The 72089-nt window shown below is 37.8% G+C and overlaps 5 protein-coding genes across 5 annotated transcripts; 2 read left to right on the top strand and 3 right to left on the bottom strand.

Annotated features, from left to right (window-relative positions):
- Positions 1–14614: 14614 nt before the first annotated feature.
- Positions 14615–16174, bottom strand: LOC145064604 (uncharacterized). Its single transcript, XM_079012019.1, has one exon. It carries the CDS (start codon positions 16172–16174, stop codon positions 14615–14617), a length of 1560 nt encoding a protein of 519 aa, XP_078868145.1.
- A 5110-nt stretch (positions 16175–21284) lies between these two features.
- On the top strand, positions 21285–22154 carry LOC145064605 (uncharacterized). The gene is made up of 2 exons (XM_079012020.1): positions 21285–21836; positions 22050–22154. Exons 1-2 carry the CDS (start codon positions 21579–21581, stop codon positions 22152–22154), a joined length of 363 nt encoding a protein of 120 aa, XP_078868146.1. The 5' UTR covers positions 21285–21578.
- Positions 22155–22487: 333 nt separating this feature from the next.
- On the top strand, positions 22488–24898 carry LOC145063559 (uncharacterized; the record flags this gene model as incomplete). Its single annotated transcript, XM_079011152.1, has 9 exons — positions 22488–22577; positions 22668–22731; positions 22821–22908; positions 22996–23080; positions 23532–23611; positions 23970–24132; positions 24228–24338; positions 24502–24573; positions 24850–24898. Coding segments are annotated over 7 exons (642 nt in total), but the record flags the coding sequence as incomplete, so codon positions are not given.
- Positions 24899–32185: 7287 nt separating this feature from the next.
- Positions 32186–33694, bottom strand: LOC145061026 (protein ROOT INITIATION DEFECTIVE 3-like). The gene has a single exon (XM_079008391.1). It carries the CDS (start codon positions 33466–33468, stop codon positions 32248–32250), a length of 1221 nt encoding a protein of 406 aa, XP_078864517.1. The 5' UTR covers positions 33469–33694; the 3' UTR covers positions 32186–32247.
- A 36-nt stretch (positions 33695–33730) lies between these two features.
- LOC145061027 (protein trichome birefringence-like 41) lies at positions 33731–38054 on the bottom strand. The gene is made up of 5 exons (XM_079008392.1): positions 37669–38054; positions 34842–35019; positions 34548–34723; positions 34309–34467; positions 33731–34194 (listed from the first exon to the last, which is right to left on the bottom strand). The coding sequence occupies exons 1-5, from the start codon at positions 37938–37940 to the stop codon at positions 33909–33911; spliced, it is 1071 nt and encodes a 356-aa protein (XP_078864518.1). The 5' UTR covers positions 37941–38054; the 3' UTR covers positions 33731–33908.
- Between the last annotated feature and the right edge of the window lie 34035 nt (positions 38055–72089).

A 72089-nucleotide genomic window follows, 5' to 3' on the forward strand; every position in this document is an offset into this window, starting at 1 on the left:
ACCTCGCTGCATCAGAACACATCCGAGTCCTTGGTTTGATGCATCGCAATAAACTACGAAGTCTTCTATTCCTTCGGGAAGGGATAGTATTGGTGCGGTGCACAAGGCTCGTTTGAGCGTTTGGAACGCTCTTTCTTGTTTCTCTTCCCAGTCAAAGGCCACGCCTTTCTGGGTTAGGGTTGTAAGAGGCTTCGCTATTCGTGAGAAGTTCTGAATGAACCTGCGGTAGTAGCCAGCGAGACCTAGAAATTGACGAATTTCTGTAGGCGTCTTCGGTGCTGACCAGTTCTCAATGGCCTTAATTTTGGATGGGTCCACGTGGATTCCCTCTTCGCTTACCACGTGTCCTAAGAATTCGACTCTTCGGATCCAAAATTCACATTTCGAGAACTTCGCATAAAGTTTCTCCTTTCGTAATGTCCCTAGAACTTGTCGTAGGTGATCGCCATGCTCTTTCTTACTTCGGGAGTAGATCAGGATGTCGTCAATGAAAACGATGACGAACTGATCTAAGTAAGGTCGGCATACTCTATTCATCAGATCCATGAAGACTGCGGGCGCATTGGTCAATCCGAATGGCATCACCACGAACTCGTAGTGTCCGTAACGAGTTCGGAAGGCTGTCTTCGGTACATCCTCCTCTAGCACTCGTAACTGGTGATATCCGGATCTCAGATCAATTTCGGAAAAATAGCTCGCCCCTTGCAGTTGGTCGAATAGATCATCTATGCGAGGCAGAGGGTAACGATTCTTGACCGTCAGTTTGTTGAGTTCTCTGTAGTCAATACACATACGGAAGGATCCGTCCTTCTTCTTAACGAACAAGACCGGTGCTCCCCAAGGTGAGAAACTTGGCCTTATAAAGCCCTTGCTGAGCAGTTCGTTAAGTTGACCAGAGAGTTCTTGCATCTCGGCTGGTGCTAAACGGTAGGGCGACTTGGCTACTGGGGTAGCTCCTGGGACCAAATCGATTCTGAACTCGACTTGTCGTTGCGGAGGCAACCCGGGTAGTTCTTCTGGGAAAATGTCGGGGAAGTCGCTCACTACTGGGAGGTTCTTTAGTTCTTTCGTTTCTAGGTTCGTGTCGACGACGTGAGCAAGGAATGTGTGGTATTCCTTACGCAGGTATTTCTGTGCTTGAATACTTGATATGATGCGAAGACTTGCACCGGGGTTGTCGCCATAGACTATAAGAGTTTCATTAGACGGAAGGTTTAGACGGACTGCTTTCTCAAAGCACATGATGTCGGCACGATGAAGGCTTAACCAGTCCATGCCAATGATGACGTCGAAACTTTTTATTGAGACTGGCATGAGGTCGATTGGAAATGAATGGTTATCTAGAGTTAGGGTACAACCTAAGTATATGCTACTCGTATTTTCAGTTTTTCCATTAGCCATTTCTATTGTGAATAGTTCTTTGAGTGCGTGCGGTGGTTGATTAAGCATGCGAGCAAATTTATGGTTTACGAAGCTTCGCTCCGCTCCACTATCGAACAAAATGCATGCATAGGAGTTATCGAGGAGGAACGTACCGGTCACCACTGTTGGGTCAGCAACTGCTTCCCCGTGGCCAATAGCTAGTACCCTCCCTGCTCCTCCCGCATTCCTCGCTTTGGGGCAGTCCCTCTTAAAGTGGCATGCTTCACCACATCCATAGCAGGTTGGGCTCGCGCCAGAGCCAGGGACTTGGTTGATAGGTTGTGCCGGGAACTTACAGAATCGGACGGTGTGTCCTTTCCTGTTGCAGTTAGAGCACTGCAATTCACGGCAGGGGCCGTTGTGGTGGTAGCTGCATTTGTTGCACTTGGGCGAACTTCCAGCATACCGACTCACCGGAGCAGAAGTAGTAGCAGTAGGGGTTACTGCGGCATGAATTGCCACCAATTGCTGCTTTTTGGCAGCCTGCTGCTTCTTCCTTTCATCCCAGAATTTCCGCTTAGTATCGGCGGGTTTGGAGGGTTCCGGGATGGCTAGGGTGGTTGTGGTTGCAAGGGTTTTGACTCCATGGTCAATGAGTCGTTGTGCCAATCGTTTGGCACTGTCGAAGGTAGCGGGGTTTGACGCTAGCACATTCCCCTGATACGGAGGCACTAATCCCCAAATGTACCTCTCGATCTTCTTCCCCTCGGTGGGAACCATATTGGGGCAGAGGGCCACCAGCTCGCTGAAGCGGGCAGTATAAGCGACCACATTGGTGCCCTTCATTGACAGGTTCCAGAGTTCCTGCTCCAGTTTCTAGATCTCGCCCCTCGGGCAGTATTCCTCAGTCATGAGGTCTTTCATTGTTTCCCAGCCCATGTCGTTGGCTACGACGAGAGTTAGGGCTTTGACATGGCCGTTCCACCACGTTAGAGCTTTACCCTCAAAGGTGCATGCGGCATATTTCACTTTGCACGCAGCAGGGCATGAACAGATTTCGAAGACTGATTCAGTCTTCTCGAACCATTGTGAGAGAGCAATGACTCCGCCGGTGCCATAGAAAGGCTTCGGCTTGCAGTTTGTAATATCCTTGTAAGAGCACTCCCTTGAGCGCACAGGGAATTCGATCGGAATAGATTCCACAGGGGTTCCACCTCTGCTGGCATCAGAAGAGTGATACTGAGCCATGGCAGTTGCCACTGCTGCAGCTACGACAGCATTCAGGGCTATAGTATCGATGACCGGAGGCGGAGGAGGTGGTGGAGGTGCAGGATTATTCCTATTCCTGGGAGACTTGCGAGGAGGCATCCTTCAGCTAAAAGTTTATAAAGATAAGAAAGATGGTAAGAATTAATTTGTAAGCAACGTGAGAGTGACACATGGACTAACTAAACATAGTCCAACAGTTGAAAGAGTGCTTGAAACCACAATAAGAAATATTAGAAGGAAAGCATAAGTGTATAGATTTTTCCCAGATAGATAGATCTCAAAAATACTGGCATTACTGATGTAATAAGTTCAGGGAAAATCGACCTAACAGTAGGTCATACATCATACCATATAGAAAAGTTTGACAGTTCTTAGATTTCAAATTTGAGTACGGAAGTTAGAAACATTTTACACACAAGTGCTACTTGGAGCACAGATGTTAAAGGCTATCCTTTAATTAAAAGATGGAGATGTATTAGACATCAACCAACGGCGATGGGAAAGTCCCGGGCGAGTACTGCGGTCGGATACTTGACGAAACACCTCTTGAATGGGTCGATCCTGTGTCCTCTGACGAGCTCGAAGTTCCAATATTTCAGCTCGTGAGGCAGCCAACTGCTACTGCAGGGTTTTATTTGTCCTCCGGGTCCGTTCCATGTCTTCTTCAAGACGGCGGATGCTGACTGTGTTGATACCTGAGTCGGCATCAATCTCTATGACCCGGTCGACGGCTGCTCCACCTTGCTCGACAATACGAGCTATTCTGCGGATAATGTCAGGCAGAGCCCGGTCAGTAGAGCCACCATCGCTGACGTTGTAAAAAGTTTGGTCCCCAAAGTATTGTAAGGGCTGACCCTGATCATTACTCCAGCGGTTCAGGTTGTTGACTTTAGGCTCGGAGTCGGATCCATCTGAAAAGCCTTCTGCGAGGTGATCATCCAAAGGGATTGGATGCTCAACTTCGGGCTCTTCATCGATCCACCCGACATTGCCTTCATTGGGAAAGTACGGGTCGCCATGATGGATATCTAGCCATCAAGATCTACGTGAGGATAGAGGTATAAGAATATAGTATACGTGTAACTAGTAGCGCAAAATACTCCTATAGTATTTTAAGTTTAAGTTCTATTGATCTTCTTGTGGTATTGTTGGTAAGTTTTTAGACTTGTTAACCTATCACAACCATTCTAAGGCATGTGCTAATCACTCCTAGGATCAGCATAGTTGATCAGGCTATGCCATTCCCAGGACTAACCATACATCCCCGAGCTCACTTGTGATATTTAACAATCGTAATACTTTTGTTCTTGTCATTGTGACACTTATTTTAGTATGAATGCAGACTAGTATACTTAGTTAAATATTTTATTATTTAAAGTATAGACTCTTGGTCAGAGTTTAATCCCTAATGGGTTTATAGTTTAGTATATCTTTTATGGGTTGATATACTCAATTCACTATAACCAATGCTCTGATACCAATCTGTCACACCCCAAAACCAAGAACGGCGGAAACGTTCTGGGGCGGAGGACGTCATGTAAGGTAATCACAACACAGTAAATGTAAATAGGCAAACAACATCATCCATTGCATTAAATATATAAATTTAATACATGCGTGTTCTGTACAGTTTTAGACACCAAAGATATAACGTAAATCAAAATAATAAAATGATGAGTCTTGAGTACGCTCCATCATCTCAAAAGCTGGCATCGGTACCTGTCTACTGATGACCTGAGAATACAAGTTATTTTGAAAGAGTTTATCAGCATTAAGCTGGTGAGTTCATAAGTATTTTAGTGTCAATGTTCGTTGTCAAAAACGTTTGAACCTGTCTCAATGTATAAGTTTGTAAAAATGTAAGTAAATGTTTAAAAGTGTTTGCAAAAGTTTGAATCTCTCAGAAAATCCTATATTTTCTATAAAAGTAACCTTCTACCGAGGCTTAAATGTTTTGTAAACTCGTCTGTTGTAAAAGTGTGTAATTACCCAAGTATAACTATCATTTGATAAAATATAGTTTGTACATTAATGCTTAAGTGAGATTATCACCAAAATATGTAATGGGTAAATCATTTTAGTACTGTAGTTTTGTATAATAAGAACTACTGTTGTACTAATTACTACTACCTTAAACCGGATTTATATTAAGGTATAATGTGATAATTGCACCATACTATCGACTGATAACAACGACATAAAGAACGGTCGTAATAACGGAATGACGTTTGGCACCCGCAGACCTGCAGGTCCGGCTGTAGCTAGCAGCAAGGTGTAGGATAGTCAATCCAGTATAGATCTATACGCAAACTCAACGCTCTCCCTCCAAGAGAATTCTGGCTACAACTCAGGCCATGACATTTAAGGCATGCTCCGATACAGTGGATCACATTTGTTATCGTATTCTTGCATATGTGATGAAATGTTTCTTGTTCTAGTATAGTTGTATATGTTCTCATAGTATAGTTGTATATATTCTCTTCCTAGTATAGACTCATGAATGAACTGACTCATTGATCTAGCAGTTGTAATAGTATAGTTCTGTGTTACCCCGATGGTAACTTGTTAACGGTGCGTCTAGTACGTATGATTATGGAAGTACTTTTATGTCTATATATGTATATTTGATATGTAATTAACATGGAAACGACCTTCGGATGGTCACCCAAAATCCCACCAGACCACATCCAAATCGAGGAAAAGGAAATAGGGTGGATGGCCTTCCTAAGCCCTTTAAACATTATTTATACGTCTATACATATATGGGCATGCAATTTATAATATAAAAACATAAATAAGTATTTATAAGACATTTGAAACATAAGTATTATTTTTAAAGAAAGATTGACTTGATGTCAATCTATAAAACAATTTGAAGGCGTAGATTTGATTAAAACAGATTAAGTATAAGGAACATTTGTTTAAATCACAGTTGCAGTGTAAATTCGAAAAGTAAATGGGTTTGGAAAACATTTAGAAGTAAAACAGTTTGATAGGTAGTTTGAATAGTGATAAAATCATGGTTTCCCTAGTTATTAATCACATGTGCTTAATGCAATCACATGTGATTGAAACAATAACTATAAGTATTTAACTTGTATTCCCCCCCTTGAAAGCATATAAAAGCATTTAGAATATTTAAAAAGGTTGATTAAGGGGTATGAAACTCACTTGATTGATTGAAGGAAGCGAGATGGAAAACCGGGCAGAGTTTCATCTCGGAAAACGGATTTCTCTCGGGATTCTCGAGAATCTCGGGAGTAAAATCGACCCTCGGGACTTGAGCAAAAAGACCAGAGCTTCGGGTTATAACGGGCACGGAAAACGAGACAAGGTTGTGAGAGAGAGGAGAGAAATGAGCAACATTTTCGGAAAGCCTCGCATCCTATTTATAGGAAGGCTGAACCGCCTCCGTATGCGGGGCGTACGCTCGTACGCAGCGCGTACGCGTACGTCATGCATGACCGAAGCCTCGACTGCCTCGGTTCGGATGGGACGGGTTGCTGGGTACGCGGGTCGGATGGGACGGCGGGTCGGACGGGACAGCGGGTCGGACGGGTCGGAGCTTCGGACGGGTCGGACAGTTTAGAATTCTTCGGATAGTGCGACGTGGACAATCCGAGACCCTCGATCTCAGTACGCGGGGCGTACGAAGGTACGCAGGGCGTACTTCGGTCCAATCCGATGACTCCCCTTCGGATATTACCGGGAATTTATAATTAAATTTATATTTATTATAAATAAACTTCAAAAATTCATATCTCCCTCATACGAACTCCGTTTTTGACGTTCTTTATATCCACGCGAAGGTGAGACCATGATCTACAACTTTCGTTTAGATTCCGTTGGCAAATTCCGAAATTATTTTTATTATTTATTTATTAAAATGACGTGATTAAGGAATTTCTTCAAAAATTCATAACTTCCTCATCCGAAGTCAGATTTGGACGTTCTTTTTATGTACGCAAACCTTGATATGATTCCTACTACTTTATTTAATGCGAACAAGATTTTAGGAAGGTTACATTTTGACCTAAATTTGATCGGTTTTACATTACATTGACTCGAAATATTGGGTTGTCACAACCACCATGGTCATCACTTGTAATAATCTTGTCATCCACATATAAGGACAGAAGAATCCGTCCTGCACTCGAGCATCTAACAAATAGAGCAGAATCGTGATTACTCTGGACAAATCCAAGAGAGGTAATCATTGTGGAGAATTTCTGAAACTAAGCACAAGGGGCTTGATTGAGCCCATACAAAGCTTTTCAAAGCCGAAAAACCGCGCCTGGTCGATGCTGAATTCCTGGAGGAGGGGTCATATAAACCTCTTCATGAAGGTCACCATTCAAAAAGTGTCACACCCCCGAACCAGACGGCGGAAACGTCCGGGGGCTGTCGTGACTCAATTGAATACCATAACATTGAATATATATGAAACATAACAACATTCGTCACCATGCATTAATATTGTACAACCAGTAGAGTTTACATTCATTACATTGTCTCAAAACATTACATTCTCGAAAGTGATTGTTCGATACTAGTTAAACGACAGCAAAACGTCATAGAGTATAATTCATCCTTCACTTTATCTGTTACCTGAGAATACAAGTATTTTGAAAAACGTCAACATATGAAATGTTGGTGAGTTCATAAGTAGTGTTTGAAATCCAATGTTTGTATTGTTTGAAAAACCACCAGAAAATCCGATATTTTCTGAAAAGAAAGGCTTTGGAAAACGTTCGTGAAGATCCATAGGTATGCTTGTTTGTTTCTATACTTGTAAAAAAAAAATTGTTCATTGAGGATGTATGCATTTCAAATCTGTATGTATTGAAAACCCTAGGAAAACCCGATGTTCCCCTAGTTCCTTTGGAATCCATTAAGTTGCGTTGAAACCATTACGAAGATAGAAGTGTCAGTCCCAGGCGACGTTGGAAGGTTCTCGAGCAGGATTATTTACTACAAACCCGCGTTACACAAACGCCCAGTTTATAGTTATACTAACGATTCCCGAAGGCGTCGTCAGTACTAATCGCGTTATCCAATCGCCCTGACTAGGTGTAGTCCCACATCCGAAGAGAAAGAGGACACGAAGGCCTCGATGACTCTATAAATCGGTTGGGGATAATATGCGTGCGAGGGGTCCCCGACCCGCCTCGTAAAATATGCAGACTCTTCTAGCAATACCAAGGACCCTTGGGGACCAGTGGTATACAAGCCATTGAAAGTCACTCTACGTTGTGCCAAGTCGGTGAAACTCAACACCTCGTAGAAAAATATGCGTCTTCGGGCCTTAAGATCAGGTCATTGGGCTAGCTAGGCCCAACAAGCAAGATTTTACACTTTTGGGGCCCGAAGATGGTGCGTAGACGTCTGTGCACACTCGTATGTATATGTATTACCAAACGTTACTTGTATGAATCGTAGTGTCGTAGAGTTAGTAGTTGTAGATTTCTATTGGCTCGAGACCGAGCCAATTCGTTTAACAACGACTTTTGGTATTGTAATGAGTTGTATTTCGTCGATAGTAGCGGTGCCATTATTTGATCAAATTGTACATATTGAATTAGCCTTGAAATATTTCTGTTTTTCAGCCCCTCATTGTTTGTAAAATTTACATTTTCAACCTTTTTATTAAATACTTCCCGGTTTGGTCCTTAAACTATTTTTCTTGACATTTTAACACCAAAAATTATTGAAATTAATATTTTTCAGCATATTTTTCATAGAAAACAGTTTAAGTCCCTGAAAATGCAGTTTTCTCGGTTTTAACCCTTCTTTTCGCAATTTTGACAATTTTGGCCCAAATTGGAAAATTTTTGCAACTTTGGTCCTTTTTAAATTTAAAAAGCATTTTAAACCTTTGAAAAGGGTTTGGAACACTTATAGTCCACTGTTTTACAGAAAATCACAGTTTTGGCCCTCCAAAACAGAAAAATTCGCATAATGGGCCTCATTGGGCCGAAATTTTCATTTTTAGCCCATTAAGCTTAGAATTTATGTTTTTAATCCCCTAAATGAGTATATTTCCAGAAATTTATTTATGGAAACTGTTTTGGCACATTTCATCCATCAGAATCTGTGAAATGTCAATTTGGGCCCTTAATTTTGTATTTTTCACATTTTTGGCCCAAAATGTGTGTTTTTAGCTTAAAGAAAATTGTTACTAACCACTTAGCTATTTTTCTTGTATCACTTTATATGTAGAAATATATTTGAAGCTAAAATCATAAAACATAAGTTATATCTCGGTTTTGAGGGGTTTTAAGGCTAGGTCCAACATAAAAACACATAAAAGCATACATATAAGCATGGAAATCATACAAGGCATACAAAACACATATAGATCTACACTTTCACTTGTATTCCCCCCCCCCCCCCCCCACAAAACTCATAAAAACAGAAAATAGGGGGTATGAAGCTCACCTTGGGGTTTGGAAGTCGGTTTTGATGGAGAAGTGAAGAGATCTCGACCCTAGATGTGTTATGGAGATGATTTTCAAGCTCTATGGTGCTATAAGAGTATGATTCACGAAAGTATAGTGTAAGAGGAGATTTTTGAGTAGATCAAGGAGTGAAATCATAGATCTAATGAAAAACTTACCAAAGATGATGACCTAGGTGGGAAAACCTTCTTGAAATTCTTAGAATCTCGAAAAATTGAGAGGAAGGAAGAGAGGATTTTCTTGAGTATAAGAGGTAAAGATAAGAGATTATTGTGTTTGAAATGAGAGATGAGGGTGGGAAGGGCCTTATGGTCGTGAATTAGGGGGAGAGAGAAGGAAGAGATATGTCATGCATTAAGCTAATTAGCTAATTTCTCTTTTTTTTTTATATATAGATAATGGGCCGAGAATTGGGCTAGGAGGAAGGAGGGTGAATTAGTTTGGCCCAATCCTTTCTTTGGTTCGAAATTATGAAGCCCCTAAGGAAAATTTTCGGCCCATTGGACTTTTAGGGTAGTTCTCGGCCCAAATAGGTCCATGAGAAAGGTGTGGGTTATTCTAGGCCCATTAAAGCCCAAAACACAATATTTTAATGAATATGAATTCAAATAAGGCCCAACTTAAGACTCTTAGCTTAAAAGAGTTAAGTTAAGGGTTTATTGGCCCATTAGGTCCAATAGGAGAATCATAGTCCATAATGAACTTGAGTCGGGATATATATATATATATAGGGTTTCCAACCCTTATTTAAACATATGAGGTGTATCTTGAACGAGGATAGAGTATTGTATTCACTTAGGGTACATGCTTTTACAATGGATGATGTTTATATGGGGTAGAATTTCCTAGCTAAAAATGCTAGTTGTGACAAAAAGGCATTCTTGACATCCATTTGAAAGATCTTCCACTGTCGAACGGATGCAACTGCAATCATAGTACGAACTGTCGTCACCTTTGCAACTAGGGCAAATGTCTCCTCATAGTCTAAGCCATATTGTTAGGAATACCCTTTTGCTACAATTCTAGCCTTATATCGTTCAACAGAACCATCGACTTTTGTTTTTATCTTGTACACCCAACGACAACCTATCGTATGTTTCCCAGGAGGAAGAGAAACCAAATCCCATATATGAGTCTGATGATGAGCGGTGAGTTCTTCAGCCATAGCATTCTACCAAAGAGGATCTAAAACAGCTTCTCTATATAATTCAGGTTCAGACAGATGATAGATGCTTGCATTAATTGAAGCAAACGGTCCTGAATATGTAGAATAAGAAAATCTGGTAGCTTGGTTATCACACCCCCAAACCAAGGATGGCGGAAACGTCCGGGGGTGGAGGACTTTATGTATAGTATCACAACAACAAGTATAATAATGCTCAAAGTAAATACAACCATCATAAATATAATTGAAAAGGTTACACCATAGTATATGTTTACATGTTCAAATTCAATTACATTATGATAACAAAATGAACTGTTTGACGATTTAACGTCCCATCCTCAAAATGATGTTGATTTCCTGAATCACTGATTTCCTGAGAATACAAGTAGTTTTGGAAAAGTGTCAACAATTAAGTTGGTGAGTTCATAAGACTTTTATTTGAGAAAGAAATCGTTTTTCCTTTGTAAAAGAGAATGAATGTGATTCCAGAATATCCAATATTTTCTTTATGAGATGTGAAATGAAAGTTTCTATGTTAGGAAATAATGTACTCTAGAAGATCCATAGATTCCTTCTATAATCACCCGGTGTATATAAGTTATATAAAATTCAAGTTAAATAAACTTTCGAATATAATGGGTCTGCCCTAGGCCTACAACCAAACAAGGAACAGGAAATAGGGTGGGCCCACCAATTCTAAGTCGATTTATGACTGAACTCTTATATAACTCCAACTTATACACTCAACAGTTATACCTGAAACCTACAAATCTAGTTAAGATGTAGTCTTAGCTATCCTAAGACTAGAAGTGTATCCATGTTTTCTGTACTTATGAAGACATGCACAAGTTTAGGTTGTCATAAATACGATTTAATGATAGAACACCGCGTAAATCTTATGTTTTGTGAATACCCTAAGTGAGTTATTATAACCATGTTATGACTCAGTCAGCCTTGTAGACGACGTTCTTCAGGCGTCAGACGTTAATGACATTTGTCACCTGTAGACCTCGAGGTCCTACTGCAGCTAACAACAAGGTGTGGGGTGTCAATCCCAATATAGATCTATACACAACTATCACGCTCTCCCTCTAAGAGACTCTGGTTACAATTACAGGACTTTTGATGCGCTACTTTAAAAGTAACGTGAAGCGAATGTCTCACAAAGTTATTCATTAACAAATTTATGTGAGGTGAACCGAAAACTCTTTTGTGTAGAAATAAAACCTTTCGTAGGAAGTTTGCTCGTATAACATAAAATATCTTTGTCATATTTTATCAAATTGTTTTTAATGTAAATGAACATAAACTATACCTATTATAGTTTATGAAAATGTTTGTATGCAATGGATATAAAATTTGTTTATTATAACTAATTACCATACTTGTGGAGGTAAGAATCCATTTGTTTTCTGATGTATGTCTATTTACCAAGACAAAATGACATATAATACAACACATATATGCACATAATGATACACACCTTGCTCAACAAGTTACAAGGTGTAAATGAAATTGTTAACCATTTTCTAATTTTTTTTTAACCTTTTCGTTCCTGTTCTTAGAAAAATCACAGAAAATCATTTGAAGTCGAAATCAGAGTCCATAAATTTTGGGAGTTTGGAAAATGTTTCTAGTTTGTTCCTAAATTTTATTATGATTTTTGAAGACATTTAACTTGTGTAAAAATGTCCATATTCACAGAAAGGTCCGGATTTGTTCTTGAAATGATAGGTTGCTTTGTAAAAATCACCATAAATTGTAGAAAAATTGTATGGATATGTGCAAGTAGTCATTTTAAAGTTAAGAATCTGAAATATTTGCATATTAAACAATTTTGAAAAATATTAAGTTTAAGATGGTCAAAACAGTCCGTGAATAAGACTCAACTTTTCTGATGAAAGCTGTTGGATGAGTTTAGTTGTGTTCTTGGTGTTTTAACTTGTATCCCCCCCCCTAAAACTTTGGAAAACATGAAAAGATAGGGGTATGAACTCACCTTGATTGATTTTAGTAGATGTATGATGAATAAAAGGAGTTTCCAAGTCAAGAACACTTGGGAGATGCTTGAAGATTCGAAGTTCTAACACAAATATGATGAAGTTTGTGTAAGAAACCTATGATTTGAGTAGAAAGAGGTGGAATAATCATATGAAGGATAATATTACTTACCAAAAGTAGATGAAGAACTTGAGAATCAGCCTTGGAATCTCGAAATTTAGAGAGAGAAGTGAGAGAGAATGGAGTTTGTTCTTTGGTGGAGAATAAGAGAAATGAGAGGAGAGATAAGAGTTTTTCCAGCCTTTGACTAAGAGTGTGGCTGGAAAATGGTGGGAAAAGGACAATGAAATGACTAGGAATGGTGGAAGGACAAGGGCTGGTCATAGAGTTGGTATGGGGTGGTTGCTTGTGTCATATACTAAGGCAAGGTCAACACTCTACCTAAAATATCATACCCACTAATATTGGATAAGGATTATACCCAAAACATGATAAAATCATGAAATATGGGGTTTTATATGTTTAAATATAATTTTGGGTGAAAATCTCATGTTAAAATAATCAAAAACGGGCTTAAAACGCAAAACTAGTCGAAAACCGGGAAGAAAAGGCTTTACAGCGAAGTTGCTCGCATAGGGACCGAAGGTGCGAGGGTTCGGCCCTTAGAGGTTGGGACTGAAGTTCGGTTGTGAGGATAGGACCGAAGGTGGCCCGGAAGCGGAATGAACCGAAGGTAAATGAAGCGAAATAGCCCGAAGGCGAGATGACCTGAAGGCGAAATAGGGCAAAGGGTGGTTTCGGTCCGAAGGGACCTTCGGTCTTCCGAGGTTTGATTCGGTCCAAGTGGTTTTTGCCCAGCAGGTTTCGGTTCATTATGGGGTATCGGTTCTAGAGGGAGGCTTCGGTTCTTAATAGGGCTTCGGCCCTATATGGCTATTTTTCAAAGTATCTTCCCGTTTCGAGCGGTTTTTCACCAAGTTAAGTGTCGGGATAACCCGGATGATTATAAAAAGTTGAAAGAAGTTTTGAGAGAGATTTTGAAGAGATTTTTCGTACTTAGAGAGATTTGGGAGAGATTTCACATACTTGGAGAGATTTGGGAGAGATTTGAGGTAGAGAGATAGAGTGAAAGAGGTTGAGAAAGACTATGTTTGTGACCTTTTTGAGTGTTTGGCTTTGTAACGCAAGGTTCGTACACCCCGTTAAGCCTCGTTATGATTGTTATACGCTCCCGAGGGGTATGGAATAATGTTTTATCGAGTAGACTCATCACTTACCCTGATTAGGGTTTAGAATTTCCGAACACGTGAAAACTCTAAGTGATACTTTGTATTAAGATTGAGAGTTGTACAATAAGAATCATAATGGAAACCCTAATATACAAGGGTTAGATGAGTTGACCGGTTTGACTTGTTGACTTTGGTTGACTTTGACTTGACCAAAAATTAACGGTTGTCACATTGGTGGACTTGACAGGACGAGAAGATCTCCTAAGGGGTGGTGGTGGAGGTGGATCCTCAACTTCAATAATCGGAGGATCAGGCTCAGAAACAGGTGGAGTTGAGGCACCCTCTGAAGAAGTGGGTGTGTCATGTGTTGAGGGATCATGTGGCATAGATGAGTCTTGAGCCTCTATATCTTCATTAAAAGGATCAATATGCAGAAGTTATATGTTTCCCGACACGTTACTTCTGACTCACAGGATCATAGCAACGGTATCCTTTCTGACCAATACCATACCCCAAAAATACACAAATAGCAGATTTCGGCCCCAGCTTGTTCCTTTCAACATGAGGACGGAGAACAAAACAAGTACATCCAAAAACTCATAAGGGAGAGTAGTCTGGTAAATGACCATATAACTTCTCAAAAGGAGATATTCCTGAATTCAATGAAGTAGGGATACGATTAATCACATACACAGCAGTTAGGACTGCTTCTCCCCAAAAGGCACTAGGGACCTGCACAGACAGGAGCAATGAGCGAGCAGTCTCAACAATATGACGATGTTTTCGTTCTGTCACATCGTTTTGCTGAGGTGTGTTAGTACACGAAGACTGGTGTATGGTACCATCAGAAGCAAGTAACTGAGTGAAATCATTAGAGGTATATTCACCCCCTAAGTCACACCTGAAGCACTTAATCACAGCCGAATGTTGAGTTTTAACAAGAGCTCTAAAATTGTTGTAGATATCAAAGAAATCAGATCTGTGTTTCATAAGATAAACCCATGTATATCAAGTATCATCATCTATAAAAAAAATACATAATAGGTTGACCCACCCTTTGTGGATACTGGTGCAGGACCCCACACATCAAATAAATATTATCAAAAGGAGCAGTAGAACAAGACATACTTTTATGGAAGGGTAAAGCTAGCAAATTTTGCTAGTTTGCAACCACTACAATCAGAAATATCACAAGAGTTTAAATGACCCGAAACACCACTAGATGCTAAGAAATTCAAACGTGATACAGACACATGTCCCAAACGAGAATGACAAAGATAAAACTCAGACGACAAAGGAATCAAACGAAAAGAAGATAAATCAATGTTGGAAGCAGCAACATCAGATGCTTTGAGGACCTCCAAGACATATAGTTCCCCCACCCTACGGCCGATCCCAATCACCTTCTGGGTGTGTTGATCTTGTATAACACAGATAGAATCAGAAAAGAACACCCAGTTACAAGACTTGCATAACTGACTGACTGAGGCAAGGTTCAAAGTAAGTTTGGGAATGTAATAAACATCAGGAAGAGTGATATGAGAAACAGAGACAGACCCAACACCCTCAACTAGCATAGATGTATCACTAGCAGACTTAACAGAAATAGATGACAATTGCGACAAAGAAGTAAATGATGACAAATGAGGAGTCATATGATGGGTTGCACCAGAATCTAAAATCCACAAAGATGAGGGAATACCTGAAGTACCAGATGAAGAAGGACCAGAATGAGACATAGATGCAGACATGGCATTGGGATTAGAAGCCAAATACTGTCTAAAGCTCTTAAACACCTTGGGATCCAATGCAGATGGTGGCATATGTCCAACAGATTCTATGTCAACTGGTGGAATAGCAGCAACATCAACAAACTGTGGAGAACAAGGGGTCCATGGAGGAGTACCAGAGGAACACGATTGAAACTTCTGTTGACCAGACCTATTTTGTTGCCCTGACTGAGGTTGACCAGATTTACCCTTGTTGACTAACAATGGACACTGAGCTTTCCAATGATTCTTTTGTTTGCAGAATGCACACTCATTATAAAAGACTCTTAAAGTTTGTCGAGAATGACTGGAGGAGACAGCAAGCACAGCAAGAGCGGGAGTAGGAGTAGAGGTTGATTTAAACCCTTTATCTGCATGGGACTTGATACGAGTCTCTTCTGCAATTAACTCATGGACAATTGAATCAACTGAAGGAAGTGGAGAGCGATGAAGAATTGTTCCATGAAGACCTTCAAAATCAGAACGCAAGGTCATCAAGAACTGAACCAAGAGTTGTTCTTCCCTCCTAGAAATGTAAGGCTCAAAGTCTTTTAACTCTTTAAATTCAGTAAGAGCCAATTGATCCCAAAGATCAGACATAGCAGCATAGAAATCTTGAATGCTTTGGTCATTCTGTTGAAGGGCACGAATATCATATTCCAACTGGTATTGTTTAGCAAAATTGGACTGAGTATACAGTCTCTCTAAGTGATTCCAAACTTCCTTTGTTGTGTCATACTTAGCCAACTGCATACCAATGGACTGAGTAACAGAGTTATTGATCCAAGTAATAACCTTGGAGTTATCAGTCTCCCAAGCATCAAGCAACATATCAAAATTCTCAGTTTGAGGTACTGAGGGTTTGGATTTAGTCCTAGTGACATAGCCCCACATATTCTTCCCACGAAGGAAGTTCTTCATAACGTAACTCCAATACATATAATTCTTTCAATCCAAACGAGTATTGATTGACTGAAGGGAGTCATCCTTTCCAGTCGTGTTGATAGTGAATGAATAACCACAATGACAATATGACAATCTGAGAATGAAAGGAGTAACAAACCAGTGGAAGCAATCACTTGAATAACGAATCAACAACAATTACGAACCAACAACAGCAACAAACCAACAGCAGCAACGAATCAATAGCAGAAACGAATCAACACATCAAAAAAACGAATACCAGTGACAATGAACAAAAACGACATGCTACAGTAACCCTAGAAATTACAAAGACTTCTAACAACATATCAAACCTCTGCTCTGATACCATGATAACATTGTCATATGATTATAACAAAGAGAAATTGCAAGGGTTCTTAGATAAAAGCATAAAGACTACAAGGAATAAAGCGGATATAAATACTAGCTAGACAGAAACCCTAATGGGCTAAAGACAAAAGGGCCCATAAAAAAGTGGGCTAATAATATATATACTAACAGGTGTATAAGTTCGTCTTCAAGTAAAATGACAGTTTTTTGTATGTAGTCCATATCATGGGGAGTAGAACCAAAAATTTTGGTCTCGTTCCTAGCATTAATGAATTGGTTAACATTGATTGTCAATTCGGGTTCAAATCTAGTATTCCAAAACTTTTGAGAACCCATGTTGATCCGACGAATCAAATTTATCATATTCGGTTTTCCTAAATCTACATACAAATCAAATGTCGAATTTTGGGTTTTTTCAAATTAGTTTGGTTGTGTATCTCTAGTTCAATATTTCATAAAGAAGGAATGTTTTTAATTTTGTTATAACTTTAAAGGCCTACAATTGATTTCTAAAGTTGGTAGATATTGCCAAATCATGATAATTGAAACTGACTAATGTAAAACTAATAAGATATCGGTCACACAATTTATACTTATAGAAATCCCCAAGTTTGTGTGATTTAAAGTTAAAAACTTAAAATACACCAAATGGAAGATAAATTTGTAGCCAAATTAGAGAAATAAAAAATTGGATGACAAAACATCTAAATTGGATCTGACATGTGACATGCCACGAATCTGAAATAGACAATTGAGAGATTTTCATTTATGTAAAGTAGCACTACTCGTTATTAAATTTGTTATATCTTTATCCTAATAAATAAAGATATTTTTGCTAAATGACACATTCTCTTTAATCTTAACACATGTAATTTTTTCATTAATATAGAGTAATTTTGTTTCCATATGTCATTTTCTTATTTTTTCCATTTTTATTTTAGTGTCATACCATTAAAGTAATTAAGTCATATTATTATAGCAATTAATTCTAATTGATTATAACTGATTGCTTACTATTATTTATTTAAATGTGTTATTAATGTAATTTTATTATTAAATAAATACGTGTTTGAATAATATAAAAATTAATTTGAGTTAATTGTATCCGAACACTTAATTTAGTTATAATTGTTCAATGATATAATTTATAAAAAGATTGTAAGTATATGACTATAATTCAACTTTGACTTGTACTTTATAAAAATATAATTTATTCATTTTGATATTATATATTACGGCATTTTGTTTGAATCGATATAAATTAAACATTTTCGTAATGTTAGTTGTTTTACTTTAAAAAAATAAAGAATAGTTACTCAATCAAAAAGCATGAGAATGCGACTTTACTTTTAAAACTAAAGAATAGCTATTATAAAGATATGAAAATAGAATATTTTAAAATGCAAGGTATTTATGGAGCTTTCCTCCAATATTCAAGTTGTTGACACTTTTGAAAAATCTTGGTATATATGTTGATCTTTGAAGGCTTTTACTTATGTTTATGGCTTTTGGATGAGTGTTGGTGAATTCTAAAATTATCACGGGTCTTCGTGGTTGCTTTGTTGTTAGACTTATTAATGTTTAAGTGTTTTCTTGGAGCTAGGTTGTTGTACTTTTAGGTGCTAGCATGGTGAATTGAATTCATCATAAGTTGCTTCAATAGGTGGTGTGAGCTCCATGAGTTTTACCTGCACAAATTTTGTCCCCTTTTGCTGCATTGTGTTGAAAGGTATAAAGATCATTATGATCAAGTAATGACTTCTGAATATAAATTATTTTGTCAATCGTATAGATTGAATTACTTACTTATTCATCATTTTGTTTGTATATATTTTAAATTTCTACTTTAAAAAATGTTTAATGTTACACATTGATATTTAAAATTTTTAATCAACCCGTGTAATACACACGTGTTACACATAATATCTAATGTAGAGAATGGTGATGACATCAACAATGATATCATCACAAATCGCCACTTAGATAATTTAACTGCACTTGCCTTCGACATCAATGAATATCACATGGTAGATCGAACTTCTCCATGATATAAAGATGTTTTTTAGACATTTGTGATCGTCAAGGGACACAATGATATATCTATATAGGGAAAACTGAATATGTAGCTGTCATGTATGTAATATTAGGTATAGAACCATCTATATTGACTTTATTTGATTAAAAAAACACAATTTTCTTTCACTATTAGCTTCTTCCTATAACTTTTGAACTCATATTATATTTTATTTTGGAATTCATCCCCAACATCTAGGTATTTCAAATGTGTTTTTTATTAGACCTTAAATCAAAGCTTCATAACTTCCTCCGACACCTACCTTACGTATACTTGCATTGTTTTTTTATGGATTATGGGAAGAGCTTTATCGGGTTTTTAATGAACAATTCAATCTTTCACTATAGTTTTCTATAATAAATTTCAACATACCGAACTACATGTAGTTGGCAAAATATTCTTATACACGGTTTATGGTGCAAAATTAAACTTATAAAACTCCATAAAAAAATATATACAAAGCCTAACATATGCTCTAATAGAGGATACAAGAAATATGGTAAAGGTATTTGATTGAATTTTGTTAAAATGATGTACTTTTTGATAGTTCTATACATAATATTAGGTATATAACAGTCACATATTCCCCAAGCCTATATATATATATATATATATATATATATATATATATATATATATATATATATATATATATATATATCAGATAGTTCTTTGACACTAGTTAAAGTGAAGACAATGAGGACAATTCTAAGCCAATCATTTTCTTTAATTAAGTAATTCTTGGTAATTAATAAAACAATAGTATCAAAAATAGATTAATTAATATGTAAGGGCAATATGGTAAAAGTGAAAGAGATAAATAAGGAAATCAGATTTCTGGAGGATTTTTTTTGAGATTCTTATAGATAACTATTTTTAATTTTTGTTAATTATTTAGGATTTCAAAGTTTGAATTTTTAAAACACTAATTTTAACTTGATTTTTGAAAAAAAAAATACAGAATTTGAAAGAACTATGCAGATTCACGTTAGAATGTCCAAAATGTTATGTTTATGTGCATATATTATTATAAAATTCTGATGAGAATATTAACTAAAGCTAATTAACATTGCAGATTCATACTAGCATATATATAATTCAATTTAGAATGAAACATTAAGTTAATATTCATACTTTGAACATCCAATAAATAAATTTTGAGTAGCAAAATAAGTTAGACAATTTCATTTATGAATATAAAAAATATTATATGCAATAAGCATGGTTTGAAACTAACATAAATTCCATTAAGAATATACATATATTATCAATGTCTTATATAATTCATATTGGACTGCAATTAAAGTGTATCACATTGCAGATGGAACCATGAACCAACTCACAACAAAATGATATCTTCAACATTTATTTGCCTTTTTCACCTTCAACCAACTGAAACTAGACTACTGTGACATCCCTATTTTTCACGGCCAGAAAAGACTGATTTTGTTTATGCTTTATAAAAAAAAAATTAGAGTACTTCTTTTAATAAAAATGTTGCGGAATTTGTTCCCAGTAAAACATGATAAATACGTTATCAAAGCATTTATGAAGAAATGTATTTTTATTCATTTTAAAACGTTTGGGATGTCATCGTCAATACAGAAACATAAGCATAAACAGAACTTACATTCATTTACACTAGTGATCTATATCTCCTTAATCTCTCAGTGTAATGTCACTTCATATCGACACCTGTGATATAAATAAACTAAGTGGGTCAGGTTGGGAAACCTGGTGAGTACATAGAGATTTCAATCCCACAATGTTCACTACAAGAAAAAAGGCCTTTTACGACGCACAAAATACGACGCTCATTGATCTATGTTACGCAAAGGAGAGTGAAATTAGAAAAATGTCATCTCTTCAAAAAATTTAAGGATAGAAGACACGCATTATTGCGCGCCCTTAAATTAGTGTCTAAAAAAAACACGGAGGGCACCTATAATAAAATGTGCGTCGTCTAAGGATGTCGCTTTATAATTTTTAATGGAACGTGCGTTCCATCCCTTAACAGTAGGGGAAATGAAATTCTGAAAAAATTAAAAATCCCGCCTTCCTTTTTTTTTCTCCTTTCCCTCTTGCCCTGGACGCTCCTTCCTTCCCCCTCCCCACATTGACTGTTGCTTACTTCTTCCCTCACTTCTACCTACTGGAACCACCATATCTCCCACTCGATGTTGAAATTGTTAGAAAAAGCCCTAATTATACTCTCAAGTCTAAATACAGAAAAAATAGAAGATGGTGAAGAAGTAGCAGTAGAGGAAGTGGAGGATGAATAGTCGAAAATGGAAGGAATGGCATCAATAGCGTTGTTACTAGATGGGTCAATCTCGGGTCATTTTGTTCAGCTTCCCGAGTCCGTTTATTACCAGATGGGTCAATCTCGTCTTTTTGTCTCGACTTCATATCTCTCTATAAAGCAAGCGACGACTTCATATCAAAAGTGGAGGTGGCAGCCTAAAGACTGTAATTTGCCAAAGTAAGCATACCTGAAACGTGAAATTGGCAAATTGGATTGCACAGAAATGCGATTGGGATCGGGAATTTTGGTTTTGGAACGCCGATTTGTGAAATTGGGATCAGCACATCCTTTTGAATCGGTTTGTCTTCCTTTACCTCTGTACTCTCACTCACTCTCTCTCTCTCTCTCTCTCTCTCTAAGCCCTAAGCTGCCACCATCAATAATAAAATAGTTCGATCAAGTTTAGTTCAATTCCTGATCATCGATTTGAAATTCTATTTCTGATATGACCTTTTGTGCAATTCTTTGACCTTTTAATCTTAGGGTTTATCTTCATGAAATCTAATCTCTGTGAACGAACTAATACACTTTAGGATTAGGGTTTAGTAATGGGATTCCTTCGTTTTTGTTAGGGCGATGTGAGTAATGAACCAAGGAGAAACACACAACAATGTAATCAAGAAGAAGATGTTCCAGTCTTGGTTGATGCAATACTTCCATTATCTGCAGCTGCCATGGCTTTGCCACCTTTATCTATTCGAGGTGATTTGGGAGTTGTTTCTACTGCTGGAGTTAGATATGCATATCCACTCCTAAAATCATTTGCAAAAATGGGACCTCAAGGTGTTCTTGGTGCCACAAAGCTTTTACGCCCTTTTTCAGAAATAGTTGATTCATTGGGACTCAAAGATCCTTTCATTAGAAATTGGGTGGATCTTTTGTCTTTCTTACTTGCTGGAGTGAAATCCGATGGTGTTCTTTCAGCAGAAATGGTACATAGTTATATCATACATTAAAAAGTTTCTTTTAAGGTAGTTTTACTTTTTGGTATGATGGAATTGAGGAAGGAATGGAATGGGCTATTCCATTACCACATGTCCTCATCCATTCCATTCCAACCAAACAGAATCCATTCTATTCCTTCATATTTTATAGTTCTCTAAATGTCTAATCTTTTGCCCGTATATATATCCACATATTTGCAGATTTATATGTTTGCAGAATGGTATAAACCAGGTTGTAGTTTAGAATACCCTGTTGGTGGAACTGGAGCACTTGTTGAGGCTCTTGTTCTTAGATTTTCCTTCTGATAAACTTCCAAAAATGTCAGAACCTTCACAACTTATGACAGAAAATACACGTTCTGATCTTTATGTTGCACTCCCTATTCTCAGTCAAGGAAAGAAATGGGTCTTACTATACAGGTAAAATTTCATCTTCATCATATTTTCAGTTTCACATTATTCTTCAATCTTGATATATCATTATCTTTTTTATATGTTAGTACATGGAGGCATGGCATATCTCTTTCAACCTTATATAGAAGAAGCAATCTTTGCCCTGGGTTAAGTCTACTAGTAATGTCTTGTCTTCAGTAACTATGCAAAATGTCAACTTTACCCTTTAACTGAAACTTGATTAAACATTTTCAGGTTGTTGGAGATCGTAAAGGTGCAGTGTTTGGTGGTTTAGTTGAGGCACCTTTGAAACCATCAACAAAGAAAAGATACCAGGTTTGTAATTGTTTAATTAAGTTCGTTTCTCTATATGTTGACAAAAGACTTTTCTACCCTTTTTCACTATGATGAGTAAATACTATACAGGGATCGAATGATACATTTGTGTTTACAAATACACCAGGGCGTCCTGTTATATATCGCCCCACAGGTACTGCATTTTCTTGATAGTATATAAAAAAATCTTGTATAATTTTAATATTTATTTGGGATTTATTATGTTAATTGTGCATTTATTAGGGGTGAATCGGTATTTTACTCTTTGTTCAACTGAGTATTTAGCGCTTGGTGGGGGAAATCATTTTGCATTGTATCTCGATAGTGACTTGTAAGAGTGTTGCACTTGCATCATTCCTATTTTTCTTTTTGAGGGATAATATGGTAATTTGGCAATTTGCATATTTTTTTTCCCCAGATTGAATGGGTCAAGTTTGGCCTCAGAAACTTATGGTAACTCTTGTTTGTCACACACCCAAGAATTTGAAGTGAAGGAAATTGAGGTGCTTTCTCTCACTTATTTTTGCAAAAATTACATTTTTGGTCCTCGAGTATGGCTGATTTTGTTCAATTTGGGTCCTACAAAATTCTCTTGCAAATTTGATCGTTATTTGAGGTTTTTGTAACGTTTTTACTCTTCGTTCCAAGTAAAATGAGTTGGGACTAAAATTGAAAAGATCAGCAATACTCAGGGACCAAAAATGGTCATCTTACTTAGAACAAGGACTGAAACTCTACAAGAAATTTCAAAGGACCAAAATTGTAAGAGAATTTTTGGGGACCAAAATTGAAAAAATGGTTCGGGACCAAAAATAGTCAAATAAGGACTAAAGTTGCAAGAGAAAACTTTTTGGGACCAAAATCAGAAAAATTAGAGATTCTCAGGGACCAAAAGTGTAATTTAATATAAATAGTTTGCATAAGTTGAGTTGATATGAATGTCAATGTGTGCAGCTGTGGGGGTTTGTATATGCTTTAGAGTATGAAGAGGCGATATCAATGTTGAGGACAGAAGCACCTGGGATATGTCGATGGTAGATTGACGATTATGCCCTTCATCTTGTATATATTTTAACATGGGTGTTCCATTTCCATTGCTATGTTTGTTGAAACTTGGTTTGTTGGGTTTCAACGTAGATAACTTTTTGGATTTATGATATACGTATAAAAGATTGATAAAGCGAGGGGTTTGTGTTAACAAGTTAACGGAAATATATTTTCTGATTTTGTCAATCTTTTTAAAGAGCTACTCTTTCCACTTTTCATCCTTAACAGATAACACTTTTTATCTTTTTCTTGTTTTCTCTTTCAAATGGTGTACCTTTTAACTTTTATGGATGACCTATATAATAGTGATAACTACAATTAAACAAAGTAGCATCCACTTCTCAGGTTTATACTGCCCCTGATTCTGCCTGGTATAAAATGCCTAAGTCTACAAGGTGAGCTTTGTGGTTGGACATGCTTTTACATTGGTGTGGCTGCTGTTGCTTTTGGATGCTCTTATTATCACCTCAAACCAAATGATGGTCACCTTGTTTGGGATCGTTTGCCTGTAAGTTATATCATTCCTCATATTTAACAAATTTCAATATATAAATGATTAAATTCTCATGTTTTCTGTACTTTTTTACTAATTTACAATCACAGGGACAACAGATGCAAATGAGGAATCTTCACGATCACATGCCATTCTTCGTTCATAAATCTTGCAGGAAATGAAAGAGGTGCAGATACAACTGATAATGATAAGAAAACAAGGTAAAGGTTGGAATATAGAATGGAATGGAATGGAATGAGTCATTCCATTCCATTTCTTCCCTCTCTATTTTTCTCTCTCTCTTTTATTCTAATGATCAAAGTTCTTGTTTTTAATATCAGTTTCCTTGTTCTCTTTTATACTTGATGCACCTTTTATTTGCAGGCTTGGCCTGTGCGTACTCCAAGGCCTGTTGCTTTCAAGCTTGTTGCTGATACCCCTCTTCTTACTGGACAGGTAAGTTTTCAAATCTTTTTGTTGTGGATTTTTTTATAGTTTCTTTTTGTTGTGGATTTCTTATAGTTTACTTAGCTTCTTAAATCAAAGAGTATAAAGCTTTCCTAATGTGTTCTAATAATTAAGAAAACGGTGTTTTTTTGAAAAATACTGATGGACTTTGCTATTTTGTTGTATGGTGTATTACCTTGGATATAATTTGTTTTTACAGTTTTCTCTTTTTATTTAATTTAAATTTGGATATAAGTTTGTAACACATGGGATTTATGATTACAGCAAACAATCTTTCTTTTCTTTCTAGACATGATTAAAGGCATGTTTTTGGTTGTAGTTATTGGACCACCTGTTGTGGTTGCCATCATTTTAATAGTACAGGTATTATTCTATCTCTGAGAAATTTCATTTGCCATGTCATCAAAAGCTGCCAGATGGACTATTATCTTTCATGTTTGAGTTGGTTCTCAACTTGTAGAAGAATAACATAAAATATTTTGGCATCTGAGTGTAAAAAATAATATTTGAACTCATAAGTTCCTTAATAATACTTTATTGTGTTACATGTACTTTATTACTTACTCATAATATATAATTCAATCTGATTATTGATTATATATTATGAGTAAGGAGAGCATTCTAAACATTCTGGAAACTTTAAAAGAAGAGGGAAATAGGGTCTTGTTCAATGCTTTAGCTGTGTTTGCTCTAAGGGAGATCAACTTATCACAAGTAAGTTACTGTTTCACCCTTTATTTAATATTTTTGTGATTGAATGAAAGTCTTAATGAAAGTAATTGACAACCTTTCTCTGTAAATGATGTTGTGATTGTGGGAGAGGTGTTGTGTTTTTCTCTGTTGCTAGGTAACCTTCTCAACAACAACATTCTACTTAAGCAGGTGAGTAATCAAGATTAAGGGAGACTTGTAATCATGTTTGACATTCCTTTCCAGTAAGAAAAAGAGTTGTATGATTATTTGTTAGTTTTATAGGAATGTATAACCCATGTTAGCAATGTTTTATTTTTGTTTAACATTTGAATGATTCTTTGTATGACATTACAATTTGTGTAATTTATTTTATTTTTTGAGTATGAAATTTTATTTTATATTATGCAATGGATTGTATTTTTTGTATATGGTATTTTATTTCTATTATGAGAAATTAAATGCAAATTTAATTTAAAAATTAATAAATATATAAATTTATTTTTTTTAAACATTTAAATTTACGATACGCAAAAATGTGTGTCATCTTCATTTATGACATGGCCTTTCTTGACAGGGGCTTTCTTGATACGCATTGCGTGTCATTAACACGCGCGTCGTAAGGTTACGACACGCGAATGCGTGTCATCTTCCTTTATGACAGGGCCTTCCTTGATACGCATTGCGTGTCGTAAACGCGCGTCGTAAATGAGCGTCGTAAATGCGCGTCGTCTCTCTTTATGACAGAGCCTTCCTTGACACGCATTTGCGCGTCGTCTGAGCCTTTTACGACGCGCAATGAGCGTCGTAAAAGGCCTTTTTTCTTGTAGTGGTTATATCATATATATAATTTAGAACTCACAAAACATACAATTTCACCATATATGTGTAAGCAACTCTTATCCCACCCCGTCGATCCTCACAACGAGACTATCCATACTCTCAAACCTAAGATTAACCGTTTTACCTAATCCATACTCCCGGATTAGAAATGAACGGCTTTACCTAATCCATACTCTCGGACTAGGGATGAATGTCTAATCCATACTCTCGGATTAATGAAAAAGAATTATAACTAATCCATACTCTCGGACTAGGGACGAATGACTATGTATTAATCCATACTCCTGGACTAAGGACGGATGACTATGTCTTAATCCATACTCCCGGATTAAGGACAACTGACTATGTCTTAATCCATACCCTCGAATTAATGACAGTTGACTATGTCCAATCCATACTCTCGGACTAGGGACAATGATTGTGTCTAATCCATGCTCCCGGATAAATGACATATACTAAAGTTCTAGTCTCTGAGTATAACAATACTACCCAATATTCCTCATAATTAATTTAGGTCTACTCTTTATCCTAAATTATCATATATAATCAGGTATGTTCTTTAACACGTATTTCAGGCAACATCAATTAACTCGCACATAAACATATAATTAATACTTCAATCAATACTTGTATTAAAATCATGTTCATGAAAGGGACTATGCACTCACTTGAAAGGTGGTGACTCAACACTCGGACAACGCTTTGATACTCTCAAAACAATTTATCCTTCGATAAAACCTAGTATCAATACCATTAGGGTTTAGTCTAACAATAACCGCGACAAATTAATAGTCTGGCTATTATTACTGTTATATAAGTGTTAAACGATACTTATATAACTCATAATAATAGCCCAAATAATTATTTTAAGGACCTAATAAAATTACTATAATGAAACATAAGCTATACTAAAGATAAAGATATGTTAGGGGTATCTCACTTTTAGCGGGTTTTCTTGAAAACTGGGCTTCGTTGGAGCAGCGTTCCCAAGTTGAAAGGCTCTTTTCTCGGGACTCTGGGAGCCTCGGGGCTTCCTTCGGGTGCTAGGGGGTTTACCTAGGCTTTTAGGGGGGTTAGGGAGCTTAGAGAGAGAGAGTATATAGAGAGAAAGAAGAGGGTTGAGGGGTGAGGAAATGAGGGAACCCGACACCTCTATTTATAGGGGTGCTGACTGATTGACTCGCCGAGTAGGAAGACCTACTCGCCGAGTTGGGGCATGTGGCAGCCTTCTGGTGGTGCCACGTGTCCAATTCTGGTGGTGCCACGTCACCCCCTATCGCGTATCAGCCTTCAAACTTAGAAAAATCATAACTCTCGCATACGAGCTCTGTTTTCGACGTTCTTTTTTTCAACGCGTAGGTAAAATCAAGATCTACAACTTTCATTTAGACTCCGTCGGCTAATTCTCGACCGATCTCAAATTTAACAGTAGGAGGCGTTTAGATTGTTAAATGACCGCGAAGAATTCGTAACTCCTTCATACGGACTCCGTTTTTGTCTATATTTTTACCGTTGAGTTCCTATTAATGAGATCTTCAACTCTCATTTAGGTCGCATAAACCAAAAACCGCTTGAACTAAAATTCGAGCTTCGGGCCGTGCACTACTAAGCCGAATCTTAGAAAAATCATAACTTCCTCATACGAAGTCAGATTTGGACGTTATTTTTTTGTATGTTCTCGGTTTAACATATATTACAACTTTTGTTTAGATTGATAAGGCTAAAAGTAGCTCCATCATAAATTTACTATTTACGCTTCCCGGTGTCGTGCCGGTTTTGCCGTAAAACTTCGACGCGCCATAACTTCTTCGTTATAACTCGGATTTTGGCATTCTTTATATGTACGGAAACCTTGAGACATATTCTACAACTTGGTTAAGACTATTTATTATAAATAATCTTTTGCCGAAAAGTCATTTTCGACACTTATTGCCTCAAAATTGACTAGCCCGGATCTACGGGCGTTACAGCTACTGACCTATCTTTTTTGAAATACTTTGGAAACAGTCCTTGAAATTAACATTGTTTCAAGGCATTAGAATATAGAATATCACTAATGTGTATTAAAAAACTTGAAAAAGAAAACATACGATAATGTTATGAAATGTATAAACTACATACCAGATTGTACAAATGAAGCAAGAATGGGTTTTGGATCCATATGAGTATCACTACCAAGGTCTATAATCTATATCACATCCACCTTCTTCCACCCGTATTGTTTGATTTATTTGTAATCGAAGTGCAAAGAATCTCACGTCTTTAGAAATTGCATAAAAAATAGATTTAAGATGGTATATTAACAAAAACCCACAAAATTAAATCGGTTTAACTGATACATAAGTGTGGGGAACAAAATTAAGGTGAAAGACAAAGAAATCCAAACCTGAGTTTTCCCAACGAAAAATAGATAAGTTAAATTGAAACACAGAACATTCATCATTGCATAAAAACCCGAAGGACGCCACTACGGAAGCCTTGGTTCATGGTTTGCCCTATCTAAATAAAGTAGTATAAAATTTTAAGAAAAAAAAATAATTGAAGCATATCATAATGCAAATATTAAGAAAACTTTCAAAGATCTAATTTACCTTGTCAGGTCGTAGACCTAATGTCATTGATCAGAAAGATAACGAGACAAAGTGTAAGGGTGGAGGAGACGACTACCATACAGAGGAGACAACCAAGTATCAATGGGAGGAAAACAATACATAAGCCGTAATTGTCGCCGCCTTGGCCCGTGATCGATTTCCATTGCAACAGGTGCTTCTTCCTAATTGAGAGAAGATGTCGATTAGAGAAACAAAAAAATGGAAGAGGGAAACGTGAGGTGGGGCTGTTACTTTTCAAGAATGGAGCCGCTTTTAAACCTAACAGGAGAGAGTTTCCAAATAAGTAGGGATATCATATTAATTGCATATATAAAAGTCCGAAACTACCCCTAATTAGTTTGGTAATTATACAAAAGCAACATTTAAAATGATTGGTTGAAAATCATGATCACTTCGTCATTTTATTCATTGTCTTTATTTGAACCTATTCCTCTCTCTCTCTCTCTCTCTCTCTCTCTATATATATATATATATATATATATATATATATATATATATATATATATTTCTTAATATTAATATTTTTTTGGATGTCTTTATAGTTAGATGGCGATAAATTTTGGTTTGGATGTACTTTCCTAATCAAAATCAAATTCAAATTCAAGATTGGGTTCAGTCGCTATTATAAATATTTGGTTTGTTTATCTAGGCGGTCATACCCATTATTAGTAAGAAACTGAACACCCTCGAGAAAATGGACCAAACGAAGCTTAAAAACAATACACCGACTTCTTATATGTACTTTTGACGTCATAAAATAAACCTTAATTTGGATGCTATGAGAGTTTTCGTGATTCTTGTCAATAGCCATTGAGACTGTTGATCCTTCATAAATATCTGAAGTTATGTTGTTTCTTGAGTCTTCTTCCCCTTATGTTCTTCCGTTTATACATAAAAACCTCTAGAAATTTTTAAATATGCTCCATACTATTCCCCCTAACTTTGAGATGAACTCAACCAACCGCCTGTCCACCTCTTTGATGGGAAGTATCTTTAGAGAAGAGGGAGTCATTCCCTACTAACCCACTGAACCTACTGTCGCATTACTTTTACTCTTTTATTTTTCTTCATCTTTTCCAACCCACAACACACGCAAACTCTATCTTTTTGAACCCACTCAATCCATTCAATTAAAAAAAACACAAAACAATCAAAGGTAAAATCCTAATTCGCAATAGAGTTACCAGCGACACCACTCCCACTTGAACGGGTTGGTTAATTGGTTTCACTAACTCACTTCATCATCTCTCTCTCATTTTCTCTTGTAGAATGTGTTTTAAAACTTGTACCTTAGTTGTTTTGTATTTTTTTAATTAAGTGGGTTGAGTGACTTCAGAAAGATAGGATTTCCATGTGTTGGAGGTTGAGAAAGATGAAAAAAAATTGATACGACAGTGGGTTCAGTGGGTTGGGAGGGAACGACTCCCTCCCTCCTTAGAGATTAAATGTGTTGAACAACTTGCAAATTGACAATTCGTTGATGTTTTGCAATATTTTGTGAACCATGACCACGTCCATGTCTTCATATGTCTTTGAACCTACATGCTAATTTGTCATTGCCTTGTACATTGCATTGGCTAGAGAAATCTTCACACTAACTTCTACATGAATCTTCTGTTATTTTCTTTATTGAGATCAGAAACGTATGAATATTCATGTCTGATATAATTTCAAAGATTTAGTTAATATCAATGTTTTAAAAACTGGTTTTTTAATTGAACCGGTATGTTGACCGGTTCCCGGTTCGACCGCCGGATCAACCGGTTTCTATAGTTTTCATGTTTTTTCCTATTTTCCTACACATACATACATATATAAATCATGAATTTGATGTTTACAAATTCAAAGATTAAAAATACACATAAAAAATTGTAGATAAATCCAAAAACATTAAAATAACACATAACCATAAGTTATAGTGTTTTACATCAATTCATATACGTCAAAAAGAAATAAAGTATAATACTGTAACAAAATATAGTTTTAAATGAATACAAACACATCAAAAAAAATTATCACATTTATCATATGTTTTTATTTAGAAAAAACTAAATAGATATGAAAAAATTCACCAAAGTTTATTATGTAAATTGTTTTTTTTTCATGTGTTTTTATTCGATTTAACTGGTTCAACCGGTTTATTTTGACTGGTTCAACCGGTTTTTTCAAAAAATTGTCCGGTTCAGAAATCAATATAAAACCGGTGATAGTTGAACCGTTCACTGCACCGGTTCCCGGTCCAACCGGTTCGACCGGCCGGTTTAAACCGGTTTTAAAACATTGGTTAATATCGAACAATTCGACAACCACATATTCTGATATGATGACTTAATATTTTTATAAAGGTATTAGGCCATCTCCAATGGGAGTTCAATGGGAGGTTTAATGGGGAGTTTAATCTCATTAAACCTAATTTAAAATCCCCATTGTAGAAAAATGACTAGGATTCAATGGAATGGAGAGTTCAATCCCCATTGAACTCTATATTCTCTCTCATCTCTCTCTCAAACACACACACACACACACACACATATATATATATATATATATAATTTTTTATTTTTTATTTTAAATTAATGTTAATTTTAATTGTAGTTTTTAATTTTTAATTTCATGCTAATTAATTTTTTTAATAACAATAAATAAAAAGAAAATGATAAATGATGTGACAATCCATTAAATTGTATAGAGTTTAATGGAGTGTAGAGTTTAATGAGGAAAGTTGTATAATGAGTGGAATGCAATGTTTTAAAAACCGGTTTGAACCGGACGGTCGAACCGGTTGGACCGGGAACCGGGGGAGGGAGCAGTGCAACTATCACCGGTTTTACATTGATTTTTGAACCGGATTGAACCGGCCGGTTTTTAGAAAAACCCGGTTGAACCGGTCAAAATAAACCGGTTGAACCGGTTAATCCGAATAAAAACACATGAAAAATAATTATTTGCATAATAAACTTTGGTATTTTTATTTTCAAATATATTTAGTTTTCTCTAAATAAAAACATATGTTAAATGTTATAAAGTTTTTTGATGTGGTTGTATTCATCTAAAACTATATTTTGTTTCGGTATTATATTTTATTTTCTTTTTAGCGTATATCGATAGATGTAAAACACTAAACTTATGGTTTTGTTTTATGTTAATGTATTTTGATTCATTTACAACTTATTTTTATGTATATTTTTAATGTTTGAACTTGTAAACATCAAATTCATAATTTATATACGTATGTATGTGTAGGAAAATAGAAAAAAAAAAAACATGAAAAATATAGAAACCGGTTCACTCGGCGATCGAACCGATTAAACCGGTTAAACCGGTAACCATACCGGTTCAACTAAAAAATCGATTTTAAAACTTTGATAGAATGTATATGTATGAATACATTGAACTCATATGAGTTCAATGTATTGGAGATGAACTTATGTCTAATCATGGCATATAACATCATATAACCCAAAAGTATACTCCTATTTAATCCATTATAAATTCATTAAAATAATGGATACAAATTCTAATTATTATTGGAGTCGTTATATTTGGCAATTGCTTTGGCCTCCCGGAGCATGAGTTTCAGCATCTTGTCGTTAATCTCAATTGCTGACTCAAGTTTACTAATCGCCCTGCTCCGGTCATCCACCGCCCCTTTCAACACTTTCTCTATTTCCGCCACCTCCTTCACCGCCTTACCCAACTCCTTCCCTCCGCCATAACCACCGCATTCCCCACTTCCAACCCATCTCTTTCCAAAACCACCACCACCTTTCGCCACCACAACTCCACTAACTCCTCCAATCTTCTCACCGAATCCACGTATCATCTTACCACTCTCCACCTCCCATACACAAATTTCACCATTTTCAGAAACCGTTAAAAGAATCCTCCCGTAGCTCAGCATTTCCATCGCAACCACTCCTCCGCCGTGCATCCCTCCCCACACCACCGTCTTTCCACTTTCTGCAACCTTTTTTCTCGTCTCTACTTTAAGCCTTCTTTTATATATCATTCCATCTACTCCGGCAGCGAACAACTCCGTCTCCGACGGATCCAACACCATGCACCACACCTCGTTGGGGAATCTCACCGTTTGTAGATGGATCCCGTTCACGAGGCTCCACACCTTACACGTACAGTCCAAAGAACTAGAGATCATAATTCCACCGGATCTTCCAACGCCGGTGGTTAATCCCGTCACCGGTGACTCGTGTCCGGTGAATCTAGTGAAATTGGAATATCTCGATTCTGTATTAAACGAAGCATCTAGAAGCAGGAAAATCGGAAGAACAGCAAGTGTTCCATCATCACTTCCTGAGAGAATCAATGATCCATCACTATTGATCGCAAGGCAAGATACAGGCTTCTCATGAACCGGAAATGATCTAATTACATCTCCTGAATGTATGGATACCGAATGGATCTGACCTGAAATTCCGCCGGAAAATACAAACGATCCGTCGACGGAAGCAACAAGCGGAGCTACAGGTTCTGGAAGAGGAACACTCTGTGTACAAGATGTTGACCACCAGTAATAGATTCGGACATAGCCTGCCCGAGCCTCCGGCGAGACATGAGAGGCGGCGAATAGGTCGTTTCCGAGAATGCAGATGCCGTTACGAGGACACCGGTGGTCATTGAAGCGACCGACAACATTTCCAGTGTATGGATCGTAGGCGGTGAACGTACCTTCAGGAGAGGCTGTGAGGGCAGTTTCCGGCAATGGTGGTGGCGATAACATTTACACAGAATCACAGCGTCGATGATGGACTAGCAAACGCGATTTATAAGTAATCGACAACGACATCATCGTAAATCGTAACCAAATTCAAAGCTTTTCACCTTTTCGTCCTTTTGATTTTCTACTTTTTGGGGACAAAGATGAACAGAAAGTGTCATTGGTCGTCGCCGACGACGTCCAGGCTCATGGTTGCATGAGTTTGAATCAGACAACTCGAAGCTCGATATTAACTATATAAAATTTTATTTCTTTATAAAAAATATAAAAAAGAATGGAAAATTTTGCCATTTAATTCAATGACAACTGTATATATTTTTAAACAAAATTACAATAATGCCCCTTACTCAAGAAATTCCCATTTGGGATATTTTATGCTATACCATATTCATTATTTTCTATATAAAATCCAATCCAATAATTGAATATATAATATTCATTTTCTAAAACATAAGATTGTAAAGTAAAAGCGTCCATGTATCTGGAACTCCGGCGAGGCACCAGTGGCTGCAATCCACCACTCCTAAGCCGTACGCCGCCGGATGTCCGTCTTTCCGCAGCAGTGAAAGGTTAGTAATGTCGAGCAAAGTCACCGGTTTCTTGATGGTTTTGAGTGAGTTCTTGAGAACCTTCAACGCCGGCGGCGAAGCTCCGGGATAGGTGGAGCTCAGAAGAGGAACTTTCTCGCCGGAGCAGGATTTTGCCTTCGGTTCTCCCCAATCGGTGCCACTGTGTAATTCCAAAAACATTTCAGATTTAGATTTTGACCTAATTATCCTTCGTGAGTTGTACTTGAAGCATTTCGAATTGTACCATGAAACTTAATGAAAAAAAAAAACATACTTATAATGAGAAGGCGATATTCCTTGAAAAAACACTTTTGTTTTATTCTGAATAATATTTTTATCAACCCATTGACCCCATGTAGTAATGGCCTTTCCAAAAGCGACTACTCGATCCATGTCCTTGTATATATGACTTCCATCTTGTATATAATCAAATCTATATAAAAAAAAAAAAAATTGATCAAAAAATGTAACAAAATATTTTTATTAAAATGTAAAAATAAAATAAAAACTTACGGTTGGCTTGCACCTCTTCGATTCCACCAATGCCACGTGTTGAACACAAGGTAATCAACCCCCAACCACAGCTTGCCAGCTGTCAATGTATCCAACTTCAACACCCTCCCAATTCTTTGTTTCACTATATCTACTAGGTACAAGTTGTGATGGTATATTACTTTCACCTTATAATCCTACAATTATCATAAAAAAAACTAATTACAAAATATTTCAAGATAGTTTTTGTTTTATAATAAAATAAAAAAAAAATGAGGTTGAATTTGAATATAAATGGATGAAAGGCATATATACCGTAAATGTGTAGGTGGTCATGTCTTGAATTAAGGAGATGTTAACAGCGTAATTTGCAGTTGGCACTGATGAATGAATCATGCAGAGCAACGACAACCATTGATTTCGACTGAGTGAATCTCCTACAAACATTATTGTTTTCCCTCTTAGTTTTTGTAAGAAGTTTCGACCATCAAATCTAGTAAAAGAATGGGAATATATTAATTAACATTCTTAATAATAGATTAGTAGTTTCATTTATATCAAATACAAGAAAATATATTCATCATTGGGTTTTCTACATACTTTTCTATTTTCTACCACCATGTTATATGTTACACACCTTCAAACATAAATATAAAAATCTTTCAATTCATTGTAAACAAGAATTATGTTTTTTCAATGGTGTAACATGTAAAGACAAGTATTCCATCATTCTATTTTGACTAAAACTTCTTTCTAAAACAAAAATAGTTTGCTAGTTGTAAAATGGACCCAATCACATGCATAACCACATGAAGGTGTTTTATAAATCACATCAATTTTGGTTTATAAAAGTTTGATTAAAAAAAGTTTGGTGTCAAATATGGATGCCTAAACTTTCATTCCCATATTCATTGCATTAAAAAATGGTTGGTATCAATCAATTCTTCATCAAGAAATTCGAAATAAAAGACAACCATTTCTTGTGCCCACAACCACAAACCATCACCAAATGAACTTGAAATGACAAGCTTAATATATCTAAGTAACCCCACAATTAATTTATCGTTATATTCATTTCGGCTATATCAAGTTAAAAAACTTTAATAATTCATACTTTACGAGATATTTCCGTGTTTGATACGTAAACTTTCTTACTTTACATTTTTTTTATTTTAAAGATACATTGTATTTTTTCAACGAAAATGATATTAATGTATATCTTGCTCTTTGTCACAATCTACCTCACCTATCAAGCCCCACTAATGTCTAGTGTCAACCTTAGTCCCATAAAGGCTAAAACCATCACTATCCATATTTTATTTTCATTATCTAATATTATATACCAAATAAATTGAGCATTTATTAAACTTTTTATATTTTTTTCTAAACATATAGTTTAATAAAGGTATCTGCGGTTATTCATTAAATATGTATGATATAGCATGTGATCTCAATTAAAATTATAAATAGGGTCAATGTTATAAATGGTAACAAAGTATTGTTGTTTTTTCATAACAAATCAATGATATAGAGAATATTGTCATAAAATATGCAAACATAACTTTTTTCATAACAAATCATTAATACCATTATTTCAACGATACTTTCTGAACCAATATGAAGAGTTATGATGATACTTTTTAAATAATATTGTTTTATAAAAACAAATAAACTGTTATTCTCTAATATTTTTAATCGAAGATTTATCTATTATTTTAAAAATAAGTTGGATTTAATTTGCGAGGGAAATAAATAGTAGAAAAAAGATGTAGAGATCGAGAAGACATCCTCCGTGACAACTCACCTCGTATATTGTGCCATGCTTTTTTCGTTGTTTCCTTCCTCACATTACCCTTTTGTCGGATTTAAATTAATACATTATCCGTACTAAAAATTTAAAATATTTGCTAACGATTTACTACTAATTTTTATTTATTTTTTTATTTAAAGTTTAAACGCATTTTAAGAAATATATAATTACTTCACAAAATGAATACTATACTTTTTTACGCTTGAGAAAGTAATATAATAATTGCCCATAAAACAAACACTCCCTCCCCAATCACATTTGAGATCTATGTCCTCAATTTCATGTTCACAATCATTTCCTTTTTATTATTTTATTTTTTCTCTCTCTCACAAGAAATGTCGGTGGAAAATATTAAACCAATGAATAAATTATTTTCTATTTTAATATTATAAGTATTTACAACTAGTACGAAATAAAAATATATAAGGATAAATAATGAATTCAATCACATTTGGTAACTTTTTATATCGTAAAATAATTGATTTTATAGGATTAAATCACTAGTTATTGTGAAATAGAAACACAGTGAGATTGAATTTATGGATAAATATACTTGTATTTATTGCTATTGCACTGTTCATCTTAACTGTTTTTCTGTTTATTTTTTAATTAAAACAATTAGTTAAAATAACTAATTACTTAAAAAGAAAATATAAATTAATATATAACGTTGTAGGTAATTTAAGTAAATTATGGTAACTTTTAATATCTTAATAATAATTGATTTTTTAAGTACCATGTTTTTCAAAATCACATGATACCATATGATTTAACACAATAAAATTATTAATTTCTGGTAAACAATGTTTTGATTCTAATCATTGAATAAATTATTCATTTTACAGATAACTATATGGAACAATAATCAACGATGTTGGACACAGAAGCAAGGATATATGTTTTAGTATTCTAATTCTAAACTTTCGGATATATGTTTACTTTCTTTCTATATTTTTTTAAATATAATAACTAAATATTAAAATTTAAAAGAAATTACGTCTTAATCAAATCAAATCCATAAGTAAAAAGTTATTAACAGAAAAGGAATAGTTTCACCCAATAAAAACACACACATTGCACACACAAATTCCCTTTCTCAAATGACAGCTATGAAGCACCACCCATTTTCAAGTGTGGGGGACCAACTCTTGGTGGAGGGAAAACGAACCACCGCCAACGACAACCATTAACAATCACCAATGGCGGCCGTCGACACCAACCTCCATCAATAGCTATCAAAGCCCCAGATATACACCAATAACATTCATGAACAGTAACTATCAACATAAATAGTAACATTCAGATGATCAGATTGATAGATGGAGGAAGTACCTGGATAACCGGCAGTCATGGGGTTGCCACCGGTATTTGAGATACAATCGGTCAGGGCGGCCATTGTTGACGCAGTTGAACTCCTTTTCAAGGAAAGGGCAGGTGGATTCATTGTAGAGTGGATATGTTTGATCCAATACCCAATTTCCTTCGAACAGATCACACCCCATCATTGCTTCGTCGGATTTGATTGCTCCGAGTGCCATTAATGGCGATAGAATGCTAATAATCACCACTAACAAACGCAGATCACTGTTTACCCTCAACTCCATTTTCAATCTCCCTCGCAAAAACTAGAAATTGCAGAGAGAGAAAGAGAGGGAGAATGAGGAGGGAGGAATGAAAAACACTTTTTGGTTTTCTGGCTTATTCTGTTAATCAATGTGGACATGGGTATTTATAGGTGAGGTTTCCGTGTGATTATAATATTACAATATTTATTTATTTCATTCTTATTAAGTGAAAATTTTAAATGCATATAGTGATATACGAATAAAATTTATACAGGTATTTGGAAATTAAATAATTGATGTATGAAGGAAATATTAGACATGGAAATTGGTTGAACTGTGTGATAAATTTCATTGATTGTGTTAATAATACAACTCTTTATAGTTTTGTTGACCAATTTGATGTGTTATTTTCTTACATTATTGGAATGTATTCTATTAAATTTAATGTTGCATCTATAATTGTATTTTGTAGGAGTTACATAAGATATTATGACCCATTAACTGTACATTTGATGAATGAAGTTTTTTGAATTTACAGATTTATAATAATTGTTTTGTAGTGATAAATTATGTCCTTTGAACCAATATAATCATTGAAAGGGTAAAATATAAAATCTATCCACCTAATAAATGAAAATTATTTTTGCCATATATCATATTATCATTGTATTTGACATATGTTATTTTTTAATTTTTTTTGATTTTTTGTTTTTTCACTTGTTATTTTGTGGTTTTTCTATTTTAGTAAATTTCATATAATATTTAAATATAATATAATAATTAACGTGATAAATGTAATAATAAATGCATATCAATTTAATTAATACAACTTTGTTTTTAATTTCTAAGTTTCTAAATTTAATCCATTTATTTCATTTTTTTATTTAAATTTAAAAAAAAAAGTTTAAAATGTGATATCCCCAAAATCACGGCCAGAAAAAACCGATTTCATTTATGTTTTTAAAATAATTTCAGAGTAATCCTTTGATTAAAAGAATTACGGAATTTGTTCCCAAAACAAAATATGATAAAACAAAATTTATCAAAGCATTTCTTTAAAGAAATGTATTTTCATATATAACAAAACTCGGGATGCCATGTTCCAATACATACCAAAAGCATAAACGGCACATTATAAGTCTTACAACAGTTATATACAACTACTGGCCTATAAACAAAATATCTTCACAATTGTCCAACTTATGCTCTCGCGCCACTACCTGTAATTACAAAGAAAACTGAGTGGGTCAGGCTTTGGAGCTTGGTGAACATATAGGGTTTTCAACCCACAGTAAATAATTATATTTAATTTCACCAACCAACAATAACCCGATTACCCATTCTCGTTATCCTCACTTTACGTCCTTAAAACAACAACTATCACAAGGGACCTAGTCTAGGATTTTTCATCGGGATAGACATTACTGTAAAGGGGTTTCCTCGACAATAGATGTCCTAAAGGCAACCATGAGGGGGATAGAGTACACGGGTGAACACATCGTTCACAACACCAACAGGTTATGAACCTGTCAGCGTTCCACTGGACAGTCTAGAAAGAGACCGTGGTCGTCATCCATACTCCGCTAGATGACTAGATCAACAACAACATTGAGGCCTCTCATCATTTTATTTCATCACACATCAACTATCTGCCCATGTTTTACCCAACAGTTTTGTAGATAGCATATACATATATACATACTTATATAACTTTAAAACCTGTATAATATATCCATTCAATACTCATTCGAGATAACAAATAATATACAAACACATAGCACGTATTTTATAGAGAATAATCCATATCTATGTGTTAGAAGAAAGCAACTACACACTCACCTGATAAGAAGATTATCGGACAGCACTGCGGCTCTTATAGTAGTATTCTTCAACGAAACTGGGATATCTTCACACACCGGGCTTCTCGCGAGAAGAGCTTCGGCTCAAAAACTCTTTTCCTCTCGGGATCTTCGGTGCTCCGGGACTTGCTTCGGATGTCGGGATGATATCGGTGCTTCAGGGTACTTCAAGACAGCTAGAGAGGGTATCGGGAGTGGGAGAGTATGAAAGTAGCAACCAAAATCAATTGCCCCTTCGATTTCTATTTATAGGGCTGATTTTCTGGATTCACGTCGTGAATCTCAAAAATTCACATTGTGAGTTTGGCCAGGCATAGGTCATTGCGTTCGTCATCAGTCCACTTGCTTTGGAAGGCGTCTAGCACCTGTTCACGTCGTGAACTCTGACACAGTGTCGGGGTTCGTGCCCCGAACTTCAGAAATTCATATCTTTCGCATACGAACTCCGTTTTCTACGTTCTTTATATGCACACGTAGTTGAGATTATTATCAACAACTCTTATTTAGACTCCGTCGGCTAATTTTGACTTTATCTTTTATTATATTATTTTTAGTAGGCCGAGACAGGAAAACTCCGTTAGGAATTCACAACTCCTTCATCTGACGTCCGTTTTCGTCTGTCTTTTTACCGTTGGACTCCTATCGACGGGATCTTTGATTATTGTTTAGATTGTTTCGGCTAGAAATCACTCGATCTCATATTCGAACTTTGGGTTGCATACCGCTAAGTTGAAACTTCGAAAAATCATAACTTCCTCATACGAAATCAGATTTAGACGTTCTTTTTATGCACGCTCTCGGTTTAACGTATTCTACGACTTTTGTTTAGATCACTAAGGCTAAAAATCACTCTATCGTAAATTCACTATTTACGTCACGCAGTGTCGTACCGGTTCTGTCATGAAACTTCGACAGGTCATAACTTCTTCGTTATAACTCGGATTTCGGCATTCTTTGTATATTCAGAAACCTTGCTACGACCACTACAACTTCCTTCATAGATATCGGGCTTATCTAATATTTTATTATTACACTTTCTCTTGTTCATAATTCATTTAAGTTACACAATTAAGCATAAAACACATAACACTCAAAATAATACATTTTTTTATTATTTCACAACGGTTTACAAATGTTAACCTAGACTATTACATCATCATTAATGCCTAGCCTAGAAACATGGGCGTTACAATTCTCTCCTCGTAGGATGATTCCGTCCCCAGAATCACACATCAACAAACAAATGCGGATAGCGACTCATCATGTCACTATCCGTCTCCCATGTGAGATTTGGCCCATTCGTATGCTTCCAACGGAGAAGCACTAATTCGACCATCTTACGTCGTGACTTCTTAGTCTTTCGGTTAACGATTGCCTCTGGTTCTTCAATTAACTTTTTGTTCTCATAAATTCTTAACTCAGAAATTGGAATTATGTCGGGAACTTCCACAAATAACACACATGGAAAGTGTTATGAATTCCATTTAGTTCTTCGGGTAATTCGAGCTTGTAAGCTTGGTTCCCAATCCTCTGAAGAACCTTAAGCGGTCCAATAAACCTTGGACTTAACTTTCCTCTTTTTCCAAACTTTATAAGTCCCTTCCACGGTGAGACTTTAAGCAAAACCGAAACTCCAACTTCAAAAGTCATCGGTCGGTCTTCGCTTGTTGTCAGCATAGCTCTTTTGACGATCTTGAGCTGCTAACATTCTCTCCCTAAATATTTTCAACTTTTTAGCAGTTTGATGGACTATCTCAGATCCCATAAACTGCTTTTCCCCAGCCTCAAGCCAACAAGACGGCGTACGACACTTCTGTCCGTACAAAGCTTGATAAGGTGTCATCTTTATGCTCGAGTGGAAACTATTATTGTAGGAAAATTCTACCAAAGGTAAATGTTCATCCCAGTTACCTTGGAATTCCATGGTACATGCTCTCAGCATATCTTCAAGCGTTTGTATCATTCATTCGCTCTGCCCATCAGTCTGTGGATGGTAAGTTGTACTCAAACACAACTTGGTACCCAATTCCTCTTATAGACTTCTCCAAAACCTTGAGGTGAAACGGTTGTCACGATCGGATACAATCATTAATGGCACACCGTGAAGCCTCACAATTTCCTTTACGTAAGAATCCGCAAGCTTATCGATAAACCATTTCTCATTGGCTGCTATGAAGTACGCACTCTTAGTGAAGCGATCAACGACCACCCAAATCATGTCAAACCACTCTTTGTTCTGGGTAGTTTAGTGACAAAATCCATGGCAATGTCTTCCCACTTACCCATCAGTACAGTTAAAGGTTCTAAACTCCCATATGGTTTCTGATGTTGTGCCTTAACTCTCGCACATGTCACACACTCGGACACATACTTTGCAATATTGAGTTTCATCGTCTGCCACCGGTAATAAGGTTTTAGGCCCCTATACATTTTTGTGCTACCGGGATGTATCGATTACATTGTTTTGTGAGCTTCTTCCATCGGAAGATCTCTTACTGCTCCTGAATTAGGTATCCAAATCTGATCTTGGAATACCTTCAGTCCGTGACTGTTTATACCGAACATTAAACTTTTGCCCAAACGTTCCTCCTTTCGGTCATTCTTTTCTGAAGCTTCTTATTGATCTTTCTTTATGCTCTCCACAATTGTTGAGACAACTTCTATTCTCAACGCTCTTAGCCTTTTTCTTTCAAGATTGACTTTCCTACTGAGAGCATCAGCAACAACATTTGCTTTACAGGAGTGATAAAGTATCTCACAGTTGTAGTCCTTGAGTAACTGTTGTTGCCTCATATTTAATTCATTCTGATTAAAGAGATATTGGAGACTCTTATGATCAGTGAAAAGTTTTCACCTCGTGCCATAGAGGTAATGCCTCCATATCTTTAGAGCAAATACTACCGCTGCCAACTCCAAATCATGAGTGGGGTAGTTCTTTTCATGCTCTTTCAGTTGTAGAGACGCATATGCTATCATCTTTTCTCTTTGGGTCAACACATAACCCAATCCAACACCAAACGTATCCTTATAGACAGCGAAGTCTTCAACCCCATCGGGTAGAGAAAGAATCGGTGCTTCATATAGCTTCTTCTTTAGCAACCTCGAATGCTTCTTTGTGCTTATCACTCCAAGAATAAGTAGCTCCTTTGTGATTCAAAGTTGTTAATAGAGTAGTGATCGAAGAAAAGCTTTGGATAAACCTTCGGTAATATCCAGCTAATCCCAAAAAGCTTCGGATCTCCGTGGGACTTTTCGGTTGTTCCCACTTCATCACAGCTTCAATCTTTGCTGGATCAACCACGTGACCCAAGAATTGGACTTCTCGAATCCAAAAATCACATTTGGAGAACTTAGCATACAGCTTCTCCTTCTTCAAGACTTCCAACACTTCTCGCAAGTGTATGCCATGCTCCTCTTGGCTTTTTAAGTAAATCAGAATGTCATCTATGAACACTATCACAGATTTATTAAGGAACGGATTACATACCCTGTTCACTAAATACATGAATGTTGCTGGAGCATTGGTTAGTCCAACCGACATAACCAAGAACTCGTAGTGTCCATATCGTGTTTTGAATGCAGTCTTCTCGATATCCTGCTCTCTCACCTTCAGCTGATGATATCCTGACCTAAGATCGATCTTCGATAAATAGCTTGAACCTTGTAGCTGATCGAACAGGTCGTCAATCCTTGGAAATGGATATATATTCTTTATTGTTTCCTTATTCAGCTCTCTGTAATCAATACACATCCTCATACTCTCATTTTTTTCTTTACGAATAACACCGGAGCTCCTTAGGGTGATGAACTAGGTATAATGAAACCTTTGTCCAATAACTCCTGAAGTTGCATCATCAGCTCCTTCATCTCCGTTGGCGCTAGTCGGTAAGGTGCTTTTGCTATTGGCGTTGTTCCTGGTAACAATTCAATACAGAATTCTACTTGTCAATCAGGTGGTAATCCAGGAAGATCCTCGGGAAATACTTCTGGATAATCACACACGATAGGAATGCTCTGCATCTCGTTTTTCTCCTTTGCATGAATCACGAATGCCAAATATGATGTACATCCTTTGGCCAAACACTTTCTAGCTTTCATTAGACGAATAATCCCAGAATTCACTCTACGTTTGTCCCCATACACCATAAATGAGTCTTTCCCTGGTGGGTTTACTTTTACAATCTTCTTCTTGCACAGTATTTCGGCATCATTGGCGCTAAGCCAATCCATTCCCGGCACAATGTCGAAACCACTTAACTAGATAGGCAATAATTCCTCGTGGAACTTATTCCCATTCAAATCAATTAAGAGGTTTTTCATACGATGGCTAACAGGTATAAACTTGCCACTAGAAACTTCGGCTAATAAAGCATTATCTAGTCTATCAACAGGCAAAGCTAGTTTTCTACCAAATTCATGCAAAATAAAAGGAAGTAGTTGGCTCCCGAGTCAAACAAGATTTGGGCAGGCAATTCGTTTACGAGAAAGGTACCTGAAGCGACATCAGCTTCTTCTTTAGCAGATTCTAGTGTCATCTGAAAGGCTCTCGCCTTCGGCTTCGGTGGAATGTTGGGTTTTGCTGCCTCCTTCTTTTTCGGACAATCCCTCGAGATGTGCCCCTCCTCACCACACCCATAACAGACTTTCTTGGTAAGGGTGTATTCATTGGCATAGTGCCCTGGCTTTCCACATTTGAAGCATGTGGCTTCCCCGTCACATTTCCCATGATGCTTCTTCTTACATTTGTCGCACTATTTCGCTTCGCCTCCTCCACCTCCTCTCGAACCGGATTTCGAGAATTTATTTTTCTTGTTGGAACCTGAAGGTCCATCGAACTTCCTCTTATCACCAACCTCTGACATCTCCAGACCCTTCTCCCTGATCTGAGTCTCAACTTTCTTAGCAGCCCAGATGGCGGCTTTCAATGTGGTTGCTTGCTTAACCATTAGACCAAAGTCCGCTAGTAATCCACGGGAAAACTTGTTGACCTTTGAGAGTTCTGTTGGAACTAGGTATGGGATAAGCTTCATCTTTTCTATGAAATTTGCAGCGTATTCAGTAACGATCATTTTTCCCTTTTTGAAATTCTGAAACTCATTATTGATTTCCAGAAGGTCCTGCTCTGAGCAGTATTGCAGTTTCAGTTATTCCACAAAGTCTTCCCAAGACATCTTGCTAGCTTCTCCCTTGGGCATTGAGTCGACTAATAGCTTCCACCAACTCAATACTCCAGATTTTAACAAAGGGATCGCAAGAGCGGTGTAACATCCCTATTTTTACGGCCAGAAAAGTCCGATTTTGTTTATGCTTTGTTTAAAAATCAGAGTACCTCTTTTAATAAAAATGTTGCGGAATTTGTTCCCAGTAAAACATGATAAATATGTTATCAAGGCATTTCCAAAGAAAAGTATTTTTGTTCGTTTTAAAACATTTGGGATGTCATCGTCAATACAGAAACATAAGCATAAACAGAACTTACATTCATTATCACTAGTGATTTATGTCTCCTTAATCTCTCAGTGTAATGTGACTTCATATCAACACCTGTGATGTAAATAAACTGAGTGGGTCAGGTTAGGAAACCTGGTGAGTACATAGGATTTTCGACCCACAATAATATAATTATTATGTTTAAACATCAAACAATCAACCCAATTACCCATCCCCATTATCTTCCTTACTCTTAAGGGTCTACCCTAAGATTCATCTATCTTGCATTCGTTCATTTCGAAGTCCCTTGATTCCAGGGTTTATAAGACAAGCACTAATTCGATAGCTGTTAATGCACTAAATCCATAGCTGCTAAAGTTTATTTATCAGGTACTAAATCCATAGCTACCAGTGTAGGTACTAAGTCCATAGCTACCAACATTTATCTAACAGGCACTAAGTCCATAGCTGCCAGGTACTAAGTCCATAACTACCATCACCTAACAGGTACTAAGTCCATAGGCACCCGTGTTTATCTAATAGGTACTAAGTCTAGAGATGCACACAAAAACCGGTTTCACTATTCAAAACCGGATTGGGTCAAAACCGGTTTTGACCAAACCGGATCGGATCGGATTTGAAACCGGATTTTCAATCGGATCCTAATCCTATATTCCAAATCGGATTTGATACCGGATTCGCTAAAAACCGGATCCAAATCCGCCCAAAAATCCGATGAAAACCCACTAAAATCGGTTTAAACCGGTTTCAAATCGGATTAGAATCAGATTCGGATTTTGGTTGGAACCGGATCGGATTTTGACCGGATCGGATTTTTGATGACGTAAGCGAAACCGGATCGGATCGGATCGGATTCGGGTTTTGTGCATCTCTAACTAAGTCCATAGTTACCAGTGTTTGTCCAATAGGCACTAAGTCTATAGCTGCCAATGTTTACTCACATCATCTTTTATCTCTCATTATCCATCTACCCATGTCATACCCAACATATTTGTAGATATAAAATACATATACAATTTAAACCATTTTAAAACATGTATAAAATCATTCTTCCAGCATAGAAAACAAGTATTCAGATAGTATGCACATATAACACGTAATTTATATAAAATACTTCATATATATGTGTAAGATGAAAGTAACTATGCACTCACCTGGTAAGGTGGTGATTCGGCACTCGGACAGCACTTCGTTACTCTTAAAACAATTATCCCTTGACGAAACCTAGTATCATTACCACTAGAGTTTAGTCTAACGTTTGATGAGTCTAATTAATAGTCTATCTATTATTACTATTATATAAGCGTTAAGCAATACTCTTATATAACTCATAATAATAGCCCAAATAATTATTTTAAGGTCCTAATAATGTTACTATATGAAAACATAAGCTATACTAAAGATAAGGTAGGCATAGCTCACTTACAGCGGGTTTTCTCGAAAACCGGACTTCGCTGGAGTAGAGTTTCCGATCCGAAAGACCCTTTTTCTCGGGACTCTGGGAGCCTCGGGGCTTCCTTTGGGTGCGAGGGGGTTTACCAAGACTTTAGGGGGCTTAAGGGGAGCTAGAGAGAGGTTCTAGAGAGAGAAAGAAGGATTGACAGGTGTGGAGAAATGGCAATGCCCGTCACCTCTACTTATAGGCTGAATTCCTGATGGACTCGCCGAGTTGGTGCCACGTGTCATCACCTGATGGCTTTTCTTGGGGAGAAAGCCTTGGCCCATATTCAGCCAAGTCACCCCTTTTGCAGCAGTACCCTGCTGACTTCTAAACCCTGTAACTTTTGCATACAAACTCCGTTTTCGACGGTCTTTATATCCACGCGTAGGTAAAAACAAGATCTACAACTTTCATTTTGACTCCCTCGGCTAATTCTCAACCGATCTTAAATTTAATAGTAGGAGGAGATTAGACTGTTAAATGACTGCAAAGAATTCGTAACTCCTTCATACGGACTCCGTTTTCGTATGTCTTTTTATCGTTGAGTTACTATTAATGAAATCTTCAACTCTTATTTAGGTCGCGTAGGCCAAAAATCGCTCGAACTAAAATTCGAGTTTCGGGCCGTGCACTGCTATGCCAAATATTAGAAAATTCATAACTTCCTCATACAAAGTCAGATTTGGGCGTTCTATTTTTTGTAAGTACTCGTTTTAATGTATACTACAACTTTTGTTTAGATTTCTAAGGCTAAAAAGTCCTCCATCGTAAATTCACTATTTACGTTTCCCAGTGTCGTGCCGGTTTTGCCGTAAAACTTCAACGGGCCATAACTTTTTCGTTATAACTCGGATTTCGGCATTCTTTATATGTACGTAACCCTTGAGACATATGCTACAACTTGGTTAAGATTATTTATTCTAAATAATCTTTTGTCGAAAATTCGTTTTCGACCCCTATTATCTCTAAATTTACTAGCCCGGATCTACGGGTGTTACAAGCGGTCTTCTTCCTGTTGCTGCATTCGCAACTTTCAAACAGTGTCTCCATTTCGGAGATCCAGTTTATAACTTCTACCGGCGTCGGGCTTCCGGATAGACATGGTGGTTTGGATGCCATGAAATCTTTGTATTTGCATCCGCGTCCATCATTTCCTCCATCCTGGTTGTTATGTCTAACCAACGGTGGGTTGGCTTGACTAATAATCTCACTGAAGTTGCCTCTTTCCGACTGTCCTTCACTTAATTCGGGCTGTACAATCAGCATAGAAAGTTCTTCACGATTCTGCTGAAGCAGACGTCTAGTCTCTTCCATCTGACGGTCCAGCATCGTCTGAATCATCAATTGTACATCAGCCATTGTCATTGGCTTAGGTGCTGATGCTACAATAGGTATTTGCTCGATTACAGGTGGTTAATTCCTGTTTTCGTTCATGTTTCCAACTCCGCTTCTTGTTCTTGCCATTCTTGATCTATACACCGAATAAGGTGAATTTAGATCCTTATTCACGACAGATAATTAAATTATCCAAATCACTGCGAAACATTTACATGCTAGTTCTAATACCGTAGTCCTACGCTTAGAACCCTAAACACATAAGGTTTTCGAATCCGGTTGGCAACAAACCGTAGATCCGAACAAATAATATCATATATGGCAAACATATAACATTTAGTACGTACATAAAATCAATTTAGGCAACTTTCCTAATGTAAACTAGTGCTCGTGTCTTAAATATAACAGACACTCATCTCATAATCTTCACTTAGCTTTCAAAGTTTAAGTCTAGAAATACTACAAATTCCTAGTTCGCTTCAACTAATGCTCTGATACCAACATTGATATCCCTAAAATCACGGCCATAAAAGACCGTTTTCATTTATGCTTTTAAGATAATTTCAGAGTAATCCTTTGATTAAATGAATTGCGGAATTTGTTCCCACAACAAAATATGATAAAACAAAATTTATCGAAGCACTTCTTTAAAGAAATGTATTTTCACATATAACAAAACTCGGGATGTCATGTTCCAGTACAAACCAAAAGCATAAACGGAATATTAGAAGCCTTACAACAGTTATATACAACTATTGGCCTATAAACTAAATATCTTCACAAGTTCTCCAACTTATGCTCTCACGCCACTACTTGTAATTACAAAGAAAATTGAGTGGGTCAGGCTTGGGAGTCTGGTGAACATATAGGGTTTTCAACCCACAATAAATAGTTATATTTAATTTCACCAACCAACAATAACCCAATTACCCATTCCAGTTATCCTCACTTTACGTCCCTAAAACAACAACTATCACAAGGGACATAGTCTAGGATTTTTCATCGGGATGAACATTACTCCAAAGGGGTTTCCTCGACAATAGATGTCCTAAAGGCAACCATGAGGGGGATAGAGTACACCGGTGAACACATCGTTCACAACACCTACAGGTTATGAACCTGTCAGCGTTCCACTGGACAGTCTAGAAAGAGTCCGTAGTCGTCATCCATACTCTGCTAGATGACTAGATCAACAACAACATCGAGGTCTCTCATCATTTTATTTCATCACACATCAACTATCTACCCATGTTATACCCAACAGTTTTGTAGATAACATATACATATATACATACTTATACAACTTTAAAACCTGTATAATATATCCATTCAATACTCATTCCAGATAACAGATAATATACAAACACACAGCACATATTTTATAGAGAATAATTCATATTTATGTGTTAGCAGAAAGCAACTACACACTCACCTGATAAGAAGATTATCGGACAGCACTACGACTCTTATAGTAGTATTCTTCAGTGAAACCGGGGTATCTTCACACACCGGGCTTCTCGCGGGCAGAGATTTGGCTCGAAAACTCTTTTCTTCTCGGGATCTTCGGTGCTTCAGGACATGCTTCAGGTGTCAGGATGATATCAGGGCTTCGGTGGTACTTCAAGACAGCTAAAGACGGTATCGGGAGTGAGAGAGTAAGAAAGTAGCAACCAAAATCGGCTGCCCCTTTGATTTCTATTTATAGGGCAGATTTTCTGGATTCATGTCGTGAATCTCAAAAACTCACATCGTGAGTTTGGCCGGGCATAGGTCATTGCGTTCGTCATCAGTCCACTTGCTCTGGAAGGCGTCCAACACCTGTTCACGTCGTGAACACTGTGTTCATGTCATGAACTCTGACACAGTGCCGGGGTCCGTGCCCCGAACTTCAAAAAATCATATCTTTCGCATACGAGATCCATTTTCGACGTTCTTTATATGCACGTGTAGGTGAGATTATTCTCAACAACTCTACGTTTAGACTCCGTCGGCTAATTTTGAATTTGTCTTTTATTATATTATTTTTAGTAGGCCGAGACAGGAAAACTCCATTAGGAATTCACAACTCCTTCATCCGACGTCCGTTTTCGTCTGCCTTTTTACCGTTGGACTAATATCGACGAGATCTTTGATTCTCGTTTAGATTGTTTCGGCTAGAAATCACTTGATCTCATATTCGAACTTTGGGCTGCATACCGCTAAGTTGAAACTTCGAAAAATCATAACTTCCTTATACGAAGTCAGATTTAGACGTTCTTTTTATGCACGTTCTTGGTTTAACGTATTCTACGACTTTCGTTTAGATCACTATGGCTAAATATCGCTCTATCATAAATTCACTATTTACGTCACGCAGTGTCGTACCGGTTCTGTCACGAAACTTCGACATGTCATAACTTCTTCGTTTATAACTCGGATTTCGGCATTCTTTATATATTCGGAAACCTTGCCACGACCACTACAACTTCCTTCATAGATATTGGGATTATCTAATATTTTTTTATTACACTTTCTCTTGTTCTTAATTCATTTAAGTTACACAATTAAGCATAAAACACATAACACTCAAAACAATGCATTTTTTATTATTTCACAACGGTTTACAAAGGTTACCCTAGATTATTACATCATCATTAATGCCTAGCCTAGAAACACGGGCGTTACAGTTCTCTCCCCCGTAGGATGATTCCATCCCCGGAATCACGCATCAACAAACAAATGCGAATAGCGACTCATCATGTCACTCTCCGTCTCCCATGTGAGATTTGGCCCATTCGTATGTTTCCAACAGACAAACACTAATTCGACCATCTTACGTCGTAACTTCTTAGTCTTTCGGTCAACGATTGCCTCTGGTTCTTCAATTAACCTTTTGTTCTCATTAATTCTTAACTCAGAAATTGGAATTATGTCATGAACTTCTTCAAATAACACACATGGAAAGTGTTATGAATTCCATTTAGTTCTTCGGGTAATTTGAGCTTGTAAGCTTGGTTCCCAATCCTCTGAAGAACCTTAAGCGGTCCAATAAACCTTGGACTTAACTTTCCTCTTTTTCCAAACTTTATAAGTCACTTCCACGGTGAGACTTTAAGCAGAATCGAATCTCCAACTTCAAAAGTCATCAGTCTACGCTTGTTGTCAGCATAGCTCTTTTGACGATCCTGAGCTGCTGACATTCTCTCCCTAATTATTTTCAACTTTTTAGCAGTTTGATGGACTATCTCAGGTCCCATAAACTGCTTTTCCCCAGCCTCAAGCCAACAAGAGTTGTACGGCACTTCTGTCCGTACAAAGCTTGATAAGGTGTCATCTTTATGCTCGAGTGGAAACTATTATTGTAGGAAAATTCTACCAAAGGTAAATGTTCATCCTAATTACCTTGGAATTCCAGGGTACATGCTCTCAGCATATCTTCAAGTGTTTGTATCGTTCGTTTGCTCTGCCCATCAGTTTGTGGATGGTAAGTTGTACTCAAACACAACTTGGTACCCAATTCCTCTTGTAGACTTCTCCAAAACCTTGAGGTGAAACGGTTGTCACGATCCGATACAATTGTTAATGGCACATCGTGAAGCCTCACAATTTCCTTCACGTAATAATTCACAAGCTTATCCATAAACCATTTCTCATTGGCTGCTATGAAGTGCGGGATTTTAGTGAAGCGATCAATGACCACCCAAATCATGACGTGACCATTCTTTGTTCTGGACAGTTTAGTGACAAAATCCATAACAATGTATTCCCACTTACGGAAAGCCTTAAGAGCATTCACAAACAAAATATTTTCATTTTCACCATTCACCGCTTCAAGCATCACCTTAAAAAAGATAGTGTGCAACTTCATTGCCACTACGTTTGCATTTCTCCATTTTAAGAAGAGTTGGTCTTTACTTCGAGTTCGAACGGCTTCGCGGTTGTATCTTTTGACAACTCTCCTCCAAAAAATAGGTGTATCGACGCTAATGTTCATTGGCTCTTCAGTTACATCGACGCATGAACGAGCCAATATAATCTCTTCATCCATTAACAAAACACGAGCCATTTTTTTGAGATGAAGTTTTGAAGAAGATGAAAAATAAAAATATTAGGAGAGTTGAATTAAGAAGGTTTAAATATGGTGAAAAATAAAAGAAAATGTTAGTATTTATAGTAGTTAGGGTAAGGTTTAAAAATTGAAATTTTGAAAATAAAACTGGTTATATTTTGAAAAATTAGATTTTTTAAAAAAAAAATCGGGTGTTTTTTGAAACTATAGAGTTTGTTTAATGGAGAAAAAAGAAGAAAAAAATGATAAATGTTCACACAATTGATAAATTTTCACACGTTTCTCTCTCATCGGTACACCTTCATCGAGTTTGGCAACCGAACTCGGCATGGTGCAGTGTTTGCCGAGGCCAGCTCGGACATGCCGAGGCTTGCCATCACCCACTCCGCCCAACCTTAGGAAAGAGTCGCATGATATATATCACACATCTTTGTTTACTGAGATGTTTTTCTCTTCTGTTAGTGTTCTTCATTTTAGGGTTTATATCTCTCGAGTTATTAGGCAAGAAAGATAGTAGATTAGGTATATGTGTAGGAGGTTTGTTTGTGTAAAAAAATGTTAAATAAGAATCATATTTTGTTCAAATAACTTATTAAAATTCTAGTTTATAAGATATTATAAGCTATTTTTGTATTCTTTTTAAATATTAAATTGTAATAAAGTCTTAAAAAAATATAGTTTATAAACTAAGCTTATGTATAGTCAAACACAACCCAAAATACAAAGTTAAAACCATAAAAAGAAAAAGAAAAAACATAAGCTAAAACTAGAAAGAAAAAAACATAAGTTAAACTAGAAAGAAAAAAACATAAGTTATGAGAGAAAATAAAGGGAAAAGTTTTGATGTTATTTTCTATCTCTATTTTCATGTTGAAATAAAAGAAAGTTAAATATCATATATTGATATTTTTTTATGCTTAATGTTTAAGATGAAGAGTATAAGATGTTTGAAAAAATCTTCATGTGTTGAGGTTTCAAGTCTCGTTATGAAAAAAAAATAAGTAGTTTATGAATAAAATTTAGATAATGTGTTAATTATTTAGGAAAAAACGAAAAATTTAATAATTTTTCAATTATTTTGATTTTGTTTGTAGTTTTATAATTAAAAGGTTAGAGGATTAAGTATTAATTTTTTCATTAAAATTATTTATAAAGTTTTTTTTGTTCCTGTCTCACAAACTCTTCCTATATTTCTGGGAAGTTTATAAACGAAAACTAGACAAAATTTTCTTTTACCGTCTGTTAGGAAAAATAGACGATAATTGTCAAGACTCAGAATAAATCTGATGCCACTTGTCAAGTTCTGATGACCATTGTTAGGAAGTAACGCGGATAGCACACGAAACCAAAAGCACACAAAGACACAGTATTTATGTGGTTCGGTCAAGGTGACCTATGTACACGGGCAGGAGAGGGGGTATCCTTTATTTAAAAATTTCTCAAACAGAGATTACAAGTACAACCAACAAAGATTCGTCCTACTCACTAAGGATACAAAAGACACAACACAACTAACTTAGCATGCATCCATGTTTATACTTGAGGGATCAGACCTAAAACCCTAATGGGCCAAGCCCATTGGTCCATAGGCGCATGAATGGTGTCAACCAATCACAACCCGGCATACAACAGCTTCTAGAACATTCATCATTGCATGAGCATCAACAACAAACATGATGGAGCATCATGATCCATAGTGGAAAATCATGATGCAAGAGTGGCATATCAAGATCACCATGGCATATCAACCATCATGGTGACACTTCAAGAATTAATCCTTGAGCATCTTCAACTTCTGAGCTTCCTTGAACAATCTTGAGCATCATAGGGGACTTCATAGCATACGACTCACCAAGGGATACCGTAACACCCAATTCAAGGTATTTTACATTTTGACCCTTGGTATAAAAATAGTTTGTAAAATTGGTCCCTAAGGGTGTTAAATGTATAATTGGGGAAGACATGCATATGTTGGGCGTACATTCTAGTATGTTGGGCGTACGTGGTCAGGGGAGAAACCTTAATTTTTAGGGTATGGACCATATTTAAACAACCTTATGCCCCAAGGTTCTTTCCTTACCAGCATCCATTTCCCCTTTTGAGCCTTATTTTGAAACCCTAACTCATCTAGAGGGATTTAACCCTTGTGTGTGTGTGTGTGTTATAGTGGGTGTTTGGTGAACCTTGAAGAAGAAGAAGTTTGGTGAAGGAGAATTGATCAAGTTGGAGCCTGTAGATCCATAGTTTACTCTTATTTCTCAGCTTCTTTGAGCGCACAAATTTTTCAGTCTAGTAGCCCAATCATCTATTTGACTGTCAGAAGACTGAGGTGATTCTAATCACTATACTATAGGATACTAGGGTCTGTTTGTGATTCTAGTCTTTGTGTCTCCTATTGTATGCTTTTATGCATGTGTGCCAGTTTGCTATATATATGTGGGGTGAAATTGACCCGTTACATCCTTATGTTGACATATAAGTTGAAATAGACTCGGGGGGTGAAACAGACCTAGAGGTGATATAGACCCGGTACTACTTAGTGCTGACATATGAGTTGAAATAGACTCGGGGGCGAAATAGGCCAAGTACATCCTTGTGTTGACGTATATGTATGATATGTATGATATGCATTATTAGGTTATCTTGTGGATAGTGATGAAGGATGTCATCGTTAGTATCAAAATAAGAGATTATGAAGAGTGATTAGACTCTAAGTATAAAATCCAACAATGGTTTAATTACAATTATAGAAAATAAGAATGAAATGGTATGGGAAACATAGTGTGTTTTGGCATGTAGGCTATATGAGATGGTAGTATGTAGACCATGCAAATAGTGTTTTGGCAGGCGTTCGGGACAAGTTGAATACTCTATGTTATGTTTGAGACTTTAATATCGTGGAAGGTTGATGCGTAAATAATTATGCACTAGTTAATCCTACTAATGTAACTAATTATTACCTAAGGCAGTGTACCTTGTTGAAAATAGTATATCACAATAGACGGGTATCGAACGCAGGGAACAAAGTGATTAGCTAATTCTTATTTACTAACTAACTAAATTACTATTAAATTTAGATAAAGGGGGTTTCTCTAGTTTTGCAATGCTAGAAACTAAATTAACCAAACTAAACTAACTATCAATTATTGAAGCGAATATTAAAACTAAAAACAAGAAACACAAAAGATGATTTAAATCAAGGTAATTAAGAGACTTTCGTTTAGCTTTGATAAACTTGCTATTATGGTTGATTTATGGAAGTGAAATTGATTATGCTTCGTTGGTTACCGAATCCTAAGATGACTAGGTTAATGTTCACAAATCCTAATCCTTTTGCAAAAAAGTTCATTCATATGGTGATCAGGCAGATAAAAAAATAGGTTTACTAGTGTTCAGTTCGAGTTAAATTAGATTTAGATGAATTGATTAATTGGGTTTATTAGATCAATTCAATATATGATTGGTCATCATATATTAGCTCCTACGATTACTTACCCACTTTTCTATAACCCTATGTTTTAGTCAAAACTCTAGTCCTACAACTTTGCAATTCACAAAGATCATAATATTCAAGTTTAATCAAGAGTGATGGTCATCCAAACTTAATAAAACTCAACAATAAATAGAAAAAATAGTTCTCATAAGCACAAAAGGTTCTTTAACAAGCTAAAGTAACAAATAACCATCTAAATTTAACCCTAACCATAAATCAATCCATAAAAAGTCAAATCATCTAGACTAAACGAAAGTCATAGGCTTTTAGCCAGTGATTTTAGCAAGTAAACTCAGAAAAATGAAATTCATAATAATAGACATGATTAAACCTAAGTAGAAAATCGTAATCAAGGGTTGTATTGCCTCAATGCTCTCGATTCCAAGCTATGATTGACTTCTGTAACTCTAAGCTTCAAGGTGGATATTTGGCCTTTAAAGATCGACAGTAGCTTCAAGAAAAAGTTTTCCTTTCGGATGATAACGCCTTCAGTTTATAGTTTTCCAGAAAACATATCACCATGACGTGGTAAGTCCACCACGTCGTGGACTTTGTCTTTATCCTGTATTCAACAAGTCTTCTAGATCCATCAGGGAAAACCAAAACACCACGTTGTGGGAATGTCACCACAACGTGGTGAGTGTAATTTTCTTCATTTTTGTCTTGATCCAAATTCCAAGTTTCCAGCTTCCAGCTTCCTTTTTGCTCCGAGCATGTCTTTTACCACTATAACACAATATACAATAGATTAAGTACCTTTTGTTCTATAAAGGGCATAAAAATAACTATAAATATTAAGATATGATGTAAAATATATGTATAGATATGCATATATCAAAATACTCCATGCTTATTCTTTGCTTGCCCCCAAGAAAATTGATTTTTTATCTTACAAATATTGCATAAAACAATCCATTTTTAACCCAACCATTATCCCAAGACCGCAAGGCATGTATTTGTGTCTATGATTCCTAAAAGCTCCCCCTAAATACTCACAATCCTTATGAACCTTCACCCCTTAGTTTATACGACATTTATTTTTGCAACCATCTGAATCCATCCTTAGAAATCTTTCTTAACCTCATGGTATTTTTGGTTAAGCTACCCAAACATATAAAATATCTAGAAAGAATTACAACTTTGATACCATAATGAAGCTCTTCAAATTCATCTCTTCTTTGAATATTTAATTTTTTTATCTCTTTGAATTCACCAACTTCTTCGTTTGATTTTTGGTATCTTGAACTTTTGTTTCTTCAGAATTTTTATGTTTTGATTTTCATAATTTGATATCTCCAAAATTCTTTCAACTTTTTGGAAATTTCTCTCTTTTTTTATAAATATCTCACTTTTTTCACACTTTAAACGACCAGTTATCGGAGTGATGGGAATGGTAGCAGTACAATCTCTACTGATGTGACCAGTCCGACCGCACTTGAAGCAGCCAGAACCCACCCCTCAGCACGTCCCCTCATGCGTCTTGCCTCACTTGCTACAGCGGCTACGGCCGTGTTGGCCCTTCGGTCTAGAATTAGGTACCTTAGGCCTCTTGACCGAACCCTCAACACTCATAGCAGAATCAGGCTTCCCTTTTCTCTCCATCTCCAAGTCAATCTTCCTCTCTCGAACCCTCTCTATCATGTCTTCCAGTGTCTTGCAGCTAGATTGGCTAACAAACTGTCGAATGTCACTCCTCAGCATCTCGTGGTACCGGGCATTCTTCATCTCCTCATCCGCTACATATTGCGGAACCAAAAGTGCCATCTCCCTTAACATAGCAGTGATCCCAGTCACCGTCTCAATAGTCTGATAAAGATCCTGAAACTCTTGCACTAGCTGCTGCACCTCGATCACCGGTGCAAACTCGGCTCGGAACGTGGTCGAGAAATCACTCCAGTTCATCGAATCAATAGCATCATCTCCTACAACATGCTCTACCTCCTCCCAATAATCACGAGCCCTGTTCTTCAGGAGGCAGGAAGCTAGTCTGACCTTGTCCCCCTCGGGACAACGGCTGGTAAGGAAGGTGTTGGAAACATCTGCCAACCACCTGCTACTCGCAATGGGTTCCCTAGCCCCATGGTAGTCTAGCGCTCCACATACCCGAAACTCCCTGAAGGTCAGAGGGAGCGTTCCGATCCAAGCCACAATCTCAGCACGAAGCTCGCTCAATCTCTCATCAAGAATCTCCAGAATACCCTCCTTGACCGTGCTAAAGATCACATGAGTCTGATCAAGGATGTTGTGCATAATATCAGGAGAGATGAACCCCCTCGTCTGTCACGCCCCCAAATCGAGATGGCGGAAACATTCAGGGGCGGAGGACGTCATGTTCAATATCACAACAAATGTAGAATATTAAAACAAGTAACAACATCCATTGCATTAATATTAAAGTGTTTACATTGTATTCAAAACACATATGATTGACTCCAAAAGTAAGCAGAAAAATAAGACTCGTACTATTATGCTCCGTCTTCTAGAACCCTATGCATGTACCTGTCTACTAGTTTCCTAAGAATACAACTGATTTTCAAAGTGTATCAACATTTAAGTTGGTGAGTTCATAAGTATTATGTTTTAGAAAGCATGTTCTTTGTTCCTTGAAGACCTTAGTATGTTCCTCCAGAAAATTCAATATTTTCTAATATAATCTAATGTAAGAAAAATGTGACCCTTTAGTTCCTTTTACAATCACCTGGTAGATACAGGTTATATACAATATAGATCGAACATACAATTGATTATGTGGTTCTTCCCTAAGCCCACAACCAAACAAGGAACAGGAAATGAGGCGGAATCCACACATTCCACAATTGGTCGGATCTACATCGTATGTGACCCTGGTGTATACACTAGGTAATTACAGAGTTAACGGTGTTGGTCTTTTTTGTGTGAAATCTACATTGTACTTAGAAAGTAATGTAATATTGTTGTATTTGTATGCAATCCTTTATGTATGTATGTACTTAGTCAAATGTTCCATACGAAAAGTATGTTTTTGTACTAGAAAATAGTATGTTGTACTTGTATGTTATGACCTGACCCATACTTTTCCCCCTATGATTACTTAGTGTATACGGATTATATATATAACTAAGATCAAATAAATAGTAGACTGTATGAATCTGCTCTAAGCCCACAACTAAACAACGAACAGGAGTGAAGCAGAAAGCACACATTCTACTACCTACCAGATCCTATTAATATATAACCCTAATGTATAAACCAAGGAATCATAGAGTTAGCATTATAGGTCTCTTCTAAACTATATGTTCATGTTACTAGGAAAGTTGTGTGGTGTAGTTCTATTGTTTAGTAAAACTACTTGAAGTTATGAAAATCCCGTAATCTAAATGCCTTAGTTGATACCATTGTGAGTTTCATATAACCATGCTTAATTGGACTAGATAAAAAACACGACATGATGTAGGCGTCGAAAAAGTTATGATGTTTGTCACCCGTAGACCTAAGAGTCCCAACTGTAGCTAACAGCCAAGGTGCGAGATTGCCAGTCCCATATAGATCTATACACAAAATCACGCTCACCCTCCAAGAGACTCTGGTTATAATATATAAGACTTAGAAACCTGTACCCATATGGGTACGACCAAGTAGTACCTCACAACTCTGTATAACTAGACATGAAGAGAATACAACGTTCTTTTATACTTGAAAACGTACAAATTACATTGTACTAGAAGTGTACAATAATTATAATTTAAATAATCATTTTAGTATGATATTCCTAACTTAGTAAAATAGTATTAGTGTTCCCTAAACTATACCTATTATATTTTATATGTATGTTCTGCACACAATGTCAATCTTAGTAATATAACAGTTTATATAACACAATGAAATAATTTGAGAAAGATACCTAGTACTCGACATGTTTACAAAAGGGGTTAAAGGTTTATTTAAATTCGTTTCATGTCCAATATATATATATATATATATATATATATATATATATATATATATATAATTGAGATCAAACAATCAGTCGGACAAATGGTTCCAACCCTAGTCCACAACTAGACAAGGAACATGAGATAAGGTGGAAACACCAGTCGTAAGTCTGTTGGATCTACATTACACACACACACACATATATATATATATATATATATATATATATATATATATATATATATATATATATATAGAGAGAGAGAGAGAGAGAGAGAGAGAGAGAGAGAAACATGTATTTTGGAAAATCAAAGTATAAAACAATTTAAGAAGATTGAAAACACTTTTTAAAATAGTTTAAATCAATTGAAATAGCTTGAACTATTTAACACAAGATTTCCTTGTGTTTTTACTTGTATCCCGCCCCTTAAAACTTTGAAAAATAGTAAAAACATAGGGGTATGAACTCACCTTATGCGAGTGATTCGATAAAAGGTTTGATATATGATGTTATTTCCACAAGTTAAGTCCCGCAACAAAACCGAGTCCTAAAAGCATTTCACGTAATATATAGGTATACAATTAGTGAATTCACTTACAAATAAGAGTGTTAGAAGTGAATTCGTGAGGCTGCAAGGTGTTTTCGGCCAACCCTTGGGTTTTCGGCCATATGAAGATCTTGGTGATGTTCTTCGTGTTCTTGGTCAAAGCAAGAAGATTCAAAGGTTTTCGGTTGAATATCACCAAAAAGGAAGGTGATATCTTGATGAAATGAAGAACACTTGATGTTATAAACATGATCCGAAGGAGATTCAAAGGGTTTTGGATGGTACTTGAGAGAGAAAAAAGAGTTTTCGGTTGGTGTTCTTGAGAGAATAGATAGTGTTTTCAGTTGGAAGCAGAAGAAGTGAGAGTATGTTTTCGGATCATGTTATTTCTAGCAAGAAACTGACGAGAAGTGACACATGCATGGGGATGCGAACCGAGGGGATTAGACCGAGGGTTCTCGGCTACGAACTGTTTGCGGTCCAAAGGAAATGGTTAGATGCGAGGGATTGCAACCCTGACCGAGAACTCATTTTCATTTTGAGGCAAGTGATTGCGAGACATCTCAGTATTCATAGGAAAGGCATATTTTGATTACAATAACACTTTTACATGGTCACCTAATTATAATCACGTTTTAATCAAATGGTTTCTAGAATCTTGGCTGCTATTGACTTTTTGTTGACCTGAAATAACAAGTTATCACATCATCCCCCCCCCCCCCCCCCCGTTAGAGAGAATTTCGTCCTGAAATTAGGTTTCTGTGCAGGACTTCAGGGGTTATGCTCATCTAAATCATAGAATGTTCACTCGTAGTCCTGGGCAGCTTTGTCCTGAAATTCATAGTAGGATTCATACCTGGTCCATCTATCATTACCTCATATATACAAGTCGTATATAATTAAGATTAATAAGACGGTCGGATGTGCGACTCTGCCCCAGGTCCACAACCAAACAAGGAACAAGAGATAAGGAAGAAACACACATTCTAAGTCCATAGAATCTTAATTATATACTACTCTCGCATATACACTTAGTAGTGATAGGTTAACCGTATACATCCTTATCCTTTGTGCTTGAACTTGACCTGTTGCATGAGTGGCATTCCCGAAAGGTCTGCTAGTATACATCAGAAAGGTTTCAGAGGGAAGAGTCTTGATCGCATGAGTATTTCAGGTATAGAATGCGAGGGACGATTCTCAGGTATATGAGCGACGAGGGTTTCGTCAGTCGGTCAGTTAAGGCGAGGGTTTTCGCAGTACATGAACTTGGTATGGTAAGGACCACGCCAATCCATGTCGAATGACGGCGTTAGACTCCTTATAGAAACAAGTGTTAAGTTGATTCGAAAGAAACGTTTACTATAGCAATAGTGTATTCCGTGTATACTCGATAGTGCATTCTGTGTATACTTTCTAGTGCTTTCAGGTTTCTCCTAGTTATTACCACTGCAACATATCGTACCACAATTAGCGAGTACTAGCAGTAAAAGTGTTCCGATAATTAGTGATGATACTTCATATTATGATCCTTATCATGTCCCTCTATGATCGCTTGGTGTATACAATTCATGCATAATTAAGATGAATAAGACGGTCGACTGAGTGACTCTGCCCTAAATCCACAACCAAACAATGAATAGTAAATAGGGCAGAATCACTCACTCTAAGATTGCAAAATCTTAGTTATGCATAACCATGATATACACACTAATCCATCATAGCTCACCTGCACGGATCCTTAGTTCTTATATGAATGTTGTGATTTGTTCGGACGAGCGACTAATTTAAAATTTAATTTTTAATTGGAATACTAAGCTTTAAAATTTTATTATTATTTAGAAAACGTACCGCTGTTCACAGTTGGCTCAGGGACAGTCTTTCCTACGGTGATCATCATTATTCGCCCCTCCCCACCAGAGTTCTTCGTTATTGGGCAGTCCTTCTTGTAGCGCCTTGTCTTACCACACCCATAACAGGCCTGGTTTACTTCAAATCCGGGGACCTGGGAGATTGGTTGTGTCGGCGCCCTACAGGAACGAGTAGCGTGCCCCTTCCTGTGGCAATTCTTACACTTCATCTCCCGGCAAGCTCTAGTGTGATGGTAGTTATAATTACTACACTTCGGGAGAGTTCTAGCATATCGACTAACAGGCGCTGGAGTGGCAGGTGTTGTGGCATCATGTAAAGTAACTATTTGTTGCTCTGTAACATCCCGAGTTCAGGAGTGCAGGTTCAGGGTTCAAAGTTAAAATGTATAAGGGCAACTCGGCGAGTCCATGGGTGGACTCGGCGAGTAGAGTCGCGACTTTGGTCGCGTGTTAAGTGGCCAACTTGGCGAGTCGGCGGCTGGACTCGGCGAGTTGGTGCTGGGCAAGGAAAACCCTAATCTTCGGGGTTTGCCCCCTATTTAAAGGATGTTATGCCTTCTCTTCAGCCTCTATTTACCCTGAGAGTTCCAAAGAAAACCCTAATCGTGAGAAACTCCATTATTGAGAGGATTGAAGCTTGGAAGAGGGAATTTGTGAAGAGAAGTTGGAGGAATTCGAGGATAGCACCAAGAGGACTTGTGGATCTGAAGTCTACGTCAGTTTAGGCTCATCTTTGGGGTAAGAATCCTCTGTCTTGAACCCTTTTTCCCTTATTGTCATCCATGGTGGTTGTTTTGGGGTTTTTGGAGGATTTCATGAGTCATTTCGGGATTGGAAGATGGATCTGAGGATGCTACCTCAGATCTGGAGTAGTGGTGATCCAAAATCGCATAAAGTCCCTGTTGATAAGTGATTGGCGAAGCTATCTTGTCCCAAACCCAAACCCTGAATTGTAAAATGCCTAGATCTCTTTGGATTCACGTAAAGTTCGCCACTTTATGTGATGGATGGGTTGTAGGAGGCTAGATCTATGTTTTGGATCAATTGCATGGCCTGGAAGGTTCTGTTTGGAATGAGATCTAGAGGCACTCGGCGAGTCACAAAGGTGTACTCGGCGAGTTGCTTGAAGATGGACTGGAACTCGGCGAGTTGGAAGAACAACTCGGCGAGTAGGTTGAAGATAGCCTTAAACTCGGCGAGTCTGTTCTTGGACTCGGCGAGTCTAGTTGTGAGTTCCAAGTTTCTTCTAGTTGAGCTGTGACTTGGTGAGTCGAGTGAGGAAGGACTCAGAGTTGTTGGACTCGGCAAGTCTCGGGGTGACTCGGCGAGTTGAGTCGCGGATTGAGGAAAGTTCTGGGCATGGGGACTCAGCGAGTCATCGGGTTGACTCGGCGAGTAGAGTCGGTTAGGGGTTGACTTTGACTTTGACCAAGGGTTGACCAGTTGACGTCCAGGGCCATTTTGGTAATTATTGGATATTGTTTTGAGTTCAGTATTTTGGTGGTTGGGCAGTGGTGGAGATCATATCAGTGATCGGGCAGCTTGGGTTATCTGTTCAGTCGGCAGTTTCGAGGTGAGTTATCCTCACTATATCAACCGAGTCTACGGCACCAAGGCCGGCCCTTTATCGGATTGAGATCCGGGTATTTGTTGTTATGTTATTGCTTGATATGTTGCATCCTGGTAGCTAGGATGGTATATGTTAGAGACCTGTTGAGGTCAGTATCCTGAGATGTAGGGTGATGCTATGCTAGTGACCGGTTAGGTCGGTATCCTGGTTAGGATAATGATATGTTACGTGATCTGTTTGATCGGTTTGTTGACTATGAATTGTTATATAATTGTATGTTTATGTGCACATGAATGTTTTGACTGGAGTTGGGTTGAGGTGGGTCCTGCTTTGTGATGTAGGCCAAGATACCTAGGGCGGACCGGTTGTCCTGAAGGTCCAGCGGGCGGTCTGGATAAGCTGTAGGCCCCAAGAGGGCGGACCAGACGTGCCGAGGCTCGGAGAGTGGACCAGGCCGACTGAAGGCCCGGTGCGGGCGGACCAGTCATACTATAGACTCTGAGAGTGGACCGGGTGGATTGAAGGCCCGGTGCGGGCGGACCAATCACTCTACAGACTCGATGTATATGGCTAGACTCGGAGGGTGGACCAGGTGGACTGTTGGCCGGTGCGGCGGACCAGTCACATAGTAGACCCGAAGTGCATGGCTGTTCTGTGAATGGATATGATATGGCATGTTATGCGTGTATGGTATATGTGGTTGGTATTTTGGGGATATCTCACTAAGCTTTCGGGCTTACAGTTGTGGTTTTATGTTTTTCAGGTTCTTTAGGAGACCGTGGCAAGGCGAAGGTGTGATCGTACCACTCCTCGTGTTTATGATGTGACGTGATTCTGGGAATACTTTAATTTTATTGTATTGAAAACCTTTTTATGATAATTTAATGAAATCGGGTTGTTTTTGAAAAGTTTAAATTGGTTGAAATTTTTCGGTCGTTACAAGTTGGTATCAGAGCCTTGGTTTGAGTGAATTGGAGGAACACTCGTGTGACTCCAGTCTCAAATCGAGGAGGGTTTTCAAAAGAGAATTTTAAACGGTTTTCAAAATGAGTAAAAGGAGGACGCGGAGGTATGATCAGCCGGAGCCAGGAAGTAACCCCAAAATACCATACATGTTATTTGTTTTTGAGCTTTGATAGAACAACATGCTAGTGCTAGGCTAGGGATCTTCAGGATTTCATGATAATATGCATGATTTATGATGCCTGATAGCCTAGGGTTTCCTTGTGGGAGATTTTCCAGTGTTCCTCTAGTGGTGAGGGTTGAGCGCTTATTTTGTATGTTTTCACTAGGGTGTTGTGGTAGTACTTCATACAAATATGGGTAGGTGTGGAAGGTAGTATGGGCCCATACTACTGAAAGCACAGGACCCATACGCATATCAGGGAAACCATGACCTCTAGGGATGGGTTGAGAGTCGGTTTCTGGGTTAGTGGGAAGTGTCTGAGTTTTTGTGGTGTTTTTCAGTATGGAGATTCTGAGGCATGCTGGGAGTGGATCCGGGTCAGGATCGGGAGCAGAAGAGGGAGTTCCGGGCGGGTCTTTGCCGCCCGAGGTTATTGGTCAGATGAGCACGTGCAAGTTGGATGCGAGGATTCGTGAGATCCTGCACAATGAGGTTGCTGCGTTGTTACGGGCTGAGTTGTCGGAACTGTTTGGGTCGATCAAGACCGCCATGGTTGATTATTTTGATGAGCGCTATGCAGCTCTCACAGAGATGGCTGCCGCGGCGGCTACAACGGCTGTAGCAGCGGCAGGGGAGGAGCTGGTCGGGGTTTCCAGTATCGGGACTTCGATAATACGAAGCCTCCCACCTTCGATGGAGTTCAGGACCCGATTGTTTCTATGAGATGGTTATCGGACGTGGAGGGGTGTTTCTTCACGTGTTCATGCCCTGCTGATCAGAGGGTGAGGTGTGCTCTGAACCTGTTGAGGCTCGGGCCAAAGGATTGGTGGAGATTGACCACGGGGTCATATTCGAATGCGCAGAGGGCTGCGGTTTCATGGGATCAGTTCAGAGAGATGTTCAGCACTCGTTATGCTCTGCGGGTTGAGAGGGAGGGATTGGCTCAGGAATTCCTTGAGCTGAAGCAGGATTCGGAGTCGGTGACGGAGATCACCCGGATGTTCACTGAGAGGGTGATGTTCTGCCCTGAGTTCGCTTCGGAGCAGGCTCAGATGTCTCGATATCTGAGCATGCTCAAGAGGGATATCAGACAGTTTGTGTCTACGCAGAGGTGCAAGACTTTGTTGGAGTTGCAGGAGGCCGCCAAGCGGCGTGAGTTAGAGATGGAGTTGCAGTTGCATGAGCTGAGGCAGGCTCCGGTGCAGTCGCAGCCGGCGCCGAAACGGTCCAAGACCGTTGATTCCAGGGTGGGAGAACAGAATAGTCACACTTGTGGGAAGTGTGGGAGGGGTCACACCAGAGTTTGTAGGTCCGGTGGTGTCACACCCCAAAACCGGAACGGCGGAAACGTTCTGGGGTGGATGACGTCATGTCAAGTATCACAACACATGCACATAGTAATCAAAGTACAACAAATCATTGCATTAATAGTAATAATTTTGCATGGTTACATTACATAGTATCAAAGTAATACAAGCAAATATATAAAGTGCAGCAAGGTACTTAAGCCATCTTCATCAGCAGCTCCAGGGATGTACCTGTCTAATTGCTGACCTGAGATTACAAGTTATTTGAAAAGCGAGTATCAGCATTTTTACAATGCTGGTGAGTTCATAAGCATTTAATGTCATTTAGTCAAATAACATTAATAAGTAGTAGTTTAAGTGTTTTCCTTGCTTCAGTGTTCTTTCGAGAAAATCCTATATTTTCTTTAAATAAAGCAGCCTTCTACCAAGACTGTTTCAGTGTATCGTGGTAAGAGGTAGTTTTCCCTTAATTGCTATTTTTATCAAAATACTGAATTTGATTATTAAAGAAAGCAGGAGACATCAGGGAATAATATATGCCTCAGCAGTGAGGACTGCTGACTAAGGCAAAGAATCATAGACTCCAGGAGGGTATCGAATTAATGACACGCCTGGTTCAGTCTAACAAAGGGGAGACATAGACCCCAGAAGGTACCAAATGAAAGGTACAGCTGGTAAGGTCTAAAACAGTGAATATAGACCGAAGACGATACTAAATGAAAAGTACATCTCGTAGGGTCAAAACAAAGACTACAGACCCCATACAGTATCCAATGAAAGATACAGCTAGCAAGGTCGAAACAGAGACTATAGACCCCAGACAGTATCAAATGAAAGATACAGCTAGCAAGGTCGAAACAAAGACTATAGACCCCAGACAGTATCAAATGAAAGATACAGCTAGCAAGGTCGAAACAGAGACTATAGATCCCAGACAGTATCAAATGAAAGATACAACTAGCAAGGTCGAAACAGAGACTATAGACCCCAGACAGTATGAAATGAAGGATACAACTAGCAAGGTTGAAACAGAGACTATAGACCCCAGACAGTATCAAATGAAAGATACAGCTAGCAAGGTCGAAACAGAGACTATAGACCCCAGACGGTATCAAATGAAAGATACAGCTAGCAAGGTCGAAACAGTGTGACTCTGAAAAGTGACATCAGCATACAGTGTAAATTGCTAACGAAATATCGTTACCTTAAAGCCATGAATTATAAGGCAACCCAGGATACTCGTAACCATACTGACTAGAGTTCCAGACGCCCTACAAGCATCTATAGAATGTGACATTTGTCACCCCTTGGCTTGGTCGGCCGTGGACTGTAGCTAGCAGTCAGGGTGCGGGGTTGTCAATCCCGTATAGGCCTATACACATAATGTCCGCTCTCCCTACAGGAGACTCTGGTTACCAACTAGACGACGAAGAAGGCCGCGTCCCGAAGATGCATCCCAAATAGAGGATAGTGTTTTTCTAGAGGGGAGTGGGTTTCTAATGTAAGTGATATTCTAGAGGTAAAGACTTTCAAACGGTGGGTAGTGTGTTTCTAAAGTAAGTGTAGAATGGAGGTAGAGATTCTTAACTGACTTGACTAGAGAATTTCCTGTATGTCCATACTCATATACATAGTATTTAACTAATGAACCAAACGACCTTCGGACGGCTACCCGATCCCACCAGACCACATCTCAATGAAGAAAAGGAAATAGGGCCGATGAGCCTTCCTAAGTCTTTCAATCATTACTTATATATACCTATATAAGCACGGACATACATCTAATTATGACTAAGTGCGTTTTAAGTAGAAGTGATTCTTGTGAAGTAGTAGCGCCTAATAAGTGAAGTAAAAGCGTTCTCAAGTGAAGTAGAAGTGTCGCACAAGTATAAGCGTATCATGAAGTAGAGGCGACAATAAGTGAAGCGAAGGCGTATCAAGTATAAGTGAAGTAGAGTTGTTATCAAGTATAAGCGAAGAAGAATCGTATCACTAAGTAAGAGCGTGAATAAGTATAAGCGTCATAAGGTATAAGCGACTATCAGTATAAGTGGAAGCATTACAGAGTAGGAATATGGAATAAGTATAAGCGAATCAACAATAACTTCAATTAAAAATATACGTAAAAAGGAATCTTAATGAAAAGCCTTTACGAACAGAAAATTTCACACTTTGTATTCTTTGTAAAGTATGCTTGAAAATCTTGTAAAAAAATCTTTCACAAACCAGTCTAGAATGAATTTAGTTTAAAAGGTATAAGTAAGAGTTTTAAAACAATTGAAAAACGTTATAGCGTCCTACTCAGTAAAAACAGTGTATAGTGGCAAAATCTTGTGCATGCGGGTTATCAATCACATGTGATTGATATGATAACTGGCATGTTTAACTTGTAATCCCCCCCTATAAAAACATTTAAAAGCATTTAAAAGGTTCATTCAGGGGTATGAACTCACCTGGTGTAAGTAGGTCCGGCGGTAGTGCCGTTTAGGCGTTTAGGGTCACGCAAGGACTTGAACACACACAAGGACCTATTTTAACATATGATAACATATGTTCACATACAATTAGCATATAATATACTAATTAAACAATTTTACACACTCAAAGGAGTGGAAAACACTCCCGGTTGAGTGTTTGGGGTCCCGGGTAGCGTTTAAGGGTGCTAAGGGTCTCCTATCAGCTGTGGGACTTTGCTATACTCACATATCTAGTGTGTAAAGGGGTTTAAAGCATCAATATGGACCAAACAAGGAGTTTACGGCCCAACCTAAGGGAGTTTACGGCCGTAAACTCCCAAGGTCATGTTCTTGGGTGTTTGATGCTTCTAGCTTGTTCCTTGATTTATTCTAAGCACTTTTCCCAAAAGGCATGAGTGGAATTGAGGCCTCTAAGGGTATTTTATAGGAGTTTACGGCCTAAGAACTCTCCCAAGGGAGTTTACGGCAGTAAACTCTCACCCTTAGTGATTTGTGAAGTTTCAAGCCTCTAATGCCTTTCTAGAATTTTCTTATGAAGTTTGATGCTATTATGGGTGATTAAAACCAACATTTGAGGGGGGTTTGGGGAGTTTACGGCCTAGATAAATGCTTGGGCTGTAAACTCCAAGAAATCCCTCATTTTCTTGGGTTTAAGTCCTTAGATCCCCTCCTAGTATTTTATGGTAATTGTCTAAGGCCATTAGGGGGGCAAAAATCACACTTTAGGGCATGATTTAGGGTGTTTACGGCCTTGACCAAGTCTAGGCCGTAAACTCCTTTCATTAAATCATTTTGGAGTGTTTCAAGGGTCTAAACTCAAGAGGATAAGTCCCTAAATTATGTAATAAGCCCTAGGATGAGTTTGGTGCACATTTGGGACAATGACTTGTGGAGTTTACGGCCTAAGCATGTGCTTGGGCCGTAAACTCTTCTTTGAGTCCTAAATCCATGCATTTTAGTGTTTAAACACCCCTAGGCTATATCCCTTAATAGATTCTAAGCTTATGGTCAAGTTTAAAGGCATATTTAGCACCTTTTTAGGGGTTTACGGCCCTAGGATGTTCCTGGGCCGTAAACTCCTTATCCTATGCCTTCTTGGATGGTTTTTGGGCTTTAAACATAAATCAATACGCTTAGAATAAGCTAGGGTAAGCGGACTTACAATTTGGAAGCGTTTGGTTGCGAATTCGGGGTGAAAACGGGTCTAGAGAGAGAGTATAGAGAGAGAGTGTAAAAAGTCTCCAATGGACTCCACTCACCCATATATAGGTTTCACAGTCGGGGCTCAGTGGAATTTTACCCGATACTGTCGTTAAATGGGGCTTTTGGTCGCACCCGATTTAGTGGTCGTAATAATAAAACTTGACATTTTCCAAATGAATGAAAATGTGTGTCCTGTGTTTTTATTTCCTTTTATCACGACTTAACGGCATGTTAAAGGTAATCAAATGGAATGTTTATTAAATTGATGCCCTCTAATTAACGGAACTTTTATACAGTGGAATATTCCGTTAACGGTAACGGGGAAATGTAACGGGACAACTTGGGTTGTCACAGGTGGCGCATGCCGCAAGTGCGGAAAGGAGGGGCACTATGCGAGGGAGTGTCGGCAGTCAGCGCCGGTTCGGGATTTGAGAATTTGTTATCATTGTCATCAGGTTGGGCACTTGAGGGTCAACTGTCCACAGCTTGCTGCAGGACCGATGCAGGCTCCAGCACCGGCCACTTTGAGGATCACGGGTGGAGGTCAGGGTGGAGCGGAGCCCCCAAGGGATCAGGGTCGTGCTTTTCAGCTTACAGCAGAGGAGGTCAGAGTAGTGTCGGATGCAGCCGCGGGTATGTTTCTTTCTTGATGTCTTGATTATCTTGTGATTATTGTGAAGTATTGTTTATCTGCTGGTCTCTTTGTGTGGTTTTCGGTATGGTATTTGTTGTTCTTTGAGAGTTATGGTATGCTTATGGGTTAGTGATGGAAATTTTGTTGGTTATCTTTCATGAGGGTTGTTAGTGGAAATCTGGCATTGGTCTGAAGGCCAGTAGCATCTGCTTTCTGAGGAGTGGTTTGCTTCAGATTGAGTTTCTTTCGAGCGGAATGATCAGTGTGGAAATGTGATTTTTGTGAAGGTTGTTAGTGCTAGTGGGAATTAGTCTACGTGTAAGTGTTGGTTTTGTGTAGGGTTGTTTTGGGAGGTCGGTGATAGCGACCCATGGTTGATAATCAGTGCTATAAGTGGGGGAGAATTGGAAAATTCTCCGGAAGATCGATGAGTATGTGAGGTTGCTTAGCTGTGTGGGATTCAGCAGTGTTCTGTCAGCCCAGAGCATAGGCTGGTATGAGTAAGTCGCAGGCATGTGGGGCGGGATACAGACCTAGGGCATTTGATTGTAGAGGGCCTGGGATCAGGACGGGATTGAGTATGTATGATCGAAATAGAGTTCGGAACCCCTAGAGGGCTAGAATAGTATGCATGGGAGGATTTCCCGGAGAGAAAACTCGGAATGATGAATGATAGTTGAGCGGTCCGGAGGGACTGAAGGCCGGTAGGCGTACCAGTCAGGCCGAAGATTCGGAGAACGGTCCATCCAGACTGAAGGCACTGGAGGGCGGTCCAGATTGGCTGAAGGTTCTGAGAGTGGTCCATATTGACTGAAGGCCTGGTAAGGCGGTCCAGTCATGCTGAAGACTCTGCATGTATCGTTAGGCCGGTTCGAGGAAATGGATTGAGTATGTTGCGATGTGTAGCATTATAAGGTCTGGCCCCGAGTATTGATCTTGATTAGTGGAGATGGTGCAGGGACTCAAGGGTCCTTGCGAGCAGATTTAGAGTAGGTGTGTTGCATGGATAGTGGTTATGCTTAAAAGGAGTGATGTAGCGTTGAGCGAGCACCATAGCACTTGTCATAGTAACAAGGCGGCCAAGTGGATTTCCTTGGTAAAGGAAAGAGAGAGGAGTGTAACTCCGAGAGGGAGTGCAAATTCACGGAAGTGAAAGCAGCAGAACAGAGTTATGATTAGAGTGATCCAATTATGGTCTTTGAGCAGCATGATTGCGGCAGTGGCATGGAATCACATCCGGATGGGATGTCTGCTGAGGTCGCGGAAGGGATTCCGTGGGTGTAGAGCCAAGAGACTCGGAAGGGATGCAGGGATGGAGTCTTGGACTCCCAGCTTGATTCTGATCAGGGAGTTGTGTATGTAATGGTGGTTCATCTGAGGGGATGTTTGGAGGCGTCGTCAGTGTGTCGGGTTTTCCCAACCCGAGAGTGCTAGGGCTAGTTCAGCATGTGTGTGTGATTGCAAGAAGAGAACTCATGGGAGTTGCTCTGAGACTGAAGGATGTGTCCTTCTGTCAACCTGGAGTGGTTAGAGATGGACTCTAATCGGGATTCCGGTGGTTCATGGTTATTTCTAGCTCATATGGGCCGAGTGATTGTTGTGATTTGGAGCAGTGTTGCATTATGGGTAGTACTCAGTTGATAAGTGTGGTTATCTGAGGTCGAAGCCGGTGGCCGGCTTGAAGCAGTGGTCGGAACACCACGGGAAGGAAAAGTGAGTTTCGGGTTTCTATGGTTGTGCTTTGAGGAACCTGGTTTGGTTTATGCCAGGTGGTGCGTTGCGGGAGTATTTCTGGAGTTGAGTTATCGTAGGCTTCGAGGGCGAAGCCTAATTTAAGTGGGGGAGAATTGTAACATCCTGAGTTCAGGAGTGCAAGTTCAGGGTTCAAAGTGAAAATGTATAAGGGCAACTCGGCC

The sequence above is a fragment of the Lactuca serriola genome, chromosome 7, assembly GCF_051521515.1.
Source record: "Lactuca serriola cultivar US96UC23 chromosome 7, Lser_US96UC23_V15, whole genome shotgun sequence".
Taxonomy (NCBI): domain Eukaryota; kingdom Viridiplantae; phylum Streptophyta; class Magnoliopsida; order Asterales; family Asteraceae; genus Lactuca; species Lactuca serriola.

What these genes read in the sequence shown, in the direction of transcription:
- LOC145064604 (XM_079012019.1), bottom strand. Translation starts at nt 16,174, where the DNA reads ATGAAGAACTTCCTTCGTGGGAAGAATATGTGGGGCTATGTCACTAGG.
- LOC145064605 (XM_079012020.1), top strand. Translation starts at nt 21,579, where the DNA reads ATGGCTTTGCCACCTTTATCTATTCGAGGTGATTTGGGAGTTGTTTCT. An exon ending in GTGTTCTTTCAGCAGAAATG is followed by an intron (nt 21,837 to 22,049) that starts GTACATAGTTAT and finishes ACATATTTGCAG; the next exon opens with ATTTATATGTTTGCAGAATG.
- LOC145061026 (XM_079008391.1), bottom strand. Translation starts at nt 33,468, where the DNA reads ATGTTATCGCCACCACCATTGCCGGAAACTGCCCTCACAGCCTCTCCT.
- LOC145061027 (XM_079008392.1), bottom strand. Translation starts at nt 37,940, where the DNA reads ATGGAGTTGAGGGTAAACAGTGATCTGCGTTTGTTAGTGGTGATTATT. An exon ending in TGACCACCTACACATTTACG is followed by an intron (nt 34,724 to 34,841) that starts GTATATATGCCT and finishes TGATAATTGTAG; the next exon opens with GATTATAAGGTGAAAGTAAT. An exon ending in ATATCGCCTTCTCATTATAA is followed by an intron (nt 34,195 to 34,308) that starts GTATGTTTTTTT and finishes GGAATTACACAG; the next exon opens with TGGCACCGATTGGGGAGAAC.